Here is a 72089-nt window from a genome sequence, read left to right on the forward strand (position 1 = left end):
CCAGCTCGGAAACCAGATTGCATAGCGGAGAAGGTACGGTGGGATTCGAAATGGTTGGTGATCTGTATGTTAACTTGTCTTTCAAAGACCTTAGAAAGGCAGGGTAGGATAGATATAGGTCTGTAGCAGTTTGGGTCTAGAGTGTCTCCTCCATTGAAGAGGGGGATGACCGCGGCAGCTTTCCAATCTTTGGGGATCTCAGACGATATGAAAGAGGTTGAACAGGCTAGTAATAGGGGTTGCAACAATTTCGGTGGATCATTTTAGAAATTAGAGGGTCCAGATTGTCTAGCCCGGCTGATTTGTAGGTGTCCAGATTTTGCAGCTCTTTCAGAACATCAGCTATCTGAATGTGGGTGAAAGAGAAATGGGGGAGGCTTGGGCAAGTTGCTGTGGGGGGTGCAGGGCTGTTGACCGGGGTAGGGATAGCCAGGTGGAAAGCAAGGCTAGTCGTAGAGAAATTCTTATTGAAATTATCAATTATCATGGATTTATCGGTGGTGACTGTGTTTCCTAGCCTCAGTGCAGTGGGCGGCTGGGAGGAGGTGCTCTCATTCTCCATGGACTTTACAGTGTCCCATAACTTTTTGGAGTTTGTGCTATAGGATGCACATTTCTGTTTGAAAAAGCTAGCCTTTGCTTTCCTAACTGCCTGTGTATATTGGTTCCTGACTTCCCTGAAAAGTTGCATATCGCGGGGGCTATTCGATGCTAATGCAGTACGCCACAGGATGTTTTTGTGCTGGTCAAGGGCAGTCGGGTCTGGAGTGAACCAAGGGCTATATCTGTTCCTGGTTCTACATTTTTTGAATGGGGCAGGATTATTTAAGATGGTGAGGAAAGCACTTTTATAGAATAACCAGGCATCCTCTACTGTCGGAATGAGGTCAATATCCTTCCAGGATACCCGGGCCAGGTTGATTAGAAAGGCCTGCTCGCTGAAGTGATTTAGGGGGAGTTTGACAGTGATGAGGGGTGGTCGTTTGACCGCAGACCCATTACGGACGCAGGCAATGAGGCAATGATCTCTGAGATCCTGGTTGAAGACAGCAGAGGTGTATTTGGAGGGCATGTTGGTTAGGATGATATCTATGAGGGTGACCATGTTTACGGATTTGGGGTTGTATCTGGTAGGTTCATTGATAATTTGTGTGAGATTGAGGGCATCAAGCTTAGATTTTAGGATGGCCGGGTGTGTCCCAGTTTAGGTCACCTAACAGCACGAGCTCTGAAGATAGATGGGGGGCAATCAATTCACATATGGTGTCCAGGGCACAGCTGGGGTCAGAAGGTGGTCTATAGCAAGTGGCAACAGTGAGAGGCTTGTTCCTGGAAAGATGGATTTTTAAAAGTAGAAGCTCAAATTGTTTGGGCACAAACCTGGATAGTAAGACAGAACTCTGCAGGCTATCTCTGCAGTAGATTGCAACTCCGCCCCCTTTGGCAGTTCTATCTTGTCGGAAAATGTTATAGTTAGGGATGGAAATTTCAGGGTTTTTGGTGGTCTTCCTAAGCCAGTATTCAGACACGGCTAGGACATCTGGGTTGACAGAGTGTGCTAAAGCAGTGAATAAAACAAACTTAGGGGGAGGCTTCTAATGTTAACATGCATGAAACCAAGGCTTTTACGGTTACAGAAGTCAACAAATGAGAGCGCCTGGGGAATGGGAGTGGAGGTAGGCACTGCGGGGCCTGGGTTAACCTCTACATCACCAGAGGAACAGAGGAGGAGTAGGATAAGGGTACAGCTAAAGGGCATAAGAACTGGTCGTCTAGTATGTTCGGAACAGAGAATAAAAGGAGCAGATTTCTGGGCACGGTAGAACAGATTCAAGGCATAATGTACAGACAAAGGTATGGTAGGATGTGAATACAGTGGAGGTAAACCTATGCATTGAGTGATGATGAGAGAGATATTGTCTCTATAAACATCATTTAAACCAGGTGAGGTCACCGCATGTGTGGGAGGTGGAACTAAAGGTTCCATCAGCGGACCGGGGCTAGCAGGCTAGCAGAAGGGCCTAAGAGGGACGTCGCAACGGAAGAAATCAGATGTAGCCCCTTCGTGCAGTTACGTCGGCAGATCAGTCGTGATGGATCAGCAGGGCTCCGTGTAGTAAAAGGGTCCAGGCCAATTAGCAAAATAGGTATAGTTGCCCCAAAAAATTGGCTGATGGACTTCTTCAGCTAACAGTCCGGTGTGCTCTAGAAAGCTAGCCGGCCACAGCTAGCAAGCTAGCAGATGGGCATTCAGGGGACGTCGCAACGGGGGAGCCAGTTGAAAAAACCCCTTGGGCGGATTATGTCGGTAGTGAAGGATCGGCGGGGCTCCGTATCGACAATAAAAGGGGTCCAGGCCAATTGGCAAGCTAGCCGGGAGATGGGCCTAGCACAGGCTAGCTCCTGGCTAATTGGTGCTTGCTGCGGGACAGAGACGTTAGCCAGGAGAAGCCAATCGGAGATTAGCTAGCTAGCTGCGATGATCCAGATGAAGAGGTTCAGAGCTTGCGGTAGGAATCCGGGGATATGGAGAATAAGAAGTCCGATACGCTCTGGGTTGAATCGCGTTGTGCAGACTGGCAGGAGTTGTCCAGGCTAAAGGTTAGCTGATGACCGCTAGCAGTGGCTAGCTGACTACTAACTAGTAGCTAGTTAGCTGGCTAGCTTCTGTTGGGGGTTCCGGTTCAGAAGTAAAGAAAATAGCAGATCCATACCACATTGGGTGAGGCGGGTTGCAGGAGAGTATGTTGAAGTTGGGGTGAAGAAAAATATCAAAAATATATCAGAAGAAAAAATATATAAAAATATATATACACGAGACACAACAAGACGAAGAGAAAAGACGCCTGAACGCTACGCCATCTTGGATTACAGCAATTATGTTCTGTATATGTTTGGTGGGACATTGATGGAAGAAAAAAAATGGTATGTGGATGAAGGTCATGCTTAGGCAAATAAAGTATAAAGGGAAATAAATGCATTTAGCTATTTCATGAAATGTTTTTAGAAAAGGGCCGTTTTTTTTCGTACTGGGGTAACAGCCCCCCCCCCCCCCCCCCCCTCATGTGGATGAAGGTCATGCTTAGGCGAATAAACTATAAAGGGAAATAAGTGTTATTCAGTTATTTAATCAAATGTTGTTTTTAGAAAAGTGACGTTTTTTTTAAAGTACCGGGGTAACACCCCCCACCCCTCATGAGAGAACTGGCCCCCGGTAGAAGATTACGGCATAGGGTTTCACACAAGTGTGTTAAAACCCTTTCAATCTGTTTTATTTACAAATTCTTAGTAAGTAATACTTAAAAGCTACGTCTTGTTTATAACCGATGCAATAAACTAAACAAGTCCGTCCTTTTAACATGCAACATGACAGGATCCTGTTGGCGAGGTACATTTACTGGTGCCTCTTATCCAACTACCATGGTTTCTTCAACTTTACTCCCTTCTTCCACTCTTCTCGGGCCCTCCGGACAGCCCGCTAGACAGCCCTTACTCTTGCCACCTCTGTGTCCTTCAACCTAACAGGGCACTTCAGGAATTTGTGTGCATGTTCGCCACCACAATTGCAGCATTTCACCTCAACTGGCATACGATACTCCTTCCATCTACATACACTTGACACATGCCCAAATATTTGACATTTATCACACTACATCGGATGGGCATGAAGACTCATACAGGGTATCTTACATAACCCAAATATATGTGCGAATGGAGAGACTCTTCTTCAAAGAACAAAAGAATGGATGGAGTGGGCTTCCGGGTCAGTTGGGATGTATCAACCACTATATCTACGTCTTCAGTTACATCCTTTGCACCCAATTCTAGTGCCACTCCAGAGATAGCCCTATTGATAGGCACCCTGCTTCGCAGATCCACACATGACACATTCCAATCTGATATTTTTCAGGTGCAAAGCACACTCTTTCTGCTCCTTGGACAAATAAAACAAAATACGTCCACTTCTTAACCTCACTGACACAAGCGTATCCAACGCATCTGCAATGTTTGTTTGCTGCTGTAATCCATTCCTTCTCACGCTCATCTCCGCCATCAGTTTCAAACAAAACATCCGCATCCATCATCTTCTCTGCTACCCTTTCCCCTCCTCCTAGTCATGCTGTGTTGTCCATGCCAACCACGAACCATAGCCAAGTCTGAATTCACATTTATACACATTTATATTAATTAAATATTGATTACACATACAGTTTAGAGCTGTCAAGTGAGAGCCAACAAGCAAAGAAACGGAAAACTAGCTAACCCACCCAAGGGTCCGGCAATGTGGTGATAGGTAATTAGCCCAGATCCATTTCGGTCACTATACCCCTATGGCTCCAATTCTACAGTGAAGTGATATCTACTATAGTGTATGAAATGTAACTAATATTGTAGGCTATCAAACCATGAAACATTGTTGACACATTCTTACAGATTAAGGGGAAATGTAACTATTTTGTGGTGACTAATTCAAAGGTTTCTAGTTGAAAGCTGGGTTATTCAGATGGATAATATATTGAACTACACTACCGGTCAAAAGTGTTACTACACATTCAAGGGTTTTTCCTTATTTTTGATATTTTCTAGAATAATAGTGAAGACATCAAAACTATGAAATATCACATATGGAATCATGTAGTAACCAAAAACGTGTTAAACAAATCAAAATATATGTTATATTTGAGGTTCTTCAAATAGCCACGCTTTGCCTTGATGACAGCTTTGCACACTCTTGGCATTCTCTCAACCAGCTTCATGAGGTAGTCACCTGGAATGCATTTTAATTAACTGGTGTGCCTAGCTAAGAGTTCATTTTGTGGAATTTCTTTCTTTCTGAGTGCGTTTGTTTGGGGGGGGGGTATACAGAAGATAGCCCTATTTGGTAAAAGACCAAATCCATATTATGGCAAGAACATATCAAATAAGCAAAGAGAAACGACAGTCTATCATTACTTTAAGACATGAAGGTCAGTCAATACGGAAAATTTCAAGAACTTTGGATAAGTTCATTAGAGTTACCAGCCTCAGGTTACCTGCACCCAACCACCATCATCCGATGGACCATACCCAGCTCAGTCCTCAGCTCAATACCCAGGACAAGCAGGGTACCGTCTGGGCTACCCTCCATCCTGGAGGCCCTATTCCATTCCTCTAGGAATGCCAACCTCCAACCCAGGTCCTGGAGCTATGTAGTACAAAGAAATACTGTTGATATGTGAAGTTTGCCAAAATAGTTTTACTTGGTCATTACTGACTCCATGTCTTAACTCACTTATTTCTAATGCAGTGGAATATGAGGAATTTGCGTATTCTACTGCATGGGAAAGCACTTCTACTCGAGATGCATTCATCTGAAAAGTATGAGAACTTATACCTTTTACACATTAAACTCATTTCTACTTATACTTGCTGTTATCATTATCTTATATCTTTATCAGGTATTGTCACGGTTGTCGTCTTCGTCTTCCGACGATATAACGAAATCGTCATCGGAAAATGTGGACCAATATGCAGCAGGTACGTGTATACTCATTTTTAGATGTATTACCTTTCAAACGGACACTCCAAAACAACAAAACACGCAAATGAACGAACAACAAACAGTCTGGCAAAGCCTAGGGCTGAACACAGAACAATCACCCACAAATCACAAACACAAACACACCCTCATATATGAGACTCTCAATCAAAGGCAGATAGACAACACCTGCCTTCAACTGAGAGCCCCAATCAACCAAACATAGAAACACACACACTAGATTCCACATAGAACTACCTAGACATAAACCAAAACCCGGACATACTAACTCAAACACCCTTTACACAAACACACCACCCCGAACCACATAAAACAAATACCCTCTGTCACGCCCTGACCAAACTACAAAACAATTAACCTTATATACTGGCCAGGACGTGACAGTACCCCCCCCTTAAAGGTGCTACCCCAGAAGCACCTTAACACAAAAAAAATATAAATACCCCCAAACAATACCCAAAAGAAAAATTCCCCCTTTCTAAAGGGAGGGAAGGGAGGGTGGCTGCCGTCAACGACGGCACTGTGCTACACCCCCCCTCCCCAACCCACCTATATTGGAGGCGGCTCCGGCTCAGGCCGTTCCAGGCTGTCTGGGCAGTCTGGCAGCTCGGGACGGTCAGGGCAGTCTGGCAATTCGGGACGGTCAGGGCAGTCTGGCCACTCGGGACGGTCAGGGCAGTCTGGCCACTCGGGACGGTCAGGGCAGTCTGGCCACTCGGGCAGGTCAGGGCAGACTGGCCACTCGGGCAGGTCAGGGCAGACTGGCCACTCGGGCAGGTCAGGGCAGTCTGGCCACTCCGGCAGGTCAGGGCAGTCTGGCCACTCCGGCAGGTCAGGGCAGTCTGGCCACTCCGGCAGGTCAGGGCAGTCTGGCCACTCCGGCAGTTCAGGGCAGTCTGGCCACTCCGGCAGTTCAGGGCAGTCTGGCCACTCCGGCAGTTCAGGGCAGTCTGGCCACTCCGGCAGTTCAGGGCAGTCTGGCCACTCCGGCAGTTCAGGGCAGTCTGGCCACTCCGGCAGTTCAGGGCAGTCTGGCCACTCCGGCAGTTCAGGGCAGTCTGGCCACTCCGGCAGTTCAGGGCAGTCTGGCCACTCCGGCAGTTCAGGGCAGTCTGGCCACTCCGGCAGTTCAGCGCAGTCTGGCCACTCCGGCAGTTCAGCGCAGTCTGGCCACTCCGGCAGTTCAGCGCAGTCTGGCCACTCCGGCAGTTCAGCGCAGTCTGGCCACTCCGGCAGTTCAGCGCAGTCTGGCCACTCCGGCAGTTCAGCGCAGTCTGGCCACTCCGCAGTTCCAGTTCAGCGCAGTCTGGCCACTCCGGCAGTTCAGCGCAGTCTGGCCACTCCGGCGACTGTTGACTGACGGGCAGCTCCGACGACTGTTGACTGACGGGCAGCTCCGACGACTGTTGACTGACGGGCAGCTCCGACGACTGTTGACTGGCGGGCAGCTCCGACGACTGTTGACTGACGGGCAGCTCCGACGACTGTTGACTGACGGGCAGCTCCGACGACTGTTGACTGGCGGGCAGCTCCGACGACTGTTGACTGGCGGGCAGCTCCGACGACTGTTGACTGGCGGGCAGCTCCGACGACTGTTGACTGGCGGGCAGCTCCGACGACTGTTGACTGGCGGGCAGCTCCGACGACTGTTGACTGGCGGGCAGCTCCGACGACTGTTGACTGGCGGGCAGCTCCGACGACTGTTGACTGGCGGGCAGCTCCGACGACTGTTGACTGGCGGGCAGCTCCGACGACTGTTGACTGGCGAGGCTGGGTTTACGCACTTGCCGTTTAGTGCGGGGAGCGGGAACAGGACGAGTCGGACTGGGTGGACGCACTTCCGGGTCCGCACGAGAGACAGGAGCTGGAAACCCAGGGCTATGGAGGTGCACAGCCGGTCTAGATCTTACCTCCTGCACAACCCGCCTTGGCTCGATGGAACTAGTAGCCCTGCACGAGCGGAGTGCTCGTACAGGGCAGACTGGGCTGTGCAGGGGCTTGATGGTAGCCGTGCGTAGAGCGGGAGTTGGGTAGCCTGGTCCTCGGAGGCGTACCGGCGACCAGATGCGCTGCGCAGGCATCCTCCTACCAGGCTGGATGCCCGCTCTAGCACGGCACCTGCGAGGGGCTGGAATAACTTGCACCGGACTGTGCGTGCGTATGGGTGAGATATTGCGCTTCTCAGCGAAACATGGCGCTCCCCACCTCATACGCTCCTCCATATAACCACGGGTAGCTGGCTTCCGGCTCTTCCTTCGCCTAGCCAAACTACCCGTGTGCCCCCCCCCAAAATTTTCTTGGGGGTGCCTCTCGTGCATCTCCTTCAGCGCGTCCACTCTGGCCTCGTACCAACGCCTCTCTGCCTTGGCTGCTTCTATTTCCCACTGCGGGCGGCGATACTCCCCAGCCTGATGCCAAGGTCCGGCCCCGTTCAGAACTTCTTCCCAAGTCCACTTCTCCCGCCAGTCCAACTCGAACGCCTTCTGCTCCTTCCTCTGCTGCTTGGTCCTTGAGTGGTGGGTGATTCTGTCACGGTTGTCGTCTTCGTCTTCCGACGATATAACGAAATCGTCATCGGAAAATGTGGACCAATATGCAGCAGGTACGTGTATACTCATTTTTAGATTTATTACCTTTCAAACGGACACTCCAAAACAACAAAACACGCAAATGAACGAACAACAAACAGTCTGGCAAAGCCTAGGGCTGAACACAGAACAATCACCCACAAATCACAAACACAAACACACCCTCATATATGAGACTCTCAATCAAAGGCAGATAGACAACACCTGCCTTCAACTGAGAGCCCCAATCAACCAAACATAGAAACACACACACTAGATTCCACATAGAACTACCTAGACATAAACCAAAACCCGGACATACTAACTCAAACACCCTTTACACAAACACACCACCCCGAACCACATAAAACAAATACCCTCTGTCACGCCCTGACCAAACTACAAAACAATTAACCTTATATACTGGCCAGGACGTGACAGGTATATATTTCGTCACTGTATCAATTGTGGCTGTGTTAACATTTGTGTAAGTGTCAACAATGTATTGTATTATTTCTGTCTTACCATTTCATATTAATGTGAGCTGTTTTCTGTTTGTGTTTTGATTTTTTTTTGTATTTGTGTAATGGTAACATTTGAACATTTCATCTATCTTACAGTGAGGAAGTACGTGTTTTTGTAATTAAAAACACAGTTGTGTATTGGACATCATTGTAAGTACTTCATATTTCATTTAGCGTCCTTACTACCTTCATTACTCATTAATTATTACTGAATTATATAATATCGTAACACATTTTTACATGAGAAACTTTATGAGGTTGAAATATTTTTTACCTATCATAGTAATAGCTTGTTTTTCTTACACCTTTTTTTGTCAGCTATTGTATTCTTGTCTGCTGCAAAGGGCCAAGATAATATTGTCCCTTTTCATACTGTATATACAACAGTACAGTGTTAAACATTGGAGATTGATATTTGATCTTAATAATCTGTGTTTAGGAGGCACTTTCCTTTGAACTTCGTGCTGCTGGCTATTTTTGTCAGTAATGATTGCACAAAATAATCTCTATCATGTTTTAACCGATGATAATACATAATGGAAATATATGTACAGTATAGATATTTTAAGACTTTATTGTTTTATATTTCATATTTTAGAAAGTGGCCATGTCCTACATGACAGGAACAATATCAAGGTTTGTAATAGGATTTTAATATATATATATATATATATATATATATATATATTACATAATGCTACTACAAATACTCATGTAAGGTGCAGTGTCATTTTTGTTTTGTCACTCAATCTACTTTGAATTTCTTGCAGTTACTATGACACAAAAGGAGTGTTTCTGACCGATGGAATAACAACAATTGTGTGTATAATTGTCACTATCTTCTGCATTCTAACTAAGGTGCATGTAATAACCTTGCCTCTTGAGAACCTACAGCGTAGCTTGTGAGAGTGTCTTTGTTGTCAGTGTCAAATGCCTCCTTTGTCTAGGATTACAACGGGCGACTGTCTTTAAAATATTCATGACATTTTGGGTAAGATCTTGCGCAATTCCTCCTTATGAAACCAATGATCTAAATAGCATAAATGTATGCTTATTGTACTGTTACACATTCCATGTGTAACAGTACATTCAATGATGTGAATAACATGTAGCTATGTCTATGCTCACGTCAGGTGGATTTTACATCTTGTGGGGGACTTTTCGGTATTCTTGCCATCGTAGTCTTAGTTACAGGGACAATCACCGCCATAGTACTATCCTTCACGCATGTAAGTGCCTCGGTGTGGTCAAATGTTGAACTACTGAAAAATAAAGCTGAAATAATAATATGCATGGATCTTTTCACATCAAATGCACTTCAATAGGAAGGCGTATCTCTATTTGTAAGTACACTATATATACAAAAGTAGGTGGACACCCCTTAAAATTTGTGGATTCGGCTATTTCAGCCACACCCGTTGCTGACAGGTGTATAAAATCGAACACACAGCCATGCAATCTCCGTAGACAAACATTGACAGTAGAATGGCCTTACCGAAGAGCTCAGTGATTTTCAATGTGGCACCGTCATAGGATGCCACCATTCCAACAAGTTCATCACATTTCTGCCCTGCTAGAGCAGCCCCGGTCAACTGTAAGGGCTGTTATTGTGAAGTGGAAACGTCTAGGAGCAACAACGGCTCAGCCGTGAAGTGGTAGGCCACACAAGCTCACAGAAAAGGACTTCCAAGTGCTGAAGCACGTAAACTTCATCTGTCCTCGGTTGCAACACTCACTACCAAGTTCCAAACTGCCTCTGGAAGCAACGTCAGCACAAGAACTGTTTGTCGGGAGCTCCATGAAATGGGTTTCCATGGCCGAGCAGCCACACACAAGCCTAAGATCACCCTGTGCAATGCTAAGCGTCGGATGGAGTGGTGTAAAGCTCACCGCCATTGGACTATGGAACAGTGGAAACACATTCCCTGGAGTGATGAATTACGCTTCACCATCTGGCAGTCCGACTAACGAATCTGGGTTTGGTGGATGCCAGGAGAACGCTACCTGCCCGAATGCATGGTGCCAACTGTAAAGTTTGGTGGAGAAGGAATAATGGTCTGGGACTGTTTTTCATGGTTCGGGCTAGGCCTCTTAGTTCCAGTGATGGGAAATCTTAATGCTACAGCATACAATGACATTCTAGACCATTCTGTGCTTCCAACTTTGTGGCAACAGTTTGGGGAAGGCCCTTTCCTGTTTTAGCATGACAATGCCCCCATGCACAAATTGAAGTCCATACAGAAATGGTTTGTTGAGATCTGTGTGGAAAAACTTGACTGGCCTGCACAGAGCCCTGACCCCAACCCCATCGAACATCTTTGGTATGAATTGGAACGCCGACTACGAGCCAGGCCTATCACCCAACATCAGTTCCCAACCTTGTAGCTTAATGGAATAAAGTCCCCGCAGCAATGTCCCAACATCTAGTGGAAAGCCTTCCCAGAAGAGTGGAGGCTGTTAAGCAGCAAAAGGGGGACAAACTCCATATTAATGCCCATGATTTTGTAATGAGATGTTTTATTTTTATTTAACTAGGCAAGCATCTGCTACAAGACCATGGTGCTTGCCTACGGAGCTGTGAGGGGAACGGCACCTCCGTACCTTCAGGCTCTGATCAGGCCCTACACCCAAACAAGGGCACTGCTTTCATCCACCTCGGGCCTGCTGGCCCTCCTACCTCTGCGGAAGCACAGTTCCCGCTCAGCCCAGTCAAAACTGTTAGCTGCTCTGGCACCCCAATGGTGGAACAAGCTCCCTCACGACGCCAGGACAGCGGAGTCAATCACCACCTTCTGGAGACACCTGAAACCCCACCTCTTTAAGGAATACCTGGGATAGGATATAGTAATCCCTCTAACCCCCCCCCCCCCAAAAAAGATATAAATGTACTATTGTAAAGTGGTTGTTCCACTGGATATCATAAGGTGAATGCACCAATTTGTAAGTCGCTCTGGATAAGAGCGTTTGCTAAATGACGTAAATGTAATAAATTATTTTTTACAATGACGGCCTACACCGGCCAAACCCGGACGATGCTGGGCCAATTGTGCGCCGCCCTGTGGGACTCTCAATCACGGCTGGTTGTGATACAGCCTGGATTCAAACCAGGGTGTCTGTAGTGATGCCTCTAGCACTGAGATGCAGTGCCTTAGAACACTGCACCACTCGGGAGCCCATGTTTGACAAGCAGGACTCCACATACTTCCCGTGTGGCTCAGTTGGCAGAGCATAGTGTTTGCAACGCCAGGGTTGTGGGTTCGATTCCCACGGGGGACCAGTACGAGGGAAAAAAATGTATGAAATGTATGCATTCACTACTGTAAGACGCTCTGGATAAGAGTGTCTGCTCAATGACTTAAATGTAAAAAAAATTGTATGTGATAAATGTAGGCCTATACATACAGTACAGAAGGTCCTGTGTTTTCTTCCACTCGCAGGTCCCACGGCTTCACGTGCTATATGCTGCAATTGGAGCTGTCGTTTACACACTGGTTGACTTCATTGAAAACCCTCAGTATTTCAGAGGGAATTGGAGAAATTGAGATTTCTCTTGAACCAACCTGTATGGAATTAACCATTTTTATTTTGACATTTTTAGCACCGAGCGACTCATAGGAAAACGTGAGCTTTCATTCACGCCAGAGGAGTGTTTTTGGAGCACTTTCACTTTATGTTGACATCGTCCAGATCTTAATTTTCCTCTTGCATCTAGTTGGCGCTTCCACAGAACAAAGGCAGGAGGATGACATTTGACCTGGTGTGAATCATCCTTCTATTGTATTTATTCACCCAATCTGTCACTGCTCCTAAACAAGAAAAATATTTCCAGAATGGATGTTATGAATGCAACAGGCTTGTCTGAATGACATGACTTGACCTATGTATTTCTTTCAAAAACTTTGTCCTTTCGTTGCCTTTTTTCCTGACAGTACACATTTAAAACATAATTAAATGTTAAAATAGCTCAATAAACAGTGTGCTTGCATGCATCCATTGATCTATATTACAAATGACAAGTATATTCTAACATTGCTTCTCTTAGAAATTGTATGTGATACACTGTAGAAAGGGATGAATTTTCCTTGAGATATACATTTCTGATTATCTGAACCCCTCCTTAATCGAGACAAGTATATATCAGAAGGTTCCTGTAGTTCTGCAGTTCGGTCTGTGAAAAAGCAATTATTCCATGGGGACTTAATTACAACCCAATCACCAACCTAACTGATTTAGGAAGGAATAGAGGGGGGATGTAATGAAAAAAGCATGTTCTCATATACAGCTTATCAGTGTAGGGACTTTTCCAATTATGAGCCTACTGATGAGTTCTTCCCTTGAGTTGATTTCAGACACTATTCCTTTCAGGTGCCATTTCACCATGGTTCTTTTCCTGACAAAAAAAGCGCTTTATCATGTCCACCAATTATAAAAAGTATAATGAACCCTGAAATATGTTTCAAACATGACATCAGCCGTCCCCACAGGTAATTAAAAGACTTCTACATTGTTTCTCAAGTAACCAGGCTTGTAGTGATAAAAACGCCGGAATGAATCAGCGGAGAAAAGCAAGCTCCTTAGCACATTGTCTATAGCAAAGAATGTGTTGAATACGATAGGGGTTGTTTCTTCCATAAAACAACACAAAGAAAGTGAAATGTGCTTTTGAAGTTCTTAATACTTTTTACTTTAAAAAAAAACTATTACAACTTAAATGTCAGCAGACCATGATTATTTATTAGTCATACCTCTGTAGTGTGACAAAGACTGGTATCAAAGTTGATCAAACCCATAGAAAAGGGTTAAGACATACAACACATGTTAAGTAATCCATAGGTGAGCCTAAGCCAACACATCCCTTAATCATATTCCACTTCTGTATTGTGTATTAAGACTCTTTCTCCCTTATATTATCAATCTATTTCTTCATGTGTCATTTTCTATTACTGAATACTGTTGACCGTAGTACCCTGGCTTGATTCTCTATTTGTTCATCGCAGTAGCACTTCAGTGTCATGGCACTAATTTCTCAACTCTGTCTGGTGTATTGGAGATGAATATAGATTCCCATGTCCTGCATCTGTCTCCAGTGGTGATGGCCGTTCAGGGGGTCAAGCGTTTGGGGTCACGGGGGAACATGGAGACCTGGCGAACATTGTGAAGACCCAGGTAGAGCATGCAGACTCTTTCCAGCCCTGAGGGAGAGAACACTTATGATGAGTATATTTAGAGTACCGTTAATGTTTTTCATAATGACTATATTTACAATGAGTATATTTAGCATATATTTACATCGGATTTCATATTGAGAGGGTATGGGTTTAGAATAAGTATTTAATGTCTTACCAATGCCACCACCTCCGTGTGGGGGAGCTCCGTAACGGAAAGAGTCGATGTAGGACTTGATCTTCTCCAGATCTGCATCAACAATTTACATATCAGCACCAGCCACCAGTGTAACATAGTAAAAATATGCTTATTCTCTAGCAATCGCTTGAGAGGAGGGAAGGAAGCTTGATTTATTGAGTGACCAATATTGCCGCCCTGAAAAACAAGGCAGAGTTGTCTAATTACCAATGTTGTGGTGAATGGCCCTCTCAGTGAGCAGCTGGGCATCGTGGATCCTCTGAGCGCCAGAGAGGATCTCCTCTCCTCTCATGAACATGTCGTAGGAGTTGGAGTATTTCTGAAGAGGAAACATCAGTCGTATAACAAGTTCAATGAATGCCACAATGGTGTCATGAGCATGTGTTGTGTGTGTGTGTTTAGTGACGCGCATACTTTGTCATTGGGGTCAGGCATGGTGTAGAAGGGCCTCACTGCCAGGGGGTACTTGTCCAGCACATAGAAGTCAGTGTCATACTAACAGAAAGGAAACAGAGATGAGTTAGTCCGCTTTACAGACAGAAATTACCTGCAGGTGTACCTACAGGTAACTGCCAAAAATAAAGGAAACACCAACTTGAATGTCTTAATAGGGCATAGGGAAACCACGAGCCAGAACAGCTTCAATGCAGCTTGGCATAGATTCTACAAGTATCTGGAACTCTATTGAAGGGATGTAACGCCATTCTTCCAAAATAAATTCCATAATTTGGTGTTTTGCTGGTGGTGGAAAATGCTGTCTCAAGCACCGCTCCAGAATCTCCCATAAGTGTTCAATTGTGTTGAGATCTGGTGACTGAGACAGCCATGGCATATGCTTTACATCAGTTTCATGCTCATCAAACCATTCAGTGACCACTTGTGCCCTGTGATTTGTTATCCTATGGGGGCACAGCCATGGTAGCCAAAATAATGGCCTACCCAGCATTTTTACACATGATAAACTCAGAAACCACACCTGTGTGGAAGCACCTGCTTTCAATATACTTTGTATCCCTTGTTTACTCAAGTGTTTCCAATATTTGGGCAGTTACCTGTAGACACAGAGAGTAATATAACTACATTTGTTGTCACCCCAAGAAGTCAATGCAAATGAAAACATACCTTTTCTTTCACCAGACGACCAAGCAACTTCTCATTTGGAGTGCTGTGAAAATTGTTAAACATTTGACTTTAGATCAATTAAAAGATAAACAAGAAAAACATCAGTTCCCGACTTACAAACAAAGTGGTCTTCATTTGAACTTTACTTTAAGGTGTTATCAACAACAGGTGTAAACGTAACACTGCTGCAAACTCTTGACCTGCCACAGACCTGAGGTCCTCCTCGTCTCCCATGTCCACCCCGGCCTCTCGGAGCATGGCCACGCCCTCCGTGTACTCCAGCCTCAGAGTGGGCTCCAGGAACTTGAAGGGCTCACTGGAGTACTGCTTCCCCACCGTCTGGATCTCAGTCTGGAACCTGGACAACACACACACACACACACAGATAAACAAACAAGCGAGCGCACATACACAGCGCCGAGTCATTCAACGGACACCTGCTACCTCAGCACTGATGCCATGCCCTTTCAGCCGTGTACTTCCTATAGGGCGTCATCCATGTGTTCAGTTACAGCCCTGTAATAGGCCCTCTAAAGATTCAACCGTACTCATTCATCACATCTTACTTGTCTCTGAGCCCTTTGAAGATCTGCACCATGGTGTCGGTGATGGACTCGATCACTTCATGGTAGTGGTAGTTGAACGCCAACTCAATATCCAGACCTACAAACTCTGTCAGATGACGATGGGTGTTGGAGTCTTCTGCTCTGAACACTGGAACGGAGAACATCTTCAGTTAGTATCAGCACCGTTGTATTTCACTGAGAGGATTAGATCCATCACCCCAGAGGTAAACTAGACATCGGTGGTAACGTCTCAAAGGGCACCCTATTCCCTTTATAGTGCACTATTTCGACCAGGGCATATTGGCCAGACATATGAGACCGCAGTGGGGGAGAAGTCATTACTCCCCTGGTTATGTGTGGATCTGGCCAGGTGATGGCCCTGTTGAGCTACCTCACAGAGAAGAGACTGGGGACAGTATGTAACCAAGCACAAGCCTGTGAGATAAATGTTTCCTATAGCTCAACATGTGCGCAATCACAACACCATCTACATATGTATGAAATCGGCTGTGTATATGTGGTAATCCGCCCAGGTTTAATATTGCGTATGTCACTTCTCCTGAATACTGTTTGTTTGTTGACTACATAACTAGCTACTGATGTATTCAACACATCAGTTTCATTAATTCCCATTATTGGATAGTGTTCATTGGGGAGTGAAAAGGGGTTAGGTGAAGGGCTTAGAGATGTTGTCTTTTCAATATATATCTTCTTATATTTGACACTTTATTCAGATGGCTTGAAACAAAAGGGGAAACAGTCAAGCAGGAACACAGAAGTAAGGGAGGACGCGAGGATTGAACCCTTGTCTCCGGTGGGGAGTAAAGTATATGAGCTTGGCGGGAAGCATTACAGCTAGACCACAGGTTCTGTCCTAGATATTGCCTTACCTGGTCCCACACAGAACACCTTGTCAAAGTCAGCACAGATACACATCTGCTTGTAGAGCTGGGGAGACTGGGCCAGGTAGGCGCTGGTTTTGAAGTAGGACACAGTGAAGACGTTCGCACCACCCTCACTGGCAGCTAGAGAGGAGAAAGATACATTTTAGTCAAACTATCCCAGAAGAGAAGCAACACATGACCCAAAATAATATTTTTGAACTAACCTATGTGATAATTCCATTTCCTAACAATGTAAGCATTTCTCACTGTTAATCTACATCTGCTGTTTACGAAGCATGTGACAAATACAATTTGATTAGATTTTGATTCCAATTATTAACCATTAAAGAGATTCTACAGTGCTTTTAGCTAGTAGTTCTAAAAGTAGCGGTCATGGCCAAAAGTGGTCCCCGGAAATTGCGCATTAGTTCACAGCAGATATGTGCCCCACTTCATTGCTCTCTCACTCTCTAAAATGTTGTATATTTTTTTGTTTTTTAAACTTATTTACCGACTTCGATTCAATTATTTGAATTCCATTATGGGTTTTGTCTTTCTGTGAGCTCAATGTGCAGTTTCTGTAGAGATAAATCAGATCAAGCCTAAACTGTGCGATGTAGTAGTGAGTTGTAGTTTCCAACAGGCCAATATTCTACATTAGTTTAGTGCAGAAAATGTGGTAACGACAATGACCACAATCCATTGCGCGTTTGCCTACACGTACGGTCTGTATTGAGCTATAATAAGAACAGTGTGGGAAGACACGGAGACGAGGGAGAAAACTTGCGATCGAGAGGGATAGAAAGCAGTTGCTTAGTGAGCTATCGCTACCTGAAAATACCTGATCTGAGTGATTGATAGTTGGTATTCAGCAGTCATAAAAGTATGCTTTGTTTACTTTTAAGAACTTCTGAAATTGTGATTTTGGTCAGACAGCATAGGTAGCAGCTCTATAGAGATGAGATGACTTGGAATGAAATAATAAAGTCATCAAATAAAATAAATGTGAATAAATGATGGTGATAAGCAGTAATGGGCACTACCCTTAATTTTGGATTTTTTAAACTTGTATTTAATGTAAAAAAGAAGAAGATTTAAAGCGAAATCCGTGGTTATTTTTGTAGAATCTAACTGTAACCGAACGAACCTCAAAAAGCACTAACATTGACACATCCAGCCCAAAGCTGGAGGTTAAAAAAAAAAAAAAAAAGACTTAGTAGGCGCCACATTTCTGGAGCATGTCTCTAACTTACGTATGAGCCATATTTGACATTCACATCATAGTAGATCCTGTGATAGATGTTGTCCTTTACAGAAGGGTGGTCACAGAGTACATTTTGTACAGTGTACGTGTTATGGGTGTTGGCAGAGGAAAATGTTTTTTTTTTGAGTAGTACACACTGTTGATACACAGCTGCTTGCACCTAAAAGGCGGCAATTTTAAATGTGTCAACGTCAGGCTGGGCTTATTTCATTGGCTCCTACAGTTGAGGAAGTGAAAGGAACACGTGTTACACCACAGCTCAGTACACTACACGAGGTAGTACATGTTGTGCTGTGGTGGAATGTACAGCAGTAAACAAGACTGTTATGTCTTACATTAGTTTAAAGCTTATTTCTATAGCTACAAAATATGACACATGCTCACTCGTTATGTGCTCACACTTGTGAAGTGCAGTTTAGCTCATCAATAAGAGCCCAAATGACCAGACAAAATCGAGCCTGCACTGCTCCATAAGATAACTGGTAGACAGAATCCTACTGTGAATTATCTCAAGGGTATGTGAACTAGAGACCCTATCAGCAATAGAGAAATAAATGGCCTTTTGAGCTTGAATTTCTACATTGCTCACACTCTACTCCCCACCCTCCATTACCCAAACCCACCTGAACATGAAAGAGCATGTATCCTTGAGACAGTTTGCACTTTGCAACCAAAATAGTGGAAAAGTACCTCATCTTCTATCAGAGCAGCTCCCAGATCACTGCACCTGTACATAGCCCATCTATAATTTAGCCCAAACTACTACCTCTTCCCCTACTGTATTTATTTATTTTATTTATTATTTTGCTCCTTTGCACCATATTATTTATATTTTAACTTTGAACTTTCTTCAAATTACAAATCTACCGTTCCAGTGTTTTACTTGCTATACTTTATTTACTTTGCCACCATGGCCTTTTTTGCCTTTACCTCCCTTATCTCACATCATTTGCTCACATTGTATATAGTCTTATTTTTGTCTACTGCATCATTGATTGTATGTTGTTTTACTCCATGTGTAACTCTGTGTTTTTGTATGTTGTCGAACTGCTTTGCTTTATCTTGGCCAGGTCGCAATTGTAAATGAGAACTTGTTCTCAACTTGCCTACCTGGTTAAATAAAGGTGAAATAAAAATGTTTTTTTTTGTTGTTTCTTTTAAATCTTCCTACTACCTGTACTTAATACAAGTCAAGTAGTAATCTAAAGGCCAATATTGTTTGACTTTATACTTTTAATTGACAAATCATGTCCAGTCTGAGACACAAGGGCACGTTGGTGGTACCTGATATGATTTTGGGGGTCTGGATCTCCACAAAGCCCTTGTTGGTCAGGGTGTCTCTAAAGAGCTGGCAAACTCCAGACTGCAGGCGGAAGATGGCATGGCTGGTTGTTGTCTACCAGAGGAGAAACAAGCAGAAACAACAAGAGTCAACAGAGGTATTACACAATGCCAAAGATGAGTCAATAACACTGCTTTGTGTCACATCTTGCCTCATACAGTCTCGACACCTTTAATTTCATTAAAGGGAGTGGAAATAGTAAGGCTTGGCCTATTTCCAAATGGAACACTCAATTTTACATTTTTATTAGACTTTTTGCCGTTGATTCAAGTTAGAGTAGGGTGCATTTCACACTAATGTAAGCCTTTAGAAAATAAACATGAGATATAAAGCTTTGAGCAATCTGGTTGTCTATACGGAGGTCAACTTAGTTGCATAGAAAATAAGCCAATCATCAAAACAACTCGTGATGAGGCACGTCGATGAGCTGGGTATTACACGGGAAAGAGCAGAGGAACGAACAGTTAAAAACCCCCCAAACCCTATGACCGTTGGGCTACAAACAGCATTGTGTATAGGTGTGTTCTTTCTTAGTTCTCAGTTGACTCATTTCTTAATATGACTGGTGTTATTAATAAGCATTTATTCAACCAGTTCTATCCCCCCCCCCCCCACAACTCTTGGATTATATGCATAGTTGACAGAGGTCGGAAAATAACTACTGCTCTAATGAATAAAAACACTTCTGATGAACCCTAGAAAAAAGACACTAGACAAATACCCAGCGAGCCAACCAACTGTTATGATAGCCTGAGTAGGAACTGACATATCAAAAGTATTTACATAACTCAAGGATTTCCTGTGTAAAACACCTCTCTACTGTGAGCAGATGGGCGGGCTGTGGTGTCCTCATAGATCACTTCTCTTTCGACATCCTCACACCAGGGTGGAGGGTATAAAAGAGAGTGAGAGCAAAATAGCTCAGTGCGTCACTCTGGTTGACATTCAAGCTCTCCAAACAAAGTGTCTAACGGGCCATGGCTTGTGGTTTTGGTCACAAGCCACCACCACCACTCAGATTGTGACTTACTGCTATTGTCAATCATTAGAGTGCAGCAATTTATTTTCAGCAAAATGTCTAGCTAGTATATCTATTTCTCAAAGGGAGTTAAAAATAATAATCTGTGAACTAATCCTTCCATTTTCACAACAACTCGAAAAACCTGGTGTGTTAAGGAGCCGTTTTATTACTTTTGACCCTTGATTGTTGAGCCGGGTTTGGGGTCTGGTGTAAAAACCTGTTTATGGGTTTACTGTTCATTTAAGTGTGGTTGTGATAACAGGCCCAAGTCCATGCTCTCAAAGAGACATTGTGTAGAAACAGGTGTTGTGACAAAGGCGAGCGCTAGAGCTGTTTTCCTGCTGCTGCCACATTCTGTGTGGGCACCTCAGAACAGAGCACAACAATGAGACCTCTAGCAACACTTTCCTTTCCTCTCTGAAATCCCTGCAGTTCTATACTGCACTCTACAAGCAGGCTTACTCGGTGCCTGCCTGTGAAAAGGGACATATGCCGTGATTCTGTCACAAATGGCATCTCAATCATTACAATATTTTTTGATACAAATATAATGTCTTCAAACTCAATAAACTCATTTATTTTTTGTGTAATTCATTTGTCATCAAAGAAGGTAACACTGGCTTAAGAGTGATAGTGTAGAACTTACTCTGAGATCAATGACTCGGTTGTCCAGTCTGGTGTCCTGGTTGACCGTCGCTCTTCCATCCTGAGTAGACACACAACCATAATTTCACCACATTACAAAACATTGAAGTATTTAACACATCTGAAGAACATCGGAACAAGCTATTCAATTAGACAAGTGTGAAAACTGTACCTACAGTATGATATTCAAACGCATAAATTGTTCTATATGTGTCCTACAGTATATGTACACCGAGTGTACAAAACATTAGGAACACCTTCCTAATATTGAATTGGGCATCCTGGATTCACCTGTTCAGTTTATGTCATAGAAAGAGAAAGTGTTCTTAATGTTTTGCACACTCAGTGTATATCTATGCGTGTTTGTTTATAAACAAAGCAGGTCTATAAGGTTTAAAAATTGAACATGATAGCACACAATACAAATAAATATTATTATAAAATGTAGTACAGCCGTAAATATACAAATAGTATGTAAACATTATTAAAGTGACCGGTGTTCAAAGACTATGTTCATGGAGCAGCAGTCTCTAAGGTGCAGGATAGAGTACCCGGATAGAGTACCCGGTGGTATCCGGCTATTGACAGTGACTAAGGAGCAGAGTAGGGTACTGGGCAGAGGCCGTCATGTGGTGGCTGTTTAAAAGTCTGATGGCCTGGGGATGGAAGCTGTTTATCAGTCTCTCGGTCCCAGCTTTGAAGCACCTGTACTGTTGCCGCCTTCTAGATGGTAGTGGGGTAAACAGGCCATGGCTCGGGTGGCTGAGGTCCTTGATGATCTTCTTAACCTTCCTGTGACACCGGGTGCAGAAGTTGTTCTGTAGGGCAGGCAGTGTGCCTTATGATAGTGCGTTGGGCAGACCGCACCACCCTCTGGAGAGCCCTGCGGTTGCGGACGGTGCAATTGTTGTACCAGGCAGTGATACAGCCCGACAGGATGCTCTCAATGGTGCATCTGTAGGAGTTGGTGAGGGTTTTAGGGAACAAGTCGAATTTGTTCAGCCTCCTGAGGTTGAAGAGACGGTGTTGCGCCTTCACCACACTGTTGTGTGAAGGGACCATTTCTGGTCCACAGTGATGTGAACAACGAGGAACTTGAAGCTTGTGACCCTCTCTACTGCGTCTGAGTCGATGTGGATGGGGCATGCTCTCTCTGCTGTCTCCTGAAGTCCACGATCAGCTCCTTCGTTTTGTTGACGTTAAGGGAGAGATTATTTTCCTGGCACCACTCCACCAAGGCACTCACCTCCTCTCTGTAGGCTGTCTCATCGTTGTTGGTAATCACCCCTACCACTGTTGTGTAGTCAGCAAGCTTGATGATTGAGCTGGAGACGTGTGTGGCCATGCAGTCATGGGTGAACAGGGAGTACAGGAGGGGGCTGAGCACACACCCTTGTGGGGCTCCTGTGTTGAGGATCAGCGTGGTTGTGGTGTTTGTTACCGTACGTCACGGTATTTGGCTGGCAGCCACATGCATGGCCATCATATTTCTAATGTTTATCATAGAAAGAATGTAGCTAGCTACATTTCTAATGTTTTGCTTAAAGTTAATCTTTCATTTTACCAGAAAAAAGTAGGTTGGCTACACTGACAAAAGTATCAGAGAAAAGTAGCTACACATCAGCCAGAGTGCTGTCTGCTGATCAAATGCCCATTTGTGAATTCTCATCCGAGTGGAGAAGTGCAACTGAAGCCCAAAATGAGTCTGATGCCGAGCAGAAATTACAAGAAGCATTTTAGATCTGCGTTTTATATTTTGTTTTTCCTATGTAAAAAAAACACCGAATTCTGCATTAACACGACCTCTAAGTTGAAGAAAGTTGAAACAAGTGGCTGAATAAATAAGGTGACAGGGCATTATATAGTGTTCACTTTCTGCCGTGTTTGAGAAGTCCAAGCCCATTGGACGAGTTATCTGTACAGCTGCCACTGCTTGATTTCCTTGAGTTTTTTCTCCTCTCTTTTCTCGGCCTGTCTGCTCCTCCCCCCTCTTCTCCGAGCAGAGCCGGCAGGCCCGTTGCCCTAGCGACTCCAGACTTCACACAGACAAAGCGTGTACACAGTACTGTTCTTACTTCAGACAAGCATGTGTCAAATCTTTGTTCGTTAGCACAATGTCTCTCGTTCACATTCACTTGTATATGTCCAAACTCACCAAAAATGACATTCGCTAGATCCTACCTACATATGTGTAACTTTATAAGCTGGATTGCCTGTCTTAACATTTTGTTTATTTTAGTTTGCGCTCGTTAGCATATTAAGCTAGCAGCCTCCATAGAAATTCGCTATTACTTGTGCTAATTTGTTAGCAGTCTGGAAATAGACACCCAATGGGCTGTTGATGCGTTTTTGGCACCCCCTTATGTACTAAGCCGGTAATACCGTAAATCCTGGGATGTGAGGAGGACGGTATGACGATATGAAAATCTGGATACCGCCCAACCCTACTAAACACCTTCACCCATTTCAAGGAAAACAACACAAAGCCGCCGACGTGGGCCCCTGCCGCTCTCGAGGACTGTGTGCACCCGATCTACGTGGCCAATGTGAATAAGACATTTAACCCTTGCAAGGCTGCCAGCCCAGACGGCATCCCATGCCGCGTCCTCAGAGCATGCGCAGACCAGCTGGCTGGAGTGTTTACGGATATATTCAATCTCTCACTATCCCAGTCTGTTTTCCCCACTTGCTTCAAGATGTCCGACATCGTCCCTGTACCCAAGAAATGAGAAGGAAACTGAACTAAATTACTTTTTCCCCATAGCACTCACTTCTGTAATCATGAAGTGCTTTGAGAGGCTATTTAGGGACTATATTACCTAGATCTTACCCAACACCCTAGATCCACTACAATTTGCATACCACCCCAACAGATACACGGACAATGCAATCACCATTGAACTGCATTGAATACGACCAATTGCAATCATATAAAAGATTAAAAGAGCACAGAAGCTCCTAAATATTAGAACACAATGCCCAAGGTTGTCAGGCTTCCTGGAACTCACGTGGGGTTAAAACGGCCTGTGAACACGGTTCACACATCCTGCTCAGACAGGGAGACACAGAGCCAGCCCTCCCCAACGGCAGGTGCTGTAACGGACAGACAGGCAGACAGGCCCAGCCCAGTCTCCACCCCAACGGCAGGTGCTGTAACGGACAGACAGGCAGACAGGCCCAGCCCAGTCTCCACCCCAACGGCAGGTGCTATAACTTAGTGACAGACAGACAACACCTGGGCCGCATCTGCAGCTGGGTTTGGCTAATTGCATAAACACTGACACCCTTCAGCTGTCTCTGAACTGAACCACATTAGAGAGAGACGACCCTTTAGACAGACACCGACCGAGAACATGGCAGTATAGAACCAACACAACTCCAAAAGAACTGCGACAGGCCTTGAGTGTGGGGACCAAGTCATGTATTTTTCATCCAGTGTCTATGTTGAACTGGAACAGTATTAGAAGAAAGGATCATCTCTGAATGCAATGAGTGACATTTGATCAGCTACAAAGGGCTGCCTGCGGGAGGCCCAGGAGCCCTGGCCCTCATCCTCACCTCATCCCCCTCTCCTTCCGGCCTCACACAATCCTCCAGCTGCAGGGGCAGACGAGGCTCGGCCTGGCTGATCACAAAAATCTGAGACAGGAAAAAAAAGGTTATTTATTTTTAAGAAGGGAGATGTTGGTTGAAATAGATTTACAGTGACGGAAAAAAGTATTTGATCCCCTGCTGATTTTGTACGTTTGCCCACTGACAAAGAAATTATCAGTCTATAATTTTAATGGTAGGTTTATTTGAACAGTGAGAGACAGAATAACAAAACAATCCAGAAAAACGCATGTCAAAAATGTTATAAAATGATTTGCATTTTAATGAGGGAAATAAGTATTTGACCCCTATGCAAAACATGACTTAGTACTTGGTGGCAAAACCCTTGTTGGCAATCACAGAGGTCAGACGTTTCTTGTAGTTGGCCACCAGGTTTGCACACATCTCAGGAGGGATTTTGTCCCACTCCTCTTTGCAGATCTTCATTAAGTCATTAAGGTTTCGAGGCTGATGTTTGGCAAATCGAACCTTCAGCTCCCTCTACAGACTGTGGGATTAAGGTCTGGAGACTGGCTAGGCCACTCCAGGACCTTAATGTGCTTCTTCTTGAGCCATTCCTTTGTTGCCTTGGCCGTGTGTTTTGGGTCATTGTCATGCTGGAATACCCATCCACAACCCATTTTCAATGCCCTGGCTGAGGGAAGGAGGTTCTCACCCAAGATTTGACGTTACATGGCCCCGTCCATCGTCCCTTTGATGTGGTGAAGTTGTCCTGTCCCCTTAGCAGAAAAACACCCCCAAAGCATAATGTTTCCACCTCCATGTTTGACGGTGGGGATGGTGTTCTTGTGGTCATAGGCAGCATTCCTCCTCCTCCAAACACGGCAAGTTGAGTTGATGCCAAAGAGCTCCATTTTGGTCTCATCTGACCACAACACTTTCACCCAGTTGTCCTCTGAATCATTGAGATGTTCATTGGCAAACTGCAGACGGGCATGTATATGTGCTTTCTTGAGCAGGGGGACCATGCGGGCGCTGCAGGATTTCAGTCCTTCACGGCATAGTGTGTTAACATTGTTTTCTTGGTGACTATGGTCCCAGCTGCCTTGAGATCATTGACAAGATCCTCCCGTGTAGTTCTGGGCTGATTCCTCACCGTTCTCATGATCATTGCAACTCCACGAGGTGAAATCTTGCATGGAGCCCCAGGCCGAGGGAGATTGACAGTTCTTTTGTGTTTCTTCTATTTGCGAATAATCGCACCAACTGTTGTCACCTTCTCACCAAGCTGCTTGCCGATGGTCTTGTTGCCCATTCCAGCCTTGTGTAGGTCTACAATCTTGTCCCTGACATCCTTGGAGAACTCTTTGGTCTTGGCCATGGTGGAGAGTTTGGAATCTGATTGATTGCTTCTGTGGACAGGTGTCTTTTATACAGGTAACAAACTGAGATTAGGAGCACTCCCTTTAAGAGTGTGCTCCTAATCTCAGTTTGTTACCTGTATAAAAGACACCTGGGAGCCAGAAATCTGATTGAGAGGGGGTCAAATACTTATTTCCCTCATTAAAATGCAAATCAATTTGTGTTTTTTCTGGATTTTTTTGTTGTTATTTTGTCTCTCACTGTTCAAATAAACCTACCATTAAAATGATAGACTGATCCTTTCTTTGTCAGTGGGCAAACGTACAAAATCAGCAGGGGATCAAATACTTTTTTCCCTCACTGTACAGTTAGAGTACCTCTAAATTCACGGTACTTTCCAAGTTGAACTGCTGAGTGGAAAGGAAAGTACCACAATTCCAAAATCAGAAAGCAAATAAAGTCTCATACAGTTATCTTTTAACCAGTAGTTTCTCTGATTAATAATGAGAGTCAATGGCTGTCCCTTCGTCACAGTAAGTCTGTTGGTCTGTGGTGTGGTCAGGAAGAGCATCAGATAGCCCTACCCTCTCAATGTGCAGCTCCACATCCTGCTGAGAGCAGCTCTCGATCTTCTGCTCCACTCTCCTCACCATCGCCTCCACGTCCACGATGCTCTCCTTGTTGATGCTACAGACGGGGGGGATGAGAAGCACAACGCTTTGAAATCTACATAGTTCAACTGAAGTCAAACGAGTAGGAGGCTAGATGAGAACTGAAAGTTTCCATTCAAAACCCTGATTGAAGTTCAAACAGTCACAGTGTTTGAACAGTCACAAGTGTTTCAAGAGCTGAGCAAATTGTGTGTGTGTGGGGCCGGGAGGGGGTAAACTTGGACATAAACAAAAAAAAATGTAACAAATCACAACACTGACACTACTCTTCCTGAGGTAAAATGTCACAGGATCACGTTGTTTGGATGGTTTCAATATGACCATCTTGACAGATATATTTCCTATTTTCTTTTGATTGAATCAGTCTATTGGGACAACGTGTAAAAAACAAACATGTGACACCGATATGAACTACAGTAAAACGCCAGTGGCCACATAACAATAAGACAGAGGTTAATCAACTATCTGAAAGATATGTTGATAGAACACCAGAACAGGCCACCGCTGTCCTTTCTCACTGTTCTAGATCCAACAGAGCCTTATAGAAATATGATGAACTGTCAATAGCAATTGTCACATAGCATGGGGCCAGATGGAACAAGCCCAGTGTAATCCTTCACCTCTTCTCATTAAAAAGCAGTAACGAGAGACAGGACAGTGGTGAATGGTGATCCCAGTCAGTCCTCTGCAGCTGCCTCAGTCACAGACATCCACTACGAGGATCAGCTAGACAAATAAAGCCCACATTAATAACCTCCTCCCTCAAACACCCTGCCAGCCTGCCTGGGGACAATAAACACTGCCCATCAACTAATGAGTCATACAAGTAAGGCTTTTGATTGCCCGGACTAGTGTCTTGTCCACGGGCTGTACTTGTACATCAAGCTGCCTTACAATACAGAAAAAGGAGATCCTATGGACCGCTCTGGCTCAGACAAGGCTACTTACTATACTCTTAGCGAACAACGGACTATGTATTATAAAGATATGTGAAACCTTTCAATGCATTGTTTAGCGCGCTCTAGTAAGAGAAAGAAAGTAAAACGAGATACATAGAGGAAATTGTTGACGGGGACGCAGAGGATACCCTAACCCTAATTTAACTCTGTATGGGGAAGTTGAAATACTATATGTGACAGGTGTTGCAAGCTCTTCTCTATATGTCACCACTAACCTCAATCAACCTTGATGAATATGAAAGGACTCCTGTAATGCAAAGCTTACTAAGCGTCCATAGAATCCAAGGAACATAGAACATTAAGAGGCTTGATTTGAACAACTTGTTAGGGCCAATAGTTTTGCAGGTCAAATGATGTTGGGCAGAGTGCAATATGCCTTGTGTGGATTTTTAAGATTGGGGGCAGGATGTTTAGACCTCTGCGGATTTAGTGCAGAAGCTGCGGGCCTCAACCCTGACTATACATTTGTCTTGAGTGTGCTTTGATAGAAGCTGGTTTATGACTGATGCTTAGTCATGGATAAATGGGTTATATCCCAAATGGCACCCTATTCCCTATATAGTGCACTACTTTTGATCAGAGCAGTCAAAAGTAGTACGTTATGCAGGGAACAGAGTGCTATTTGGGAAGGAGCCATCCATGGGGTAAGTGGTTGCATGCAATAAGTGCAATACAATCAACTGCCAAATCAAACCACATGACATTACACAAGCAAAGGAAAAAGGAACCAAATCATTTCTACCAAACACACGATCTGATAGACAAGATCAAGCCAGAGCATTATTGTCCTTAAAGAAGTAAAAACCAGGGTCGTATTCACTAGGAACCAAGCGGAAGCAAATGTGCCAAAACAGGGGCCTTGCTGAATTTGTCCAATAAGAAATGCTTGTTTTTGTTCTCGGTTGCAAAGAGTTTTGCTTCGGCCTGCACTAATGAATATGAGTCAGCTCTGAAGCAACCTTCAGATTGTATCCTTACACACAAAAGGTCGAGAGGAAACAGTGGTCAAACCACTCTGACACAACTTACAAGGTTGGTCAGAAGTTTCCATCAATGAGGTGGACCAGTGTGACTTGGGCCTTGGCCTAAATATACTTGTGTGGCCTTTATTTGTGGTCAGTTTCCTTCCCTACCAATCTATGCCTGACATAGTCCTAGTTCAGCAGGAAACCAACAAGTGGCTGAGACCTGGTAAGAGCTTTTCTGGGGTCTTGCAAACATGTGACATTAAGTGGAATTCATTTTTATTACGTTTATTTAACTAGGCAAGTCAGTTAAGAACAAATTCTTATTTTCAATGACGGCCTAGGAACAGTGGGTTAACTGCCTTGTTCAGGGGCAGAACGGCAGATTTTTACCTTGTCAGCTCGGGGATTCGATCTTGCAACCTTTCGGTTACTAGTCCAACACTCTAACCACTTGGCTACCTGCTGCCCCAAATACGCATGGAAGGTGCGTCCCAATTGCTACATGTAAACAACTGGAGACACCGCCATTTTTGGAGGCAAAGCAGCGCTATTGTAGCTAGAATAAGAGTGTAGGAGTGAATGTTAAATTGTTAATAATTTTTGCTGGCTAAATGTGGGTCTAACTTTAAACAATTCACTTATTTACCGTTAATTAGCCACCGCAAATCTCTTTGCTAGCCAACGCGACACTGTCTCCAAACCGCAAGGTGTCTCCAGTAATGTTAACGTTTTGACGTTTGTCTCCACTTTCCAAGCGTATTGGACTGATTTACTGATCACAAAACAAGTGGCGTTTGACCTATCTCGTCCTCCCGTTTACACTGCATTCACAGTTTGAAACGAGTGTTAAAGAGTCATTCATTACTGTCAGGTGCAATCAAGTCAACTGAAAGAGATGAGAACATATTTCACATGCTTGGTATGGAAAAGTACAGTATGCTCTTATTGTTAAGCTTTTCATAAAAAGCACCAGTAATGGACTAACTTGACTCTGACCCCAGAATGACTAATGATGCTCAGGCTCTTAACTACGTCTTCAACTTTGATGTACTGTATATATTGTATCTACTCTGTTATCTGGGCAGGAACGGCTCCATCAAACACTTCTGTACTGTATCCCATCTGAAAGTGGACCCTTTTGTCGGGGGCTGAAAAATGAACAATTCTTTCAGAATGTGTGAAAATGAATTGGGAGCCCATTAGGATCCAGCTTTTCCCACCATTGTTTGTCGGGGGCCACCAGGAAATGCAGTCTTGTACTCACTTGGCGGCAAACTTCACCATCTGCTTGCTGGCACGCTCCCCCACGGCGACTAGGGCCTGCACGTTAAACTGCTGCTGACGCAGGACCAAGAAGCACTGCTTCCCTATAATGACCACAACAATACAAAAGACATCAGCTGGGTACCTCTAATTGGGTCTAGCAACTCCTAATGCACGTGTCAAAACAGGAGCCGTGGTTCTATACAATGCCAGGTCACTATCTCAGGCCAACATGGCAGAGGTCATACCTGCTTTACATACCACTCTCGCCCAGAAAAAAAAAACATTTTCAATGCATTTCCAGGTAACTGTCAGAGAACAGTGAACGGACGACCCTTTGAAGAAAGGTGTATGGGGGGATGTTGAGAGCCAATTCCCAACCACACACCTTGAGACCAAGGTAAATGAAGTTTGTTAACTATCATGCCAACATCAGAGACCACCCAAGTGCTTTGATGTGGTTTCCTCTGTTCATTGACTGGAGGGGGGGGGCAGATTACAAAAAAAAAATTCACTTCATCCCAGTGTAAATCAGGATGTTATTCTGCTCTCAAGGACATCCTTCACTGTAGAGCTGAATGAATGAACGGAGGGGTTTTCCTGGAAGGAAGCCGCCGCGAGATCACCACAATACGATGGTTTATTGATTAGCATATTGTTAGCACAGATGTGTACGTGCTCGATGTTTCGATTCATTCTGGATGGGATCCGACTAAGGCAAGGCTCACTGAGTTCATTGTATTAAAGCCTCAAACTCAGACAAGTTCGGAAAATGACTATATTTAATCCAAGTTTGTGGTGCCATTCAATTAACTGAGCTTTGGTCTGAGTTTTCAAACTTTTCAAAAAGGAACTTGCATGTGCCTGTGTAATACCTACAGAGGAATTTGTACTGAACAAAAATATAAACATAACATGTAAAGTGTTGATCCCAAGTCTCATGAGCTGAAATAAAAGATCTCAGAAGTGTTCCATATGCACAAAAAGCTTATTTCTCTAAAATGTTGTGCACAAATTTGTTTACATCCCTGTTAGTGAGCTTTTCTCCTTTGCCAAGATCATCCATCCACCTGACAGGTGTGACATATCAAGAAGCTGATTAAACAGCATGATTATTCATTACACAGGTGCACCTTATGCCGGGGACAATAAAAGGCCACTCTAAAATTGGCAGTTTTGACACACAACACACCACAGATGTCTCAAGTTTTAAAGGGGGGTAATTGGCATGCTGACTGAAGGAATGTCCACTAGAGCTGTTGCCAGAGAATTGAATGTTCATTTCTCTACCATAAGCCACCTCCAACGTCATTTTAGAGAATTTGGCAGTACGTCCAACTGGCCTCACAACAGCAGACCACGAGTAACCACACCAGCCCAGGACCTCCACATCCGGCTTCTTCACCTGCGGTTTGTCTGAGACCAGCCATCCGGACAGTTGATGAAACTGTGGGTTTAAACAACTGAAGAATGTCTGCACAAACTGTCAGATACTGTCTCAGTGAAGCTCTACTGCGTGCTCGTCGTCCTCACCAGGGTCTTGACCTGACAGCAGTTCGGCGTCGTAACCGCCTTCAGTGGGAAAATGTTCACCTTCGATGGCCACTGGCATGCTGGAAAAGTGTGCTCAAGGACAGTTGGTGATCTGTTTGGTAAACCCTAAGGTTCAGTTACAGAGCCATTTAGATTAGAAGCAGTGGTGTAAAGTACTTAAGTAAAAATACTTTAAAGTACTACTTAAGTCGGGGTTTTTTGTATCTGTATTTTACTTATATTATTGACAACTTTTACTTTTACTTCACTAAATTCTTATAGAAAATATTGTACTTTTTACTCCATACATTTTCCCTGACAACCAAAAGGACTTGTCACATTTTGAATGCATAGCAGGACAGGAAATGGTCAAATTCACACACTTATCAAGATAACACTTGGTCATCCCTACTGCCTCTGGGCTGGCGGACTCAAACACACAAATGCATTTTTTGTAAATAATGTCTGAGTGTTGGAGTGTGCCCCTGGCTATCCGTACATTTTAAAAACAAGAAAATGATGCCGTCTGCTTTGCTTAATATAAGGAATTTTAAATAATATATACTTTTACTTAAGTATATTTTAGCAATTACATTTACTTTTGATACTTTAGTATATTTAAAACCAAATACTTTTACTCAAGTAGTATTTTACTGGCTGACTTTTACTAGAGTAACTTTCTATTAAGGTATCCATACTTTAATTAAGTATGAGAATTGGGTACTTTTTCCACCACTGATAAGAAACCTGGCTGTGGCCTGAGGAAGTGTTATGAAGCTGGACAAAGATGGAGAATCTCACCTTTAGCTCTGCTGGTGTGAATCCTGGCACGCACCCAGATCAGCTGGTCAGCCTTCTCAGGTGTCAGCTTCTGGACACGCACCAAAACCCTGTCTGGCTCACAGGGCGGAAAAGAGCACCTTTCAATACAACTTAAAAGACCATATTACCACCCCCCACACACACACACACACACTCATATTACGAGGAGAACAAAAGTCAAATATGAAACACTGCATAGAAGTCGCCCCATTCTCTGTGCTTTATGACAAATGGACTCGGCTTTGCCGTGTCACTCTGAGGCATGCTTAACGTTATTATGATCAGCTAGTTGAGACAGAGCGGCCTCATGCGCCCCGACGGCTGTGAGCCGCCCATTTGGCTGAACCTGATTCCACCCACATGAAAGGCAGGCTGGCTGTCTCTATCATTCCTCATCCCCGAGGACAGGCATGCAGGTGAGAAGCAAACTTTGTTCTCTGCCATTGGAGCTGAAAGAGCAGGCAGACAGGTGGACGACCCAGTTTCTTTCACGTTTATCTGGGAGCAATGGCAGGCTATTAGTCACCACAATCATCTTTGATATCTAGGCCGTCTCTACTACTGCCGCCATGTCCCTGAGTCACTCAGATATAATCACGTTGTCTATATTACTTAACAAGTAGTAGTAAACATGGTTGTTGAAATGGAGATATCCTCTGTATATAATATGTTTGTTTTTAAGAACAAAGAAGAGGAGGATGTTGCTGACTGTACTGACCCAGTTTCTGCTGGGACTGGACCATCTGGGGGACACCATACCGATCCTTGGCAAAGTCCTGCACAAATAAGAAATAATCTGCTAAGCATTTAAATACAATAGCATTATAGGAAACATCAGAGGTGCATAAAATGTCATATTCCTTTAACATTCCACCATATAGAAAAGGTGTAAATCAATAAGTAATATCTAAAAACTGAAAAAGTGAATTGATCCTCCAGGATATTTACATCTTCATCTGTGCTTTGTGAGTCAGCAGCCTGAAAACAATAGAGGCAAAACAGTTAGTTAATGCAACGGGACATCCTGATAAAGGGCCTTGTATTGGAAACAGCTAGTGGACTGATATTATGACAAATATAACTGATAAACAATGGAACCCCCCTCCCTTGCCCGATTTTGCCCTCCGCACGTCACGTCAACAGCTGTGAGGGGCAGCGAGGCAGATAAAACCCACTGACCAGCTTGGCCTGCTTCTCAGCTTTCTTCGCCGCTTTCTCCGCTTCCTTCTGCTGTTTCTTCAGGCCTTTCTTCGACTGGGCCTGGTCCGCCTCCTCCGCGGCTCTGCAACAGGAAGTCCAGAACAACGCAAAACATTTAAGTCAACTTCCTAGGTCTATTTTTCCAGCTTCCTGTAGGAAGTTTTTGACCGGTTAATTCAAGCCATCACCACCTCTGGCTTGCTGTCCCAATGACAGGCTTTTAAGTTTGTCTACATTTAATCCTATTGTTTTCACATGCTTTCAAACACAGCAGTTAGCATGTGAACTCTGGGATGGAGCGGGAGAAAGGGGTTTACACTGTCACACAGTGAGATTAGACAGATAAACACAAAGCAGGTATGAGCTGGGGAGTAGAACAATGCTTTTACTATTCCTCTCTAATCCCCTCAAAGGAGAAAAGCCCTCAAAATGAATAGTAAATAAAGATAACCTTGTTATGATAGCATTCATCTGGATAACTAGTGGTGCCTTTATTTGCAAACAATGTGTAATACTGACAATTCAATAACTCAAGGGGAGCTGGACCGAATACAGTCAGTCTACTGTGAAGACAAACAAGGATGTGGACATTAATTGCTAACGACATAGCCTGGAGAGCAACATGGCTCATCAACCTAACAATGGACACAGCTATTAGGGAACTAATAGGTTGCTTCAAATTCTAGGTCAGTAAGATTAATAAGGACTACAAGGGTGTCAAGCCTGCAGTTGAAGTCGGAAGTTTACATACACCTTAGCCAAATAAATTTAAACTCAGTTTTCCACAATTCCTGACATTTAATCCTAGTAAAAATTCTCTGTGTTAGGTCAGTTAGGATCACCACTTTATTTTAATAATGTGAAATGTCAGAATAATAGCAGAGAGAATGATTTATTTCAGCTTTTATTTCTTTCATCACATTCTCAGTGGGTCAGAAGTTTACATACTAATTGAGTGTATTTGGTAGCATTGCCTTTAAATTGTTTAACTTGGGTCAAATGTTTCAGGTAGCCTTCCACAAGCTTCCCACAATAAGTTAGGTGAATTTTGGCCCATTCCTCCTGACAGAGCTGGTGGAACCGAGTCAGATTTGTAGGCCTCCTTGCTCGCACACGCTTTTCCAGTTCTGCCCACACATTTTCTATAGGATTGAGGTCAGGGCTTTGTGATGGCCACTCCAATACCTTGACTTTGTTGTCCTTAAGCCATATTGCCACAACTTTGGAAGTATGCTATGGGTCATTGTCCATTTGGAAGAACCATTTGCAAACAAACTTTAACTTCCTGACTGATGTCTTGAGATGTTCCTTTAATATATCCACATCATTTTCCTCCCTCATGATGCCATCTATTTTGTGAAGTGCACCAGTCCCTCCTGCAGCAAAGCACCCCCACAACATGATGCTGCCACCCCCGTGCTTCACGGTTGGGATGGTGTTCTTTGGCTCGCAAGCCTCCCCCTTTTCCTCCAAACATAAAGATGGTCATTATTATGCCAAACAGTTCTATTTTTGTTTCATCAGACCAGAGGACATTTCTCCAAAATGTATGATCTTTGTCCCCATGTGCAGTTGCAAACCGTAGTCTGTCTTTTTTATGGCAGTTTTGGAGCAGTGGCTTCTTCCTTGCTGAGCGGCCTTTCAGGTTATGTTGATATAGGACTCGTTGTACTGTGGCTATAGATACTTTTGTACCGGTTTCCTCCAGCATCTTCACAAGGTCCTTTGCTGTTGTTCTGGGATTGATTTGCACTTTTCGCACCAAAGTACGTTCATCTCTAGGAGACAGAACACAATAATAATATTACTAACCAGTTAGGTGTCGCAAGACAGGAGGTGTTCTTCTAATACACAACCTGTGATAGTCAAGGTTTCATTGTACTCAGACAGTAAATGATCTACAGGAAATAACCCTGATCAAGGGAGAACGGTGAAATAAATAGCAATATAAACAACATTCACAACAGCATTAGATGACGTTGTGCACATGATTTTAAAAGAACGACCTGAAGCACCTCCCGGTGTTTTTACACCATTTCCCGGTCCACATGTTTTCTTTCGCAAAGGAAATCTTAATAGCTTTTTTCACTTTAAAATATACACTACCGGTCAAAGGTTTTAGAACACCTACTCATTCAAGGGTTTTTCTTTATTTTGACAATTTTCTACATTGTAGAATAATAGTGAAGACATCAAAACTATGAAATAACACATACGGAATCATGTTGTAACCAAAAAAAGTGTTCAATAAATCAAAATATATTTTATATTTGAGATTCTTCAAATAGCCACCCTTTGCCTTCTTGATGACAGCTTTTTGCACAATCTCGGCATTCTCTCAACCAACTTCATGAGGTAGTCACCTGGAATGAATTTCAATTAACAGGTGTGCCTTCTTAAAAGTTATTGAGGTCACTTGATAAATTCAAGTCAAGATGTAGATGAAGGGGAGGAGACAAGTTAAATAAGTATTTTTAACCTGTTTGGGATAGGGGGCAGTATTTTCACGGCCGGATAAAAAACGTACCCGATTTAATCTGGTTATTACTCCTGCCCAGAAACTAGAATATGCATATAATTAGTAGATTTGGATAGAAAACACCCTAAAGTTTCTAAAACTGTTTGAATGGTGTCTGTGAGTATAACAGAACTCATATGGCAGGCCAAAACCTGAGAAGATTCTATATGGGAAGTGCCCTGTCTGACCATTTCTTGTCCTTCTATAGCCTCTTTATCGAAAATACAGGATCTCTGCTGTAACGTGACATTTTCTAAGGCTTTCATTGGCTCTAGGAAGGCGCCAGAACGTGGAATGATAGCTCTGCAGTCTCTGGGCGAAAAACAGCAGGGGTTATGGAGAGTGGTCCTTCTGAGGACAGTGGCACTGGCGTGCATGTGACGACTCCATGTTTTTCTTTCAGCGTTTGAACGGATACAACGTCTCCCGGTTGGAATATTATCGCTATTTTACGAGAAAAATCGCATAAAAATTGATTTTAAACAGCGTTTGACATGCTTCGAAGTACGGTAATGGAATATTTTTACGTTTTTGTCACGAAACGCGCCGGCACGTCACCCTTCGGATAGTGACTTGAACGCACGAACAAAACGGAGCTATTTGGATATAACTATAGATTATTTGGAACCAAAACAACATTGGTTGTTGAAGTAGAAGTCCTGGGAGTGCATTCTGACGAAGAACAGCAAAGGTAATCCAATTTTTCTTATAGTAAATCTGAGTTTGGTGAGTGCCAAACTTGGTGGGTGTCAAAATAGCTAGCCGTGATGGCCGGGCTATCTACTCAGAATATTGCAAAATGTGCTTTCACCGAAAAGCTATTTTAAAATCGGACACCGCGATTGCATAAAGGAGTTCTGTATCTATAATTCTTAAAATAATTGTTATGTTTTTTGTCAACGTTTATCGTGAGTAATTTAGTAAATTCACCGGAAGTGTTCGGTGGGTATGCTAGTTCTGAAAAAAACATGCTAATGTAAAAAGCTGTTTTTTGATATAAATATGAACTTGATTGAACAAAACATGCATGTATTGTATAACATAATGTCCTAGGAGTGTCATCTGCTGAAGATCATCAAAGGTTAGTGCTGCATTTAGCTGTGGTTTTGGTTTTTGTGACATATATGCTAGCTTGAAAAATGGGTGTGTGATTATTTCTGGCTGGGTACTCTCCTGACATAATCTGTTTTGCTTACGCTGTAAAGACTTTTTGAAATCGGACAACGTGGTTAGTTAAAGGAGAGTCTTATCTTTCAAATGGTGTAAAATAGTAATATGTTTGAGAAATTGAAATTATAGCATTAAAGGTTTTTCATATTTCGCGCCAGGCGCTACCATTGGATATTGGTAGCGCCTGGCGCTACCATAAGAGGTTAAGCCTTGAGAGATGGATTGTGTGTGTGTGCCATTCAGAGGGTGAATGGGGAAGACAAAAGATTTAAGTGCTTTTGAACAGGGTATGGTAGTACGTGCCAGGCGCACCGGTTTGTGTCAAGAACATCAGCACTGTTAGGTTTTTCAAGTGCAACAGTTTCCTGTGTGTATCAAGAATGGTCCACCACCCAAAGGACATCTAGTCAACTTGACACAACTGTGGGCTGCAGTGGAGTCAACATGGGCCAGCATTAGGGTTGCAAAGGGTCGGAAACTTTCTGGTAAATTTCCCAAAAATGTCTTTCATGGGAAGTTAAGCACGGGAATTTGGGGAATTTTGCTTAAATTCATCAAAAAGGTAAACAGTGAACCTTTTTTGTGGGATACACAAGGCAATCCTAGGTCTTGTAGCATATTTTGGTTAAACTATCCCCAATTCAATGGAATTGCAACCATCTGCATGCACATGTGAAGCGCATTATTCCATCACATGTACAGCTGATTCTCAAGCTCTTGCACACTAATGAGATTCTATTGAGCCCACACTATTACAAGTTTTGATTACAATACTGGGTGGGGTGAATATATTTTATATGACATACATATACATTTTATTTACCTGTAAATAGTAGCCTACAGCAAAGTGTGTTTAAATTAACTTGTTAACAATTTCTGCTAGTTAGTTTTTGCTACCATGTGGGTTTTAGCTTGCTTGAGCCTGCTCACTGAGGAGTGTTAATTCACCTGTTTCCATACATATTTCATTTTAAAACATTTGTCTTACAAAGGAGTTGTTTAATCTAACTGCTTAACTACTTATCTATACATGGAATTGTATTTGGTTTTTACAGGAAAATGCTACGGGCACTATCTGATGTGTGGAGACATTTCACTGCAGCTAATGTAGAAGGAAAAGCTGTGTACATTTGCAAATACTGTGCCAAATCATATGTGAAGAATACAACAAAGATGCAGAATCATCTGGCCAAGTGCATAAAGTTCCCTCAGCGCTCACAACAAACAACCTCTGACAAAAGTCCTCTACTTCTAGTCGAAGTGAAAATGATGAATCAGACACCTTATCGAAAGCAACAGCTCATGGTCCTCCTGGAATCAGAAGTATTTTTGACTCAATGGAGGAACGTAGTCAGAGAAATGCAGATGAATATCTTGCTCGAGCTGTGTATGTAACTTGTTCACCTCTGATGCTCACAGGCAATGTGTATTGGAAGAGATTTCTGAATGTTCTTCGCCCAGCATAGACCCCTCCAACCAGACATGCTTTATCTACTCATTTGCTGGATGCAGAGTTCAAGTGAAGGTCAAACAAATCATAAAGAAACAGACTGTATTGCAATCATCTCTGATGGGTGGTCGAATGTTCGTGGGCAAGGAATAATTAACTACATCATCTCCACCCCTCAACCAGTATTCTACAAGAGCACAGACACAAGGGACAACAGACACACTGGTCTCTACATTGCAGATGAGCTGAAGGCAGTCATCAATGACCTTGGACCACAGAAGTCATTAGCACTGGTGATAGACAATGCTGCGAACATGAAGGCTGCTTGGTCTAAAGTTGAGGAGTCCAACCCTCACATCACACCCATTGGCTGTGCTGCTCATGCATTGAATCTGCTCAAGAACATCATGGCACTGAAAACAATGGATACACTCTACAAGAGAGCCAAGGAAATGGTTAGGTATGTGAAGGGTCATCAAGTTATAGCAGCAATCTACTTCACCAAGCAAAGTGATAAGAATAAGAGCACCACATTGAAACTGCCCAGTAACACCCATTGGGGTGGTGATGTCATCATGTTTGACAGTCTCCTGGAGGGGAAGGAGTCTCTCCAAGAAATGGCCATATCACAGTCTGCCGATATGGACAGCCCCATCAAGAGGATCCTCCTGGATGATGTATTTTGGGAGAGTGGTAAGCAGCCTGAAACTCCTGAAACCTATAGCAGTAGCCATTGCACGGATTGAGGGAGACAATGACATTCTGTCTGATGTTCAGACTCTGCTTGCAGATGTAAGAGAAGAAATCCGTACTGCCCTGCCTACTTCACTGTTGCTCCAAGCAGATGAAACTGCAGTTCAGAAATACATCAAAAAGCGTGAAGACTACCTGAAGCCCATACATACCGCAGCGGACATGTTGGACCCCAAGTATGCTGGCAAGAGCATCCTGTCTGGTGCAGAGATCAACAAGGCTTATGGAGTCATCACTACCGTGTCTCGCCACCTTGGCCTGGACGAGGGCAAGGTTCTTGGCAGTCTGGCGAAGTACACTTCCAAGCAAGGGCTTCGGGATGGAGATGCAATATGGCAGTCGTGCCAACATATCTCATCAGCCACCTGATGGAAGGATCTTTGTGGATCTGAGGCTCTTTCCCCTGTTTCCTACATCATCCTCCAAATCCTACCAACATTAGCCGGCTAAGAGCGCAACTGGTCCTTATTTGGGAACACACACACCAAAGCACTCAACAGGCTGACCAATACAAGGGTCGAAAAATTCGTGGCCATCCGGGCAAATTTGAGGCTTTTTGAGCCTGACAACGAGCCATCCTCAACAAGGTTGGAAAGTGATAGTGAAGATGAGGCCTCAGAGTCATGTTCAAGAGGTGGACATTGAGCAGGTCCAGGGAGAAGACATGGAAGTCTGAGAGGAAGACAACCAAAGCTTTACTTTCTAGACTATCATTTTACAGATGTATGTTGAAAACGTTTTTGGGAGATGCGATGGATCATTCAATATTCCCTTTCTTTTGTTGTTCAGTGAAATCATCCCATGTGAAGATTCAACTCATTTAATTCAAGTTCAATTTGTAACTAAATTATATATTTTTTTAAATTATATTGGAAGGATTTAATCATTTGCAATTATGTCTACTTATGATAAGGTAAAAGGTTTACGTTTCTGTCTCCATGTGACATGGTAAATATATCCAATGCAAAAAACATCTACATTTAAATGGTATTAATAATAATTTGCATACATTTTCATTAATTCCCATATATTCCCATGAAAAGTTTCCAACTCTGAATATTCCCCAAAATGTGCAACCCTAGCCAGCATCCCTGTGCAACACTTTTGACACCTAGTAAAGTCCATGCCCCGACAAATTGAGGCTGTTCTGGGGGCAAAAAGGTGGTTGCAAATCAATATTAGGAAGGGGTTCCTAATCAAAATCAAATCAAATGTTATTGGTCACATACACATATTTAGCAGATGTTATTGCAGGTGTAGCGAATTGCTTGTACAAAATTTTTTCTGGGCTAATAATGTAAGAAATAACGCACAAAAAAAACAAAATACAGCAAAGTTGCTTAGGAGCTAGAAGCAAAGCTGCCATATCTGTCGGCACCATCTTGTTCTTGTTTGGTATACTCAGTGTATGTCTGCTGCAGAGAGACAAGAGAGAGCATGACAAAATATAATAAGTCAGGGGATAAAAAAAGTGCTGAAAACATGTTGGCTCACAATTAAAAAGATGGAGAACAAGCTATAGGATGAAAAATACCAGAGATTTGTCGCAGGTACAGCCAACTAGCGCTAGCTAACGCTACCTACAGTAGCAAAAAAAAAGATGTAATTGTAGCGATTTTTCACCCCCATCAGAGTACATTACATTATACTGTACTCTACTCATGTGGGCTCTACTGTAATGAACTATACTCAACTTTTCTTTACTGCGCTCTACTCCAACTGTGGTTTGTAACTACTATGATTTCCCATTGTGGCCAATTCAAATGTAGAGATTTTGTTACAGATTATTCGGTCACTACCGATTTGGTAACAGGGTGATGAGTTTTAATCATTTGAAGGGGCAGTGCAGTTTAAAAAAAATAGATTTCCACACTATGGGATCAAAATAATACTGATATTGTGAAAATTATGATAATGCCCTTTTTGTGTAAGGGCTGTTTGAAAAAAAAATGCCTGGAATTTCAGCCTGTTCAGATGGGATGGAACTTTGGCCACATGACGTCACAATGTGATTATAATAGACCAATGACTGTTTCTACGGGTAAGGGACTGGGCTCTAGACCACCCTATCAACCAATCAGGGCTGTGTATGTAAATATCTTTACATTTGTTCCATAACCCACACAATCAGACAGAGCATTTCAATGGACAAAGGAGCCTCAGGGAAATAAATGATTAAAAATATATATTTTGGAATTATTTTTCATTAAATAAACACACACTGATTTATTCAATATACAGTGAGGATTTAAAAATACACTGCTTGGGGGCTTTAATAATTCATCAACAAAGTTTATAGTGATACAATTTAACTAATTGGAAGGTCTACCTGTACTTGTTACTTCTGTGAACTTTCATAATCCTCCCTCCTAATGGGGGAGAGAAAGTGTCTTCTCATTCTGTTGGTAACAGAATGACAAGACACTAGGCAATAATTCCTAAACTTACGAAGGGAAATATATATATATATATTGATATTAGTTGGCAGGGGGCTTTTACTTCAACATTATTGTGTTTTGATGTACTTTCTAATACCTTAAGACTTTTTCTAGTAGATGTTTTTTTTCAGACTCCTTTTCCATCTGTGTGACCAGATAAAGGCTTGCTTTATTAATAATTTTTAGGGTTGAAAAATGGTTGAAAAACATAACTATGCCTTCATTTCCCAAGAATATAGACTCTTAGCTTTCATTTAATACCAAAATGGATATGCTCCTATAAACTTCACATTGGTGCTCATGATGTCTTTTACATGGAAATGACCATTTGGCAATCTTTCACCCAAACTCAAAATTCCTGACATTGAATTATGTGGCAAATCCTTATATTCTGTAATACGATCATAGCAACCCCTGGGAACCATACGAGTATGTCAATAGACAATATAGCCAGGATGAGTGAGGGGAATTAAGCACATTTACACCCATCTACATATCCAGTGGCAATAACACACAATGAGAGGAGGAAATTGGTGGTAGGACCCCTGACCAGGCTGCAATACAGTTAATGGTGTCTAGCTTCACAGATGACATATTCCTCCAAATGGAAGACTCAGGGAGTCAGTCTAAATATCTTAACAGGTGCCATCATGCACAGATGAATATAGTACTGTTCATTAACAGAAAACAAAGAATTGAATAAGTTAAAGTAAAATGTAATTAACTGATTCATTAGGCACAACACTTATTCTTAACTTTCATCATGAATAGGCCTAGGCTACTGTACACATAGGCCTAGGCTAACTTTCACTCATTATTACAGTGTTTCCACTTTTTTGGGACTGCTGCTGCCCCCATGACACCTTCCCTCTGCTGTCAAATCACTTCTGGACTAGCCTACACCTGCTGTGAGCATGGTCTTCATTACATTAACACTGCCAATTGTAGTTGTTTAATGCACAGTAGATGCAAATATATACAGTACCAGTCAAAAGTTTGAACACACCTACTCATTCAAGGGTTTTTCTTTATTTTTACTATTTTTGAATCATGCAGTAACCAAAAAAAGTGTTAAACAAATCAAATTATATTTCAGATTCTTTAAAGTAGCCACCCTTTGCATTGATGACAGCTTTGCACACTAAGACAGCGCTACAGGGAGTCAGGACGGAGAGCTGATTGTCCTCACAGTGACAGACCAAGTGTAACAACACCTGCACAGGATTGGTACATCCGAACATCACACCTACGGAACAGGTAGGCAACAACAACTGCCCGAGTTACACTAGGAACGCACAATCCCTCCATCAGTGCTCAGACTGTCCACAATAGGCTGAGAGAGGCTGGACTGAGGGCTCGTATGCCTGTCGCGGTTTTGTCTCACCAGGGGTGATGGTCGGATTCACGTTTATTGTCGAAGGAATGAGCATTACACCGGGGCCTGTACTCTGGAGTGGGATCGATTTGGAGGTGGAGGGTCCGTCATGGTCTGGGACGGTGTGTCACAGCATCATCAGACTGAGCTTGTTGTCATTGCAGGCAATCTCAACTCTGTGCGTTACAGGGAAGACATCCTCCTCCCTCATGTGGTACCCTTCCTGCAGGCTCATCCTGACATGATCCTCCAGCATGACAATGCCACCAGCCATACTGCTCGTTCTGTGTGTGATTTCTTGCAAGACAGGAATGTCAGTGTTCTTCCACGGCCAGCGCTGAGCCCGGAACTCAACCCCATTGAGCACGTCTGGGACCTGTTGGATCGGAGGGTGAGGGCTAGGGCCATTCCCCCCAGAAATGTCCAGGAACTTGCAGGTGCCTTGGTGGAAGAGTGGAGTAACATCTCACAGCAAGAACTGGCAAATCTGATGCAGTCCATGAGGAGAAGATGCACAGCAGTACTTAATGCAGCTGGTGGCCACACCAGATACTGACTGTTACTTTTGATTTTGAATCCCCCTTTGTTCAGGGACACATTATTCAATTTCTGTTAGTCACATGTCTGTGGAACTTGTTCAGCTTATGTCTCAGTTGTTGAATCTTATGATCATACAAATATTTACATGTTAAGTTTGCTGAAAATAAACGCAGAGGACGTTTCTTTTTTTGCTTAATTTATACTGTATTCTATCCTATTCTACTGTATCTTAGTCTATGCCGCTCTGACATTGCTCGTCCAAATATTTATATATTCTTAATTCCATTCCTTTACTTTAGATTTGTGTGTATTATTGTGAAATTGTTAGATATTACTTGTTAGATATTATGACACTGTTGAAGCTAGAAACACAAGCATTTCCCTACACCAGCAATAACATCTGCTAAACACGTCTATGTGACAAATTTGATTTGGTGCATGATGGCACGGTCAGAAGACATTGGCATGCATGCATGGTTAGCTTGCTAATGCTAGCTAGCTCCTACTAACAAGTTAGTTCACTGTCGTTAGTTGCTAACGTTAGCTAGCTGTCAAACTTTAACTGTAGCTGCTATTCTTGACTTTTTCTATGTAAAAATGGCCAGTTATATGTTTTCAATTGCCTAGCTAGCAAACTAACGTCAGTGTATTTATTGGTAGAAAACGGATAAATTCAATTGCTTTAGAAATCACCTGCATTAGCAAGCCAGATGCTAACATTAGCAATTAACGTTAAAACATTGAGAAATGAGAACGCTGATCATTTTCTCTTACCCTTGGACAGCGTCTTTAGTCATGACACTTATCGTTATTTTGGGAAGTTAAGGTGGCTAGATATCAAACGTTTCTTGACTATTATTCCCTGACCGTCACCACATCATCTGTTCACAGAGCATGGTTTGGTGGTAGTAGAAGGACCTGATGCACAGGCAAAGAGTTTCACTCAATCCGGGTAGAAACTGTGGCAAAGAACAATAGTTCCACAAGAGCTGTGGAAATCTCTCTTTTTTTTATGATAATGAAAGATCGATAATATGGATGTTTAAACTTTTTATTTAAGCAATAAGGCACAAGAGGCAGTGCTATATCATAAATACAGTCCCAGGTAAATGGCATTGTCGCGCCAGAGCAGTCAACCCATTTACCTGTGAGGGCCAGTCAACCAATTGACCTGTGACTGTATTCATGTTACAGCACTGCCTCGCATGCCTTATTGCTTTTATAAAACTGTTACCAACATATTTAAATAACAATGATTTACATATTTGAATTAACGTTATACCATGGCATTGTTGAATAGTTGTTTCTGATTGGCTTGAAGGTCATTCTGGAGCGTGCATTATTTCCATATAACACACAGTATATTTGTATGGTAGAATTCAATGGCTATAGCTCATATGAAAATGCCAATATACCACGCCTAAGGGCTGTTCTTATGCACAACGCCATGGTATATTGACAATATACCATAAACACCCATCATGCTATTATAAACTGGTTAACAACATAATTATATTAATACAAATAAATGTTTTGTCATACTTGTGATATATTTAAGCAATAAGGCCAGAGGGGGTGTGGTACATGGCAAATATACCACGGCTAAGGGCTGTTCTTAAGCACGACTCAACGCAGAGTGCCTGGATACAGCCCTTAGCTGTGGTATATTGGTCATATACCACAAACCCCCGAGGGGCCTTATTGCTATTATAAACTGGTTACCAATGTAATTAGAGCAGTAAAAATAAATGTTTTGTCATACCCATGGTATATACGGTCTGAAATTCCACGGCTTTTAGCATTCAGGGCTCGAACAACCCAGTTTACAATTATATATTTCCCTATAACACACAGTGTATTTCAAATCAAATCAAATTTTATTTGTCACATACACATGGTTAGCAGATGTTAATGCGAGTGTAGCGAAATGCTTGTGCTTCTAGTTCCGACAGTGCAGTAATATCTAACTGTTTTTCAGTCTCTCGATCCCAGTTTTGATGCACCTGTACTGACCTCGCCTTCTGGATGGTAGCGGTGTGAACAGGCAGTGGCTTGGGTGGTTGATGTCCTTGATGATATTTTTGGCCTTCCTGTGACATCGGGTGCTGTAGGTGTCATGGAGGGCAGGTAATTTGCCCCCGGTGATGCCTTGTGCAGACCGCACCACCCTCTGGAGAGCCTTGCGTATGAGGGCGGTGCAGTTGCCTACCAGGCTGTGATACAGCCCGACAGGATGCTCTCGATTCTGCATCTATAAAAGTTTGTCAGGGTTTTGGGTGACAAGCCACATTTCTTCAGCCTCCTTCACCACACTGTCTGTGTGAGTGGACCATTTCAGTTTGTCTGTGATGTCCACTGCTGTCCCTTCAATGTGGATAGGGGGGTGATCCCTCTGCTGTTTCCTGAAGTCCATGATCATCTCCTTTGTTTTGTTGACGTTGAGTGAGAGGTTGTTTTCCTGACACCACACTCCCTGTAGGCTGTCTCGTCATTGTTGGTAATCAAACCCACTGTTGTGTCATCTGCAAACTTGATGATTGAGTTGGAGACATGCATGGACACGCAGTCGTGGGTGAACAGGGAGTACAGGAGGGGGCTGAGCACGCGCCCTTGTGGGGCTCCAGTGTTGATGGTCAGCGAAGTGGAGATGTTGTTTCCTACCTTTACCACCTGGGGGCGGCCCTTTAGAAAGTTCAGGACCCAATTGCACAGGGCGGGGTTGAGACCCAGGGCCTCCAGCTTGATGATGAGCTTGGAGGGTACTATGGTGTTGAATGCTGAGCTGTAGTCAATAAACAGCATTCTTTCATAGGTATTCCTTTTGTCCAGATGGGATAGGGCAGTGTGCAGTGTGATGGCGATTGCGTCGTCTGTGGACCTGTTGGGGCGGTATGCAAACTGAAGTGGGTCTAGGGTGGCCGGTAAGGTGGAGGTGATATGATCCTTGACTAGTCTCTCAAAGCACTTCATGATGACAGAAGTGAGTGCTACGGGGTGGTAGTCATTTAGTTCAGTTATCTTGGATACAGGAACAATGGTAGCCATCTTGAAGCATGTGGAGACAACAGACTGGGATAGAGAGCGATTGAATATGTCCGTAAACACACCAGCCAGTTGGTCTGCGCATACTTTGAGGATGCGGCTTGGGATGCCGTCTGGGCCAGCAGCCTTGCGAAGGTTAATGCGTTTAAATGTTTTACTCACATCAGCCACGGAGAAGGGGGGGGGGGGGGCGCAGTCCTTGTTAGCGGGCCGCGACGGTGGCACTGTATTATCCTCAAAGCGGGCAAAGAAGGTGTTTAGTTTGTCTGGAAGCATGACGTCGGTGTCTGTTGCATGGTTACACGGTAGGATTCAATTTCTATAGTTTTACATGTTTTGTTTATGCTGCAAATCATGGAACAGACCTTCCATGTCATTCATTATTTTTCCATAGAATGCATAGCCCCTCGTTGATTTTCCATTCCATGTTCTATGTTTTTATTTGATTAAATTTTTTTACCTTTATTTAACTATGCAAGTCAGTTTGGAGAAAATTCTTATTTACGATGACGGCCTACCCAGGCGAAACCCAGAGGACGCTGGGCCAATTGTGCGTTGCCCTATGGGACTCCCAATCACGGCTGGATGTGATCAAATTAAATCAAATCAAATTGTATTTGTCACATGCGGCAAATACAACAGGTGTAGACCTTACAGTGAAATGCTTACTCACAAGCCCTTAACCAGCAATGCAGTTTTAAGAAAATACCCCCCAAAAAAGTATGAGACAAGAATAACAAATAATTGAATAGAAGCAGTAAATAACAATAGTGGGGCTATATACAGGGGGTACCGGTACAGAGTCAATGTGCGGGGCACTGGTGTCGAGGTAACTGAGGTAATATGTACATGTAGGTTTAGTTAATAAAGTGACTATGCATAGATAATAACAGAGAGTAGCAGTAGCGTAGAAGTGTGTGTGTGTGGGGGGGTGGGTGTAATGCAAATAGTCTGGGTAGCCATTTGATTACCTGTTCAGGAGTCTTATGGCTTGGGGGTAGAAGCTGTTTAGAAGCCTCTTGGACCTAGACTTTGCGCTCCGGTACCGCTTGCCGTTTGGTTGCAGAGAGAACATTCTATTACTATGGTGGATGGAGTCTTTGACAATTTTTACGGCCTTCCTCTGACACCGCCTGGTATGGAGGTCCTGGATGGCAGAAAGCTTGGTCCCAGTGATGTACTGGGCCATATGCACTACCCTCTGTAGTGCCTTGCGGTCAGAGGCCGAGCAGTTGCCATACCAGGCAGTGATGCAAACAGTCAGGATGCTCTCGATGGTGCAGCTGTAAAACCTTTTGAGGATCTGAGGACCCATGCCAAGTATTTTCAGTCTCCTGATGGGGAATAGGCTTTGTCATGCCATCTTCACGACTGTCTTGGTGTGCTTGTCATGACTTCAGCTGAAGTCGGTTCCTCTCCTTGTTCGGGCGGCACTTGGCGGTCGGCGTCGCCGGTCTACTAGCCATCGCCGATCCACTTTTCCTTTTCCATTTGTTTTGTCTTTGTTTCTACACACCTGTTTTTCATTCCCCTTATTATTGGTCAGGTATTTACCCTCTGTTTCCCCCATGGTGTTGTGCGGGATTGTTTTATGTCATGTTCGGTAATGTTGGTGACTGGTTATTTCGACGGGTGATGTTTTTTGCCCGTGCGTAAAAGTTGATGTTCGTGTGTTTGTGTTTGGGCAAGTGTAGTGTTTTATCTTGCACCATTCATTATTCTGAGTAAAGTTACGTTGCTCCCAATTCTCTGCGCTCCTGCGCCTGACTGCATACACCAGCTACACCCACCATTATGCCAGTGCTTGGACCATGTTAGTTTGTTAGTGATGCGGATGCCAAGGAGCTTGAAGCTCTCAACCTGCTCCGATAGTGCCCCGTCGATAAAAATCGGGGCATGCTCGGTCCTCCTTTTCCTGTAGTCCACAATCATCTCCTTTGTCTTGATCACGTTGAGGGAGAGGTTGTTGTCCTTGCACCACACGGTCAGGTCTCTGACCTCCTCCCTATAGGCTGTCTCATTGTTGTCGGTGATCAGGCCTACCACTGTTGTGTCATCAGCAAAATGATGATGGTGTTGGAGTCGTGCAATCATGGCCGTGCAATCATGAGTGAACAGGGAGTACAGGATGGGACTGAGCACGCACCCCTGAGGGGCCCCCGTGTTGAGGATCAGCGAGGCGGATGTGTTGTTACCTACCCTTACCATCTGGGGGCGGCCCGTCAGGAAGTCCAGGATCCAGTTGCAGAGGGAGGTGTTTAGTCCCAGGGTCCTTAGCTTAGTGATGAGCTTTGAGGACACTATGGTGTTGAACACTGAGCTGTAGTCAATTAATAGCATTCTTACATAGAGTTGAAGTCGGAAGTTTACATAAACCTTAGCCAAAAATATTTAAACTCAGTTGTCCACAATTCCTGACATTTAATCCCAGTAAAAATTCCCTGCTTTAGGTCAGTTAGGATAACCACTTTATTTTAAGAATGTGAAATGTCAGAATAATAGTAGAGAATCATTTATTTCAGACTTTATTTCTTTCATCACATTTTGGCCCATTCCTCCTGACAGAGCTGGTGTAACCGAGTCAGGTTTGTACGCCTCCTTGCTTGCACATGCTTTTTCAGTTCTACCCACAAATCTTCTATAGGATTGAGGTCAGGGCTTTGTGATGGCCACTCTAATACCGTGACTTTGTTGTCCTTAAGCCATTTTGCCACAAATTTGGAAGTATGCTTGGGGTCATTGTCCATTTGGAAGACCCATTTGCAACCAAGCTTTAACTTCCTGACTGATGTCTTGAGATGTTGCTTCAATATATCGACATAATTTTCTACCCTCATGATGCCATCTATTTTGTGAAGTGCACCAGGCCCTCCTGCAGCAAAGCACCCCATAGCATGATGCTGCCCTTTACGCACCAAAGTACGTTCATCTCTAGGAGACAGAACGTGTCTTCTTCCTGAGCGTTATGACAGCTGCGTGGTCCCATGGCGTTTATACTTGCATACTATTGTTTGTACAGATGAACGTGGTACCATCAGGCGTTTGTAAATTGCTCCCAAGAATGAACCAGACTTGTGGAGGTCTACAACTTTTTTTCTGAGGTCTTGGCTGATTTCTTTTGATTTTCCCATGATGTCAAGCAAAGAGGCACTGAGTTTGAAGGTAGGCCTTAAAATACATCCACAGGTACACCTCCAATTGACTCAAATAATGTCAATTAGCCTATCAGAAGCTTCTAAAGCCATAACATTTTTTTCTGGAATTTGCCAAGTTGTTAAAAGGCACAGTCAACTTCTGACCCACTGGAATTGTGATACAGTGAATTAAAAGTGAAATAATCTGTCTGTAAACAATTGTTGGAAAAATGACTTGTGTCATGCACAAAGTAGATGTCCTAACCGACTTGCCAAAACTATAGTTTGTTAACAAGAAATTTGTGGAGTAGTTGAAAAACGAGTTTTAATGACTCCAACATAAGTGTATGTAAACTTCCGACTATGCTGTATTCTATTCGACTGTATTTTAGTCAATGTTACTCCGCCATTGCTCGTCCTAATATTTATATTTTTCTTAATTCTTTTACTTTTAGATTTGTGTGTATTGTTGTAAATTGTTAGATACTGCACTGTTGGAGCTAGGAACACAAACATCTGTTAAATATGTATATGTGACCAAAACAATTTGATTTGAGCATGTGATCTACACTATATATACAAAAGTATTTGGACACCCCTTCAAATTTTTGGATTCGGCTATTTCAGCCACACCCGTTGCTGACTGGTGTATAAAATCGAGCACGTGGCCATGCAATCTCCATAGACAAACATTGACAGTAGAATTTATGCCCTGCCAGATCTGCCCCGGTCAACTGGAAACTTCTAGGAGCAGCAACAACAGCTCAGTGTAAGAGCTGTCTGAAGAGAGAGTGGACCAAAACACAGCGGAGTTAGTGTTCATCATATTTAATTATTAAATGGAGCACTATACAAATACAAAATAAGAAACTGACAGCCAACAGTCCTGTCAGGTGAAACACTGAACAGAAACAATTACCTACAAAACCCCAACGGAAAAACATGCACTTATGTGTGACTCCCAATCAACCACAACGAACTTCAGCTGTGCCTGATTGGGAGCCACACACTGCCCAAAACAAAGAAATACAAAAACATAGAAAAAGAACATAGAACACCCACCCAATGTAACACCCTGGCCTAACCAAAATAAAGAACAAAAACCCCTCTCTATGGCCAGGGCGTTACACTCAGCCACTAAGTAGTAGGCCACACAAGCTCACAGAACGAGACCACCAAGTTTTTTTTCACCTTTATCTAACCAGGTAGGCCAGTTGAGAACAAGTTCTCATTTAGAACTGCGACCTGGCCAAGATAAAGCAAAGCAGTGCGAAGCGTGTAGTGTTAGTGCGTAAAAATAGTCTGTCATCGGTTGCAACACACTACCAAGTTCCAAACTGCCTCTGGAAGCAATGTTAGCACAAGAACTGTTCGTAGGGAACTTCATGAAATGGGTTTCCATGGCCGATCAGCCACACACAAGCCTAACATCACCATGCGCAATTGTCATGTAGGATATATTTCATCTCCAATGTTTTTTGAAAACAAATACATTTGCACAATGAGCACTTGTTGTTTCTCAAATACATCACTACAGTTATTAGTTAGCTAGCTAGCAAATTTGAGCCATATTAGCATTGACATGAAATCAGTCAAAACACCTCGAAACAAGACATGGTATCAAAAACAAGATGAAACTATCTGAAACGACTCACTTAAGATTCCCTACATTGCATTTTTTGTCATTGTTGGTAGCTACCTGGCCAACCAGAATCACAACAACATATGGACTTCTGCCCCATTGAAGGTGCTGTCACGCCCTGACCTGAGAGAGAGGGTTTGTTTCTCTATGTGGTTAGATCAGGGTGTGGGGTGGGCATTCTATGATGTCTATTTCTTTGTTTTGAGCCGAGTATGGTTCCTAATCAGAGGCAGCTGTCTATCGTTGTCTCTGATTAGGAATCATACTTAGGCAGCCTCCCCCACCTGTAGTTGTGGGATCTTTATTTTGTACTGCTTGTTAAGCCTACAAGATGTTACAGTCATATTCATTGTTTGTTCCTTTTGTTTGTAGTGTTCTGAGGTAAATAAATACTACGATGAACACTTACCACGCTGCGCTTTGGTCCACTCCTTTTGACGATCGTGACAGGTGCGCATTGTTTTCGTGACGTTGTCAGCTAACACATCTATTGTACCAGTCATATTAAATCAGGTACAGCTCAAGTGTTTGAAGTAAATGAGTATCAAGTAGTTTGTGTTTGACCCAGGTCCGATACAAAAAGATGTACACAGCACTGTTTTTTCCCCAGTGTGTGACCCCGCTGACCTTTTCTTTTACATTAATGAGTATTTTGAGTATTTTCACAGACTGTTGGCCACAGGAGCTCCTGATGCAGGAAACAGTCTTCCTGCTGGTCACTTCCCAACTAAAACAATGTAACCGTTAATAATAGGTTAACTCCCCAGAGGTACCTTGTCTGTTTGTTTTACCAAAGCCCCCAACTCACAACACTATGTCACACTTCCATAAGGTTAATATGAAGGTGGTCTTGCTATTCCCCAATGTCATCCGACAAGTTTCACCATAGCTAAGGATAGAATCTTGCAATGGAATTGATTTTTATACAGTTATGTCCGTCGATAGGAACCTATCAACAGTTGAATGCATGAACCCAGGTTAGACACAATGTCCTGTGCATGTCAACAGCTTCAGTCTTTAACCCCTCAAAAGGGCAAAACATCCTATCCAAATGTTGACTGAAAATATTTTGTCAAACGCTTACCTTAAAACAAAAAATATTTCAATTTCAAATCATTGATTTGTGTTGTAATCAAGGTGCATCTAAATTATTCCGTCTAAATTAGAGGATAGTGATGATCGTGATGGTCATATTAAAACTGAATTGTTCTTCTGACAAAATAAGCAAATAATTTCTGTATCATTTCAATACAATATATTTCCGATCACATATCAAAGGAATTGATATTCCATCACCAAAATCTTTAGATGGTGTATAAACAGAAGTGCTTGATCAGTGACAAGCTTTGTAGGATGGTATGAAGTTGGGGTATTCTCTAAAGTAGTCTGGAAGCCTCCCATCTGTCATATAGAGCAGAGGTTCCTAAACTTTTTAACTCGGGGCCCCTTTCCAGCATTGGGAAACTGTTCATGACACAAACTGTTCACACCCCTCTTGTTGGTGGAGAGAATTTTGCAGGTTTAAAGCTTATTTCCTGCAATTCTCTGCATTTTGCCATGTCTAATGTGAATTGATGTGATATGTAAGTGGCAAAAAAATTACAATATCTATGGGCTAAAAATCCTAAATATAAAAACATTAGCTGACGCGGGCTAGTTGATCTGGACATTTCTGACAAGTTCTAAATATCTCTCTAAGGTATGCAATGGCTAACATAACAAGATGAACTACCCAATTTTGAAATTGCACTTTGTGCATTCCACTATTACAATTTTCAAGAGTAAGTTTAAAGCCAGACTGAGTTCCTTTAAAAAAAAAAGTATATTTTTTTTGTTGGGGGGGGGGGGCGCCCTCCCTGTCCACCCCTCGCCCCACAGTTTGGGAACCACTGATATAGAGGTTTCCAGGTGAAGGTTAAGAACCAGAAGTGGTGAGCCCATCTGAACTCAATGGAGTGTGAATGGCACAGTTCTCCTTCAGCTCATTCAGGCAGCTGAGCTCTTATGCTAATTGGTCCAACACATTCCAATACATTAACAAATGAAAAAGCCCTTCTTATTTCATCCTGTTTTATTGTGAGCAGACTATAAGAACCTAGACAAAAAAATAAGCATAAACTTCTGGGACTGATGGGGGTACTTGATACCTTTTTTAATGTAAAGATATGGTAATGCCTCCTAGTTGGACTCTGGTGAAATGACTGTGAACACCACAATGCAGTGAAGCCATACAGCTATTTCATTTGCCATGGCATCCTTTGTTGTGGCTGCCAGGGCAGTCTCCAACTTGATCATCAGCCTTTCATCATTTCAAATGAATACATTCACCATTCACCAATGGTTTAAGAACGATTAACGTGTCTGTCTTCTTATTCGTTTCAAATTCTATGGGCCTACATGAAGTCCATGAAAAATAATCAGTGTGCTCCCTATTGTATTATTATCACAACTTTTTTTAGCCTTTAGATTAAATCCATTATTAATCTCAATGTTTGTTCGTCAACATCAACAAAGCACCAATCTGGGATTGGTTGGTGGACATCGTTCAGCATCTAATCATAAACTCAGTTTAAAAATGACATTGAGTTGAAACACACTGAGCCATTACGCGCTCAGTACATTATTGGGGGAGGGGTGCAGTCGGTCTTTTAAAAACATTTTAGGCTAACTAAACTAAACACCCATTATTCTCTTACTCCAGCAGAAGCCATATGGGTGCTCATTCTGACTCAACCTCAGAGCTTTTGTACTGCCGCGGCTGATTAAGATGTAAAAGTTCACAGATGTCCTTGCCCTGCAATTGCAAGGCTCTCTGGTCAGTCCTCCTCAGTCAGATAAGGTGGAGGCATTTGTGTTGGAGACCTGACACACCTCCCCCCTCTACTCAGACCTCTCCTTGCCCCCCAGGGGACATCAGTCACCCACTTGGAAGAACATTTTTGGGGAATAAATTAACACCACACAGCCATTACATGTCCTTTCTCAAATTTTTATTTTAGAACACTTGAACAAGAATGCAATGACTTTGAAATGATACAAACACTTAATAACAAAATAATAATAAAAACCGTTCAGCATGAGCGACAGCAATAAATAATAACTTCTTATCGCACAACTTAAGTGCGAACACAAAGGCAAACAACTATGTACAGATCTTTAAAAGAAAACAGATAGTATCCCATAGCAGGTATGAAGAAGAATTGCATGTCCCAGCATATTGCTAGAACAATGCATCCTTTATAATGATCTGCAAGGAAATGTAGCAGGAGTAAAATATACATTTGACAAGTCAATGGCCACCAGGCTCTGCCTGTAGATTTAAATCGTCTATGTACATACAACCATTTGATTTACGGAGAACGAATACTCAAGTGGCAACTACAAATAGACAAATCTTTAAAAACTGTACAAAAATGTAGTTAGTCCCTGAAATTATAGCTTAGTTTTAACCTGAAGGTTAAAAGTCATCGGTTGGTGACTGTTAACTGGACAGGGCACTTGAAGACTCAGATTCAGTTGACACAGATGAAATGGGTCCTCTCTTTTTTGTCAGTATCTTATGACTTGATCTACTGCTGAAAGTCAGTGCATTCCGGGCAGATTTCTTAAACTTAACACCCAGGAAAGCATAAAGGATAGGGTTGAGACAGCAGTGAAAGTATGCCAGAGCCTCTGTGATTGAGATCCAAGTCTGCAGACTCTGCTCCAGGGCACAGCTATGGGAGATCACATTGAGCAACATCAGGGTATCCACGAAGATCCCCACACAGTACGGCAGCCAGCAGCTGAAGAAGCACAGGACGAGGATGACAGTGGTCTTGAGAGCCTTTCTCTTCAACACCTGACCCTTGGACCCCTGGGACAGCTTGGCGATGATGATGCAGTAGCAGGTGAGGATGACCAACCCGGGAAGGACAAAGCCTACTAGAATGTGCTGGAAACGGAACCCTGCCATCCAGTAGAAGCTAGTTTCCTGGGGGTAAATGCGTTGACAGATGGTTCTGGAGACTCTATTCTGAGCTGTGGCAAACACTGTGTCAGGCACAGTGAGAATCACAGCAGGTAGCCATACAGCTACATAGATCACTCTGTCTGCAAGAAACTTCCTGGTGGTTTGACTATTGGTAGCATGCACCACTGCCAGGTACCTGTCCACACTGATAAAGGCCAGAATGAGGACGCTGCTATACAGGTTGATGGTGTAGATCATATGCACAGCCGTACAGAGGAAACCGCCAAAGTACCAACTGCTGGCCGCATCCACCGCCCAGAAAGGCAACGTGAGGACAAATAGGAGGTCAGCCACCGAAAGATGCAGCCTGTATTTATCAGTCATCGTTTTCACCTTTTTCTGGTAGCCCATCACTATCAATACCAGTCCATTCCCGACGATTCCTAACAGGAATATTATTCCGTAAACTGTCGGTAAGAAGATCCTTTGAAAATCATCACCACTGACTCTGTTGCACGGCTCCTCATAGCCCAAGTCATAATCCCCTGATTCTTCCGAGCTGTTGTCGTTGTAAAAAATGATGGTCTGCAAAAAAAGGGGGAGAAAGTGTAAGTTTATTATAGTTTATAATAAGTCGATTAAATTTAATAATTAGCTGTTTGTGAAAATATAATGTATGCCTATTATAGGGCTACATCTGCTCTATTTGAGAAAATTCTAAAATTCACTTGGAGAAAATGAAATACACACAAAAATAGAGGTCAATTATTGACGATATAATCTGAGAAACATTGCCTAATTGATTCTACAGAAAAACGATCTATAGCCCTATCCCTATATTACATCTATAGAGAGTATTAGCTACGTTTTTGAATGACTGAAATGGTAAAAACTCACCTCGTAATAAGTAGACATCGTGACTGAAAGAGAGCACTGTTTCTCCGCGGGTGCAGTGTATGAGCAACTTTGGTGACCTGAAGCTTCGAATGCGCCTAAATAGCCTACTCCCCTTGCAATAACCCCTTGCGCTCCTCCCAAAGGCGGAGCCCTTGGTCGCGTGTGACACCATGCCGTTTTTAGGGTTATCACAAAAGTGGCCGACGCCCCCTAAATGCGTAGACTATGAGAAATCTAAGTATCCCGTATTTTACATAGGACCGATTCTACGCATGATTTTGAATGACGCCTAAATTGGGGTTTGGAATCTCCGTGCACGGTGCATCTATGTATTTTTCTCACAATAAATCAGCGATGCTCCTCTACATTGATTCGGAGTGCTGTCAGGCATTTGCTGTGATGTGATTTGTCTGATAACAGTTTTCTCCAAACCCAGCCGCGACTCTTTCCACAGGTTGTCACTTTCTAAGTAGGCTACTGTTGTGTCTACACTTTCCAAGTGCTGATTGACCCAACGGGTTTGAAATATCCCTCTCTCCCTTGTGTACTCATTCCCAAGACAGATCATAACCCTGAACTCCATTCTTCTCGCCCTTTTTCAACCAAAGTACTCTCACCATCTCTTATTTCTGTTGAAGTAATCCCCAGCAAGGGTTGGGTGACGACAAGGGGACAGGTCACTATGATCTTTAGTGAAAAAAATTGTCATTCTGTAACCAAATAGCTGAGTATAGCATGCAAAGTTATCCTCTTTGAAATCTGATATGACTTATTGATTGAATGACTCCATCCACTTCACCAGTTCAACATATGTGGGTTGTAAAAGCAAGTGTTTTTATGCACCATACCAATCCCATCGAACACTATACATAATGCAGAGTGCAGACCACCAGTTGATGTGGATAGGAGAAGAGGAAGCAGTTTTATTAGGAACCCTTCTAACAATTTTTTTTTGCACTTTGGCTCAACTCTGTTTTCTGCAGGTCCTGGACTCCCGAGGAGAGGGGCCGGAGAGAGAGAGAGAATGCCCAATGTATGGGAATGGATGTGCTGCTCTTATCAAAGCTAGCCACTGGCAAACAGTTGTTTTCTGTCCCTTTGAAATCGAAAGCTATGGTTGAAGAAGTGCTGATGGATTAAATGTAGAGTAGTGTCTTCCTACATCAAACCCCACACTCTAAAACCACTTCACGCCACACGCAATAATGAATAGAGATTGCAGAGATATTTACTGCAAAAAAATGGTGAATTCCTCCTTCTGGAGGAAGTGAATGCAGATTTGAAAACCTTGTTCTAGGGCTCATAGAAGGTTAAGAAGACCATTACAAACACGTTTTGTGCCTTCAGTACAAATGTTTACCCAACTATTCATTGCATTTTATGTATACTCGTGTTTTAGTAGATAATCCACCATGCATGGAACAACAGAATTTACTGTAAAATACATTAGTCTTGCCCACATTGTTTCTAGTGACCCTTGCATGTAAATTAACCCACTTTGGTTTTAGAGACCCTAATGCTAGATTGAGAGATATAATGTTTGTGGAGGTCATTAAACAAATATAAATGTACTTGATATTTTCACTCTCTTTGTTGTTTTCATTGGCATGCACTTTTTTTTGCACAATCTCTAATGTTTTTCTCTTCCAAAAGACTGCATTGCATAAAAAGTCTGCAGGTCTGCAAACCCCAGTGTAAGATGCAGGAGCTTGCAGATAGCATTCGGCAATCAGAATACAAAATAACTATGAGCTACTTACAATACAAATCAGAAGTGTGAACAGCCGTAAGAGGGCTCTTCAGTCAAGAATGGGTATTAAAATGAAGTAAGAATGCAGGGGAGATAAAGAGAAGAATAAGCAGAGTCTTGTAGAGGTTGAGTCAACAATGGTTGTTTTCCAGTCACAACTCATCCATGGCCCACAGCAAGTTAGCAGAGAACATTTTCATCATGATTGAAGCACTCCAATATCACCTTCACATTTTTGTTACCACATAGAAAATGAGATACACCCTTTGTTGTTGACTTTTGGGTTTCCACCCAAAATAAAGTGTTTTTGAAATATGCTTTTCATCTGTCTGTAAGGAATGCCAACTGGTTGCAGCATATTTAAATGGGCGGGTCTTCAATAAAAGTGTTTTGATTAATTACACAATATGGTTCTTCCATGGATATTTGTCTTGAATGCAAGTACATACCCATTTGATTCCTATACTGAAAAATTAGGAATACAGTCTGGTTTACAGAGCTTTTAATTTTCTCTCTGTTTCTTGTGTTCTCTTTGCCGATAGGTTGATTTACCGACGTAAAACATCTGTTAAAGACTCTGGTAATTTTGTTGTTTGTTTCAACATGTCTGAACATTAAGGTATTCCCAGTATTCATATTGGAATGTACAACTCCAGTATCTAAAATGATTTTATCGGGGTACTACTGTTCTTCATGGTCTGTGGAGTCTTGGGGGAGGGGAAGCTGTTTGCCATCTAGTAGGAGGTAGTAGGGATGAGAGATCCCTCATGCTTGTTTTGGCCTGCTCCCTGTGCTTTTGTGCAAAGTTTGTCTCCTGTAAAGAGAGATGAGGTGAATAGAACCTGAGTAGGGGACACCTCACCCATGAACAGTGGTGATGTTGACAATTAGACATAAAAACAAGCATGTTTGGCTTTACATTGCTCCGAGTAGCTGAAGTTAATCGGAATTAATGTAGGAGGGTGCCAACAAAAAATGTAATTCCTCATTAAATTGGTACTGAAAAATCTTAAAGATTACATTCTTCTTGTGTAGATTTTTTTGTGTTCAGAAAGCTTCCGGAATGCATGTTTGAATGCTTGTGTTTATAGAAAGCCCTAAAAATGTAAACAATAGACCCGCTTTAAGGACAAAGGTTGTCCTTATCTGAGGAAGGCACCTTCAGAAACGTCCTACTTGGGTGCGGGGTGACTGTATTGACTTTAGGAAAGTTCCTCCACTGACATCATTGGTCAAGATATGCCGGTCAGCAGGGCCTTTGCAGTATATGAATCACCTGTCTGTCAGAAATATGACTAATTTCTGAAGTTCTGTTGAAGAAAAACAACAACTTAAACCTTAGGTATGAATTGGAATGTTTCAGACAGTTGTGAAACAAGAGGGGGAGACAGGCAGGTGGGGGGAATAGTGGGAGGATGAGGATAGAAGAACCCGGTGAGGGGATGCATATGTGTGGTTAGAGCTGGGGAGTGTTTACAGCTACATCACAGACTCTGCATGTCAAGTTCTGTTTTATCAATAGAGCAGATTCTCTTTAGAAACAAATATGTATTCTGCTGTTTTTTGAACAACAGCCTATTTGTGACAGGAGGAACGCACCCAAACTTGCCTGAACAAAAAGAGGTTTTGGTTTCACCACCTGTTTAGGGTGAGACCTGTCTACAGTATATAATTCTTACAAGCCAGCTCGTTGTTGCTGCTGGCCGAGGAACAGCCAGACAGACTCTTAGCTGATGTTTAGCATGGTTCCTGTCACAGAGTTGACAGTCTACTTCAAATCAAAGGCTGTCTCTGATTCATTGTTTAAATCTACAAATCAGTAATATGCAACATATTGGTGAAAGAGCTCATTGGGAATGAACTAACACATTCGGCGTAACTCATTGTTGAAAAGTACTGTATTATTGCATTTTGCTGTGATAGCAGTTGCCTACATCAGAACTGGCAGTGAAAGTACATGACTGTGTCCATCTTTCACTTCATGCTTATAAGCGGTCATTTAGCGCTTCTCATACAGAAATATAAAGAGACCTGTGTAAAGTCAGCAAACACAACTTCCTCTGTAAAGGTGGGGTCAAACATGAAGTGGTAGGTTTTCAGAACATCTCTTCATCTACCTTTCTCTACATCTATCAGTTCTGTATAGAGCCAAGTTATTGTGGAATGCTCTGCCACCAGAGGTTACTCAAGCAAAAAGGAAGTTTAGATAAAAAATAATATATATATATATATATATATATATATATATATATATATATTATATCACAGTGCCACTCCTCTTTCTAAATATATTTCAAAATATTTTTTTAAATATGAATTTTGTGTAATATCGTATGTTGTTCTTGTCTATTACTGTTCTGTACTTTGTAATGTATTTGTACGTTTTATGTGGACCCCAGTAAGAGTACCTGCTGCATGTGTTGTAGCTAATGGATCCTAATAAACTAAACCCCGATGACACAAATCCTGCCACTGTGTGACCTGACATGGGTTCACTCAGTAGTAGAAGCTTGAAAAAAGGGATGAGCCAATAAAATTGAAATAGGTGACACTTCCCGTGAGGCTGTTGGGGAAGTGTATATCCAATTGGCTTGGAGCCCAAGTATAAGCCACAGCAGTGGTTGAGAAACGTAGTCTTATGTTTTATAAGGGAAGGGTGTTTTTATGTGTGTCCATGATAAATGCAACACGGGTTCCCTTTCCTTTGTTCCTAACGGCTAAATTGTGGTTTGCGGTGTGCAATAGCCTTTAACAAACACCCAGTCTTCTTTTGTGAGATCTCAAATATTACAGTTGATATTACAAAAATAGACCATGCAGCTCAAAGAATTCTGCATTTAGGCCTACCCCTCTCTATGTAAACATTCATTTCAGTGGTTTATAAAATAATTCTAATTTAGTTATTTTTGTGCTCTAGAACACTGGTTCTCAATCCTGGTCCTGGGGCTGCACATTTTTGTTTTTGCCCTAGCCCTACACAACTGATTCAAATTAAAAACTCATCATGAGGCTTTGATGATTTGAATCAGGTTTGTAGCGCTAGAGCAAAAACAAAAATGTGCACCCCTCTGGGTCCCCAGGACCAGGATTGAGAACCACTGCTCTAGAAGAGAACTGTTTTCTGCTTCAATATTCAATGAAGGACAGGTGATTTAGCATATAATTCAATAGCTCCCCGTCAGTCTGAGTGATTCTCCTTCAGTGCTCCTCTTTCCGTGGGCAGCAGGAGAGCTCTTTGCAGCACCTATTTGTGACAGAAGGCAATGAAAGGGATCACCGCAGACTGCCTTTCAAGCTTTCACTAGTCTGAGACATCCATATGGCCCGGGTAGCTTTTAGAGGATAGGGAAGGCCCCATCCAATGTATAGGCAGGTCAGCACTGCCCTGATCTACTTAGATAAGAGGAACAATAGTCCAGATGACAGTAGATAAGGTTTATAGACAGTCTGAGGAGATCAAGTCATAAACCTGCTGTTAATCCAGACTTAATTCAAATCCCCTGCATTAGCACTCAGTGAGACATCAACATGCGGATAAGCCTCACTATTGAACACATTCATATCTTCATTATCAATTGGTGCATTGTTACAGAATACATCAAATGATGCTTTATTAATTGAAAAGGGAATAGATGTACTTCAGTATAGCAGATTGAACATTTAAAAAAAAAAGTGTTTTGATTTAAGATTGCTTGTCACTTTCCTTTCTCTCGGACGAGAACAAAAATAGCTTTAAAACATGGGAATCATGTGGTGAGCATGGATACATCTGACTATTTGCACATTGTTCCACATTAAGATGAGATCTTCATTAGCTTTATAAATGTTACGTAGATGGAGCATTTTTAACATCCTCTCTGCAAAGACACAACGTTACATCAGATCTGTCACCTCTGGCGTTTGCTTTCAGGCCTGATTTATAGCTCCACTCATCACGGTCGGACTGAGCCCATTAACTATTTAACTCTGATGGAAATACAACATAATTGATAATTCCTCTCAAGGCATGACCCTTTCAATGAGTAGATAGTTGGAATATACTATGTTATGGCATGGATCTGTCCCAAACACTAGAAAACAAAGAACCAATGGATGGATATCAGCCCAGCTAGAGAGACACTTTTTTACTTCTGCTCTGGGGCCTTGAAGTCTGAAAGGCGACACAGAGGGTCCTTCTTGCCTGAAGCGAGAACAAAACAAATAGTTGTTTTCTTTTTATTTTCCTGTTGTCTCTAGGAAAGAGTAATAGAAAGTAAAACAGGCACCTGGTTTGTTTTTGCTCTCTTTCACAGGAAGTGAGCTATAATTATGAGCCCCCAAGTGAAACTGTACTCCTAATTATAGTGCGTTCAGTCGTCTGGTGCTCCCAAGGAGCCAGTATGAATGGGTTGCCAGCTGGGGTTTGTGTTTGAGTAGGAACAAAAGCAGTTCCTCAGACTGATTATTGGCAATGTTCATTATTTCACTCAATTTCTTTGACGTGAATGCGACAGTTGATTTAGGCGTCCTCTTTAGAACTCAAACTAGCAGAAATGCACAGTGGTATGATATAACACTTTTTTGTTGTATTCCGGAAGAATAAGGTAGTTTCCCATGAGAATAATACAATTGGTGGGTTTTAAAGCAATGTAAACAACCCCCTCTTCCTCAGTGGTATAGTTTCCTCCTTGTGTAGTCTCTGTGGACAGATCCTAAAGGATCTCACTCTGGGCCCGAGGGCTTTGTAATCTGCTGGCTTTTGGTTTATTTTCCCAGAGTTTGAGGCACAATAGAAATATTTTCTTGCTAAATACTTAAGATCCCTTTGCTGATATGGAGGGTTTATTTTCCTTGCTTGCTCCCCTGAATCCTTAGAGGATTGTTTTTGACTAAATATAGATCTGGTGTAAATAATACATTTGGGTTTTCTGATCATTGACCAGTGTCCTGTCCCACTTGTTGATTATTTGATAGGGATAAGTTAGGCCCTTTAAAACAGGAGGTAAAGGGTGGTTTACTGCTCATTGACCAATGTGCTGTCTACCTTGTTGATTATTTAATAGGGATAAGTTAGGCCATTTAAAACAGGAGGTAAATGATGGTTTACTGCTCATTGAACATCAACATCTCTTTTTATGGAACACAAACATAGCCCTTTAATGAGTCAGAGCTTCTTCTTTGGTTGGTTAATTGTTTCATGAGGTGCAATTTGTGGAAAACTCAGCTCAGATATATTGGCAATATCTGTGTGAAATGTATTTCTGAAGTAAATCTGTTTTTACTCATTAGATGTGAGGTGCAGGTATTTTGAGAAAGAAAATAGGACTGTCTGGAAATGTCCCATATGTCTCTGTTTGTTGAACTCTCTCATAAGACTCCTGAGCTTACGGCCAGAATTAAATGATCTTTTATCTGTCTTCCAACCTCGAGATAATCAAGGATTTTACAGAGCTTGTTAGCAGCCACGTATAAACTGATACTGTATTGACTGATTGTCATCTGTCAAGGACCCAGACACTTTGATATTTGTTTTGGGCTATAGGCATCTAAGGCAGACCAAAGGCTTATCAAGTGTCAGCAGCAGACACTCTCTGTTATCAGCTGCATCTACATTGCTGTAAGAGCTGGGTCCTTCAGTTATCTTTGTCTACAGTGGTCATGTGTTTACTTTGGTCCTGTATCAAGACAAGCCTTGTGTATTTGCTTGTTTTATAATACATTAATACACTGTAGCTACCACATACGCTATACATCTGTGTCATTCCCATAGTAGAAATATCTTGTATCAAAACATAATGTAAAAACATTTGTGTGCCTGTTTTAAGCACAATGATCCAAATGGGTCCCGTTTGGTCAGGAATCGCACAGAAATCGTACATATGTAGTTATAGCCATGTTCATGAAGCAGAGATTCCTTTATATTTCACACTTATTTGTATCAAAGGTGATTGTTCAGAACAGGCTGCCTGCCAACTTACAGTACTGCAGTGAAACCTCCGGACGCTCATCATTCAGTCATCGTTCACCTCTCCAACAGAGGGCACAGCCGTCGGCTTTCACTCTTCCTTCAAATCAAATCAATGTCTGTTCCATCATGGAGCCCCATTGCTTCAGGGGCTAGTTAGGATCAATCTGCAGGGTATTGTCTTGCAGGGTGATGTCTGTTCACTAGCTAGCTTCTTATATCTGGGACTGAGGCACGTGTGCCTATAGACTAATTGAATTATCAGGGGTAGCACGCTCCCTTGGGATATTTCCATATGGTTTCATATGTATCTGACAATATTAGGTGACTAGAAGATATATGGAGCGTTGGGCCAGTAACCGAAAGGTTGCTGGATCGTCTCCCTGAGCTGACAAGGTAAAACTCTTTTCTTTTACCCCTGAACAAGGCAGTTAACCCACTCTTCCCCACAAGGCTGTCATTGTAAATAAGAATTTGTTCTTAACTGACTTGCCTATTTAAATAAAGGTGAGATAATATTTTTGTATTATTACATTTTATATATCAGAACTGTCTTCTGTGTCTTAGTGGAGATTCTCAGTGCATATCAGGTAGTCCGAGTCCTTAGACGTTATTCAATTATTGTGATTATGATCCAAAGGTGATTTTTTATGTATTTCAAATAACTTGCTTTTGTCCTCTCCTGTGACCTCCAACACCCCAGTATGTCAGTCAGTACATCAGTCTTACTCGCCTAACAATGTCCAAAAAGAGTTACTCAACCACAGACTCTGTGCCTGTGCCTCTCCCTCAAGACAACAGTCTCCCATTTCCAAGCTATTCTCTTTAGCCATGATTCATTGAATGTAGTACTTTTAGTGCCCACGGGCAGGTTTTCATAATAGGCAAAAGAAAGGTTGTTTAGTAAATCATAATTTACCTCAGGCCACTTCAGGGCATTCTCTCCAAAGGGATTGTGATGGCATATTCCCTTTGTAACTGAGAGTAAAATGAATACAATAAATCACATCATAAAATGAATACACTTTGCAGTCAGTTACATACTGTAATGTTGGGCCTCGGACAACTATTTCCTTTGTTCTACTGCTGCAAAAATGCTCTTCTAGTTGTTTAATGTAGGATCAGTGTGGCAATATCTCATTCCATCCAAACACAAGGTCCATCTTTATTTCAGAGGGAGATAATCCAACAAAAATCCAATCCAGGAAGAACAAATATCCTTTTCAAATATCAACCATATGAACAAATGGTGCAAACAGACTTTCTGTTCAACATACGGTTGTGAGAATATACCCATCACTACCCGTGTATGTTATTGGCATCACCAGTTAATCTTAGCCGAAACAAGCACATAAACACACAGTGAGATATGCCTCAAGATGGGTGCAGACATGCAGCTTTTCGTTTTACAGTCTTTTGTGACCAACTTTTTATTCAGTTTTGTCATTGTTAGGATGCCACCTTTCTAACAAGTCAGGTCGTTAAATTTCTGCCCTGCGAGAGCTTCCTCGGTCAACTGTAAGTGCTGTTATTGTGAAGTGGAAACGTCCAGGAGCAACAACGGCTCAGCCGTGAAGTGGTAGGCCACACAAGCTCACAGAACGGGACCGGCGGGTGCTGAAGCACGTAGCGCGTAATAATTGTCTGTCCTCGTTTGCAACATCATCAGCAGCATACCACCCTGCATCCCACTGCTGTCTTGCTTCTGAAACCTAGCAGGGTTGGTCCTGGTAAGTCCCTGGATGGGAAACCAGATGCTGCTGGAAGTGGTGTTGGAGGGCCAGTAAGAGGCACCCTTTCCTCTGGTCTAAAATGTTTTCCCAATTCCTCAGGGCAGTGATTGTGGGCATTTCCCTTTGTAGGGTGCCATCTTTCAAATGGGATGTTAAACGGGTGTCTTGACTCTCTGTGGTCACTAAAGATCCCATGGCACTTATTGTAAGAGTAGTGGTGTTAACCCTGGTGTCCTGGCTAAATTCCCAATCTGGCCTTCATACCATCATGGCCACCTAATCATCCCCAGCTTACAATTAACTCCTTCATCCCCCTTCCTCTCCCCTGTAACTATTCCTCAGGTGGTTGCTGTAAATGAGAATGTGTTCTCAGTCAACTTACCTGGTAAAATAAGGGTTAAATAAAATAACACTGCCTCTGAAAGCAACGTCAGCACAATAACTATTAGTCGGGAGCTTCATGAAATGGGTTTCCATGGCCAAGCAGCCGCACACAGGTGTAATAGCACCATGCGCAATGCCAAACGTGTGTGATGTAAAGCTTGTCGCCATTGGACTCTGGAGCAGTGGAAACATGTTCTCTGGAGTGATGAATCACACTTCACCATCTGGCAGTCCGACGGACGAATCTGGGTTTGGCGGATGCACCAATGAATAGTTCCAACTGTAAAGGTTGGTGGAGGAGGAGTAATGGTCTGTGGCTGTTTTTCATGGTTCGGGCTATGCCCCTTAGTTCCAGTGAAGGGAAATCTTAACGCTACAACATACAATGAATGACATTCTAGACCATTCTGTGCTTCCAACTTTGTGGCAACAGTTTGGGGAAGGCCTTTTCCTGTTTCAGCATGGCAATGCTCCTGTGCACAAAGCAAGGTCCATATAGAAATGCTTTGTGGAGATCGGTGTGGAAGAACTTGACTGGCCTGCACAGAGCCCTGACCTCAACCCCATCGAATACCTTTGGGTTGAATTGGAACGCCGACTGCGAGCCAGGCGTAATCGCCCAACATCAGTTCCCGACCTCACTAATGCTCTTGTGGCTGAATGGAAGCAAGTCCCCGGAGCAATGTATTAATCCAGGGCTTTTGATTGGGGAAGCAGCGAACCCTCGCTGTGGGGACAACGCTGCCAATGAATATCCGAATGAAGCCAGTGACAGAGATGCTTAGCTCAATGTTATCAGTGGAGTCTCGGAACATATTCCAATCAGCGCTAGCAAAGCAGTCCTGTAGCATAATCTCTGATTCTGGTGACCATTTCTCAACAAAGTGAGTCACAGGTACTTCCTGTTTGAGTTTCTGCTTGTAAACAGGAAGCAGGAGTACGTAATCATGATCTGATTTGCCGAATGGCGGACGAGGTTGTAACGGTAATCGTATGGAGTAGACCAAGGCACAGCGGGTTGAGTGCTCATATTTACTTTTATTGAACACATAAAGAAAACAAGAAAACGAACGAACGACAAACAGTCTTGCAGGCTAAACACAGCAGTGCAAAAACAACTTCCCACCAAACCCATTACAAAAACACCCTCTATATAGGACCTTCAATCAGAGGCAATGAGGAACAGCTGCCTCCAATTGAAGGTCCATCCAATAACCCTAAACATAGAACTAAAAAGACTAGACCAGAACATAGAAATATACTAACATAGAACATAACCAAAAACCCCGGAACACTCTAAACAAACACCCCTCTACCTAAACACATAGCCCAACAAACCCCGAAACACTCTAAACAAATACCCCCTGCCACGTCCTGACCAAACTATAATAACAAATAACCCCTTTCCTGGTCAGGACGTGACAGAGGCAAGGCCTTGTATGCTTGCTTGTGGGTAGAATTGCAATGTTCTAGGGCTTTATTGCCTCTAGTGGCATTGAAGACGCCCCCCACGATTTCCCCGACTCCACTTTCCTGTCTGCCTGGTGAATGGAGAATCCATCGAGTTGGATAGTATCTGTCCAAGAGCCATGTTTCAGAAAAGCAAAGAATATTGCAGTTTCGAGAGTCCTGTTGGTAGCAAATCCGCGATCGGAGGTCATCCATCTTATTTTCAAGTGACTGTATATTGGCCAGTAGAATGGAGGGAAGAGGTGACTGGTTTTCCCTTCAACTTAATCTCACCAGAAATGTGTGTTATTTCCTTCAATTAACAAATTGCCTGGGCCAGGGGTTCCACGCATAACAAGAATAGTAGAGGTGAAATTGGATCACCTTGTCTGCTGCTTCTAGTGATTCTGAACGGAGCAGAACAGATATGGCCTGTTATAACTATGTCTGAGGGATTGGCATATAGTACTTTAATCATATTAATAAAATTGGAGCCAAGTCCCATATGTTCCAAGACAGACCAGAGATATGACCATTCAAGCCTATGAAAAGCTTTTTCTGCATCGAGAGATAATATAGCCAATGAGCTGTTGTTTCTGATGAAGCATCTAAGATATGTAATAGTTGACGGAGGTTATCCGAGGATAAACGCTTTTTAACAAATGCACTTTGGTTTGTGTGTATCAATTTGGGTAAGTAAGTCTCGAGACGGGACGACAACATTTTGGAAAATCTGTGTTTATCAAAGATAGTGGGCGATAGTGGGAACACTGGGTGGCATTCTTACCTTTTTTTTTATAAAAGTGAAATTAGTGCTGTATCCACATCTCTCTCAAATTAATCTTTGCGAATGGCTCTATTAATAATTTCAATCAATAGTGGACCTAATTGATTCCAACATTTTAAATAGACATCAGGAGGAATACTGTCCCATCCAGGTGATTTGCCTTTACTCATGCTATCCAATGCCTTTTTGAGTTAATTGAGAGCGATTTGGGCTCCCAGCGAGGTGGCTTCCTCTGTTGAGATTACCATGGAAATAATGGTGGATTCTTACTCGATGGATGGCAAATTCTGCTCTCTGTCTTATCAATAAATTAAGCTCCGTCTTGACTTTGGAAAGAGTAATAGCTACCTTGTTTAAAAAGAGTGTTTGCTCTAACACAGTTAACAACATTTCCAATTCTGATATCTTCCTTAATTGTGATTTATTCAACCCATATGCAAATGCAGTTGCATTATTTTCTATAAAACCTTTGGTGGCATCCCATAGAATCCGGGGGGTCATCGACTGAATGACAGAATGTAGAATTTTGCAGTAATGACATTTTGTTATAATAAAATGCTGAAATGCCCTGTTGGGGCTCGTTTAGGGGGGATACTGACATTTGAAGTTGGCAGTAGTAAGCGTGGTGGTCAGACAAAGCTCATATGTGGGATTTCTATTTTTTTGATCAAAGAAAATAGATGTGTAGATAAGAGTATGATATCAATTCGTGAGAATGATTTATGCCTGTTTTAGTAGAAAGTGTACTCTTGCTTTAGGATTATGTGCTCGCTAAGCATCAATAAGGTTGTAATCAGAGTATATGCTGGAACGCCTTGGTTGCATGTGGATTGTAGTTGATCTTATTACATTTGTCCAGCGTGTAAATTAAAAAAAAAAAATAATAATGTATGCCTGTACCAATAAACAGATGGAATTCAGTTAGTTCTAACGAAATGCTGTTCAGAGAATCAAAAAACGTAGTATTATATGAATTTGGATCGTACACATACATTTTCTTTCCATTATGGATACATTTAAGGAAAGTGATTCTGCCTTCTTGTTCTTCACCTTTTCCCAAGATGGTAATTTTGAGTTTCTTATGTATCATTATGATTACACCTTTAGTTTTGTTTGGGACTGATGAAAAAGCAGCCAGTTTGCACAAATTGTTCTCTGTTCTATTTTTTACAGTCTCTCCTGACAAAACTCCTACTAAACAGTCAGCAGCTGTTACCTCGACGACAGTGGTGTCCCACAGCTTGTTGTTGTTGTCTGTCTGCTTACTCATTACTGATCACACCACAACTTTGCCTTTACTTCTGTCTGTCTGCTGAATGATGTGTGTCCTCTGATAGATGAGCCAGATGCTGAGAGCCGAAGGGGCTGCTGTGAAATCAATAGGCCTCACAGATTGATGAGTCACTATCACACAGACTCATCTACCCCACGCCTTTGCACTTCCCTGATCTTGGTTTGTGTAAGAGCTAGAAGAACAAGAAAGACGAACCCAGCTAACAACAAACGTTCCCACAACAAGAGAGAATGTTCCCTTAAGAGTCTCATTAGTTCATTACCTAACGTTTTCAGAGGAATGTTCCAGTGATGCTTCAAACAGAACTTACCCAGAACGTGGTTACCATGTTCTCAGAATATTCAATATTAATGTTTCATTGGAACGTGTTTTTTGTGGGTTAGGAGAATATTCCAACAACGTCCCAACAAACATACACAGAACATGGTTGCCATGTTCTCAGAATATAAGATATTAATGTTCTAGAAAGGTTTCATGGGAATGTTGCAAAAACTTTCCTGTGTCCAACAATGTTTTGGTATTTTTTTAATTAATCCACTGTTTATACAGTGACAAAATGTTTTGCATGTCAGCAGTCAAGTTTTCAAGATATAATATGTGTCACTTGCCACATCATCATTATATAGTTTTTGAGTGGATTGTACCTTTCAAGTGAAAATTCTCCTAACTCAAAATGCAAAACATGCTAAATAGATTCTCAGGCTGTTTTTAGCTAACATACTGTACATAGAATGTTCCCGTAACTAACGGAAAACTGGACACTCAAACACCAGGGGAACATTACAGGTAACATTACAAAAACGTTCTCTGGGAAGTGAGTGTACTTCTTTTTGTGTCTGCTGCATGCACACTGTCGAACTGATGACAGATTGTGTCAAAATACTCTTCCTGTTTACACCATCATTAATTGTCAGAGACCATTTGGAAATGAAGGATCTGTCTTATCAGGCTAAAATCAGTAGTCTGTAAAAAGGTAATAGTTTACCAAGGTAACTCTAAAAAAGGTCTCCTACAATACTGTGGTATACAGTGGAACTAATCCTGTGGAAACAAGTGGCGAGTTTCACTTCCCATGAATTAACTAAACCAAACAATCTCTGTACCGACGGCATTAACCCTTATAGAAAGAGACACTGGATAAATATTTAATGGCTCTGAAGTCCTCCTCATTAGTGCGTTCCTCTGATTTGGTCATTGTGCTTGTATAGTACCCTCTATAAGGCAGATGGCCTGTTCTCCCAGTTGAGGATGGGGGAGGTGGGGGGATGAAGTGTGCCTGGTCTGTAGTCAATGACCAGTGCTTAGCTCAACAGGCCATAGGCACAAAGGCCAAAGGCATTAAGGCGGTGACATCCCCAGGTCACTGTGAAAGCCTACGAGTGGAGCCCGGTCAGTGTGCTTTGTGGCTCTGGACAATGCAGGACGGCATATATGGAGCAGGGCCATACTCAGCTCAGTGTGGCAACCCTCCTACTGAGAGGCTTTACACCAGCTGTTCATTGAGCAGAAAAGGACATATCCATGGGTTGTGTTACTACCAGACGATTGGTGTGCAGTATTTATATTTGTTCAACTGAAATTAGGAATACTCCGTTTAGCCACACATTCGAGGGACTACAGAAATTAGACATTCAGAAAATACACAGTTCAATAATTTGTTTTGGACCGGTCAACTGAAAACTGTCTCTGTGATGGTAAGGGAAAGATTACCCTGGCTGACCCTTTCAAAGATGATGTGTTTACTCAGTGTGTGTCAAGTTATTAGTGTAACTAACAAGCTCTCACAGGTGCCTAACTTTAACCCTTCAAGTGACCCGCAAATAACGTACATAAAAGAGTTGCAAATGTGAGTAAATGCTCTTTTACACTGTCACCGTGGTTCATCCATCCAAACCCTGATAAGATTTAAAGCTTGGGCAAGTTAAAACAGTAGACTTTTTAAGGTCATCAGTCATTTACAGATTATATCACCATCTAATTTGTGAAGATGACACAATGTCAGACCTCTGGTTTTGCTTTTAAAGTAATATATAACACCACTGAAATATGTATAATAATTAAAGAGGTGGTTGGAATAGCATCAATCACAGTGAAGTATAGTAGGCCTACTAGTTCTAAATGACAGTGGTGAAAAAAGTACCCAATTGTCATACTTGAGTAAAAGTATAGGTACCTTAATAGAAAGTTACTCAAGTAAAAGTGAAAGTCAGCAAGTAAAATACTACTTGAGTAAAAGTCTAAAAGTATTTGGTTTTAAATATACTTAAGTATCAAAAGTAAATGTAATTGCTAAAATATTCTTAAGTATAAAAGTAAAAGTAGAAATAACTTAAAATTCCTTATATTAAGCAAAGCAGACTACACCATTTTCTTTTCTTTTTGACATTTACGGATAGCCAGGGGCACACTCCAACACTCAGAGATTATTTACAAAAGATGCATTTGTGCTTAGTGAGTCCGCCAAGCCAGAGGCAGTAGGGATGACCACGTGTTCTCTTGATAAGTGCCTGAATGTCACGACTTCCGCCGAAGTCGGTCCCTCTCCTTGTTCGGGCGGCGTTCGGCGGTCGAAGTCACCGGCCTTCTAGCCACCGCCGATCCACTTTTCATTTTCCATTTGTTTTGTCTCTGGCTTACACACCTGGTTTCCCTCACCCAATTACCTGTTT

At 42.6% G+C, this 72089-nt stretch overlaps 2 protein-coding genes and 1 pseudogene across 2 annotated transcripts; 1 reads left to right on the forward strand and 2 right to left on the reverse strand.

Annotated features, from left to right (window-relative positions):
• The first annotated feature begins 3742 nt into the window (after positions 1-3742).
• Positions 3743-12459, forward strand: LOC115156378 (protein lifeguard 3-like; annotated as a pseudogene).
• An 883-nt stretch (positions 12460-13342) lies between these two features.
• LOC115156110 (aspartate--tRNA ligase, cytoplasmic) lies at positions 13343-44350 on the reverse strand. Its single transcript, XM_029703417.1, has 18 exons — positions 44187-44350; positions 33148-33250; positions 32917-32946; positions 32687-32744; positions 31948-32040; positions 29615-29717; positions 26337-26439; positions 24397-24477; positions 20840-20899; positions 19115-19226; positions 16573-16707; positions 15683-15830; positions 15328-15474; positions 15117-15159; positions 14409-14489; positions 14202-14313; positions 13974-14045; positions 13343-13822 (listed from the first exon to the last, which is right to left on the reverse strand). The coding sequence occupies exons 1-18, from the start codon at positions 44207-44209 to the stop codon at positions 13731-13733; spliced, it is 1596 nt and encodes a 531-aa protein (XP_029559277.1). The 5' UTR covers positions 44210-44350; the 3' UTR covers positions 13343-13730.
• A 9848-nt stretch (positions 44351-54198) lies between these two features.
• On the reverse strand, positions 54199-56228 carry LOC115156111 (C-X-C chemokine receptor type 4-like). The gene is made up of 2 exons (XM_029703419.1): positions 56080-56228; positions 54199-55767 (listed from the first exon to the last, which is right to left on the reverse strand). The coding sequence occupies exons 1-2, from the start codon at positions 56095-56097 to the stop codon at positions 54712-54714; spliced, it is 1074 nt and encodes a 357-aa protein (XP_029559279.1). The 5' UTR covers positions 56098-56228; the 3' UTR covers positions 54199-54711.
• Between the last annotated feature and the right edge of the window lie 15861 nt (positions 56229-72089).

This window comes from Salmo trutta, chromosome 20, assembly GCF_901001165.1.
Source record: "Salmo trutta chromosome 20, fSalTru1.1, whole genome shotgun sequence".
In the NCBI taxonomy this organism is placed as follows: Eukaryota; Metazoa; Chordata; class Actinopteri; order Salmoniformes; family Salmonidae; genus Salmo; species Salmo trutta.

Bases quoted from the DNA above. Each gene is read 5' to 3' on its own strand.
- LOC115156110 (XM_029703417.1), bottom strand. From the start codon at position 44,209: ATGACTAAAGACGCTGTCCAAGG. The intron at 29,718-31,947 runs GTGAGATTCTCC...TGGTCATTATAG, and splicing joins TCACACCAGCAGAGCTAAAG to GGAAGCAGTGCTTCTTGGTC. The intron at 16,708-19,114 runs GTACCACCAACG...TCTCCTCTCTAG, and splicing joins GACCCCCAAAATCATATCAG to CTGCCAGTGAGGGTGGTGCG.